The sequence below is a fragment of the Hemiscyllium ocellatum genome, chromosome 28, assembly GCF_020745735.1.
Source record: "Hemiscyllium ocellatum isolate sHemOce1 chromosome 28, sHemOce1.pat.X.cur, whole genome shotgun sequence".
NCBI classification, from domain to species: domain Eukaryota; kingdom Metazoa; phylum Chordata; class Chondrichthyes; order Orectolobiformes; family Hemiscylliidae; genus Hemiscyllium; species Hemiscyllium ocellatum.
In genome coordinates, this window is record NC_083428.1 from 32,088,762 (window position 1) to 32,149,709 (window position 60,948).

Genomic DNA, 60,948 nt, shown 5'->3' on the forward strand with positions numbered 1-60,948 from the left:
CAGCTGACCCTGCAGTCTTCCTGACAAGCAAGTTACTGCAGATGCTGGAATCTGAAAACAAAAAATGCTGGAGATCATAGCAGGTCATGCAGGTATATAGGGAATTTAGTCAATATTGGGTGAGTTGTCTCAGAGACTAGGCAAGTAACAGCTTGACATACTCACAAACCACACTCCTAACACCCTAGAATGTTACATCAGCATGTCTGGGTGGTGTTGCACTGTGGGTCAGGCTTATTAAATTTGATGGGTTATACAGGAGGGAGTTATCCCAGGAATCCTCAGAATTGTCTCAGTACACTATGAAGTCTCTTGGCATCATATCAAACCTGAAAGAAAGTGAGGACTCTAGCTGCTGGATAGTCAAAACCTGTGGCACTGGAAAAGCACAGCAGGTCAGGGAGCATCCAAGGAGCATGAGAGTTGATGATTCAGGCATAAGCCCTTTATCAGGAATGTGTATCAAACATGGGCAAGGAATTTTACTCCATGTGTAACATCACTTGGAAGTAACATTGAGGGTAGAAAGGACACAGAATGAACTCTGAGTGGTGGATTCCAATATTCATTATCAAAAGCAGCTTAATAGCACCTCTACTGACCAAACTGACAACATCCCAAAGGTCAATTTGTTGATTCTTTTGCCATCTAATACGAGGAAAAAACTTTATCTGCAACACACAAAGTCATTCAAAGATGACTCTGCTCATGACAGCACTGGTAGGAGCGACCACCATATAATCTTTGAGGAGCAGACAATTCCTAAATATGGAGCATCCTTCAACATGAGGGCAGAAGACTCAACCGCAGGCAGTTAACTGCCTGACAATCATAAAATCCAGTCATAGCTTCCTGGGCCAATAGACAATGAATTGTTCCCAACTTTTCAGCTAGTAGGTAGAGTCAGAGCCTTAGTGGAAAAAGTCCCACTCGAGGACCTGGAAGCATGCAGGCTTAGGTTGAAGTAGCAACCTATGTTTGCACTAAGCAAGTGACTAAATATGTCCAGTTCCAACAAGAGATAGTCTAAACATCTCTCTTTTGCATTCAACAGAATAACTATTATCATCATGTCACTGTTTACCAGAGGCTTAACTGGACCAACCACATTAACACTGCAGCTACAATAATAGATTAGAGGCTGGGAATTCTGCAGTGAGTGACTGACTTCCTGACTTCCAAACAAAACCCATCCACTATCCACACTATCCATACATTGTGATGGAATACTTTCCACTTGCCTGATCAAATATTTAAGAAGTTTGATACTTTCCAGAACCAATCAACAATGGGGTTGGCACTCCATCCATTAGCTTAAACCTTCACTTCAACCATTATCGCACAGAGTATCATGTGTATCATTTACAAGATAGACTGCAACAACTTGCCAAGGATTCTTCAATATCACCGACTAAATTCACAAGCTTGATGGGTGTTGTTAAGAGGCACATGGGAACATCTACTTGCAAAGAATCCCCTCAAATCATGTATCATCTGAATTTGGAAATATACCTCCCTGCCTTCATTGCCATTAAGTCAAAATCCTGGAATTCCCTACCAAATATCACAATAGGGTATGGTAATTTATCATGGAGAAGTGAGAATGTGGAATAATCAGACGAGTTATGATTTTAGTGACTGGCAGAGGAGGTTAAGGGACTGAATGGCCTGGACATGGTCCTGATTTGTGTGTCCATTTATATCTTCTTCATTACATGAATTGCAGTGATTTGAAGTTAGCAATCTAAACTGGTCTGGCCAGTAAACTCCAAATCTCTTGAATTATATTTTAAAAATGCTGACCTAGTAGATCCTAGCTTTGAAGTGGAAATCAGATGAGCAAACTTCTAAACCTGTGAAACTTTGATTCTTAAAGTTACTGCTTAACACATGTACTGTGAACAAAGCCTACATACAGCTGGGAGTTTTCAATAATATTGGCATCTTTCCCTGTCATGTCTTCAGCCTCCTCAATTTCTGCTGCGTTCTTGCCTTGTTTTCACTGGCGAGTTCAAGAAAACCAGTGAAGCTCATATTAAATTCCAAAAGCTGCACACAAATATCACTGGGATTGAGTGATTAACATTGTGAAATTGGCTTCCCAACTCCCTTAAGGGTGTCTATTCATTTCTAACCTTTACACAGCACAGTAAATGTGGGAGTTGGTGGGCTGAGATGGTTTCCTGGCACCAGGTCAATTTCTGCACTTTTAATCCCCACCTACTTTCAAAGCCGTGTGCAAGATAAAATTCATGCTAGCGTGACTCTGCATTTTTCATAAAATTATTCCATTTTGAGGAGGTATTACCAGGGAAATCTTATAAATTATGAATAGACAAGATTAGCTAATTGAATTATCAATAAAACCCACTCAACAACTCTGTCACTTGGTTAAAAAAAAAAGGGCCCCACCTGCTCATCAAAACAAAATCAAATTAATATTTGAAACCAACATGAGCTGGTCAAACAAGTCAGAATGGATTTGGGTAGGGCAGAGCACACCTGATTCTTCCAGGTGATTTTTTTTGAGGAACTCGCTAGCTTGTAGGATAAGGCAGTGTCTCAGGTTGTCTACTTGAACTTTGGAAGGTATTTGATGAGTAAGTACACAAGAGGTGATTAGCAAAAAGGGATTTTGGTGATAGAAGACTGCAGAGGGTGGTGCATGTATGGAATGAGCTGGCAGAGGAAGTGGTGGAGGCTGGTACAATTACAGCATTTAAAAGGCATCTGGATGAGTATATGTAGGAAGGGTTTAGTGTGATATGGACCAAGTATTGGCAAATGAGACTAGATTAGTATAGGATATCTGGTCAGCATGGATGAGTTGGACTTAAGGGTCTGTTTCTGTGTTGTACATCTCTATGACTTTATGACTGTGACTAAGTATGTATTTCCCATTTGTTGATTACCTCACTACCTGCCACACACCCAGTCTGGCAGCAATGTCCTTTACGACCCACCAGCTTGATCTGTAGCGCTACTGCTGAGCCACTCTTGATGATGGACATTGAAATCCCCCATCCAGAGTACGTTTGGAGCCCTTGCCTCACCCAGTGTTTCTTCCAAGTGCTGCTCAACATGGAGAAATACTGATTCATCAATCAAGGGAGGGCAATACGTGTAATCCATGTTTAATCTGAAGCCTTTAGGTTTCATGGGGTCCACAGTTGATGTTGGGGACTGCCAGGGCAACTTTCTCCTGACTGTATATCATTGTGCCACCATCTCTGCTGGGTCCATCCTGCCAATGGGGCAGGACAAATCCAGGGATGGTGCTGGTGGTGTTTGGGACATTGTCTGTAAGGTATGATTCTTTGAGTATGTCAGGCTGTTGCTGGACGAATCTGTGAGACAGCTCTCCCAACTTTAGCATTAGCTCCCAAATGTTAGGAAGAAGGACTTTGCAGAATGGATAGATAGAAGATTTCCTTCCCTGAAGGACAATAGTGAGCACAATGGTTTTGTCAAAAAAAAACGGGCTGCCAAAAGGTGAGTACAGTTGTAATTTCAGACGTGAAGGACAAACTCTGTGTGGATCACGCTCCATTCTTTAAGGAATAAAGACTTTAGAATATGTTGTGGACCAGACCAAATCCCCTCAAAATATATTAAGGACCCTAACATTTTCTTATTTTAAAGGTAAAGGCATTCCAGATGCAATTTGATTGGTCAAACTACTCAACTTTAAGCAAAACACATTTTATTTTTACTTGACATTTAAAATACAAACAAAATAAAAATAAAAGAATTGGCTTAACTGTAACTCTATCCAAATGCTTAACAAAATAATATATATTAACCACATCTAATTAACTGTTCCAATAAAGTAACAGCCAATTATCACACGCTTGGCAAAAGTAAATTCAGTAAATAGACAATAGGTGTAGGAGTAGGCCATTCTGCCCTTCGAGCCAGTACCTCCATTCATTATGATCATGGCTGATCATCCTCAATCAGTATCCTGTTCCTGCCTTATCCCCATAACCCTTGATTCCACTATCCTTAAGAGCTCTATCCAACTCTTTCTTGAAAGTATCCAGAGACTTGGCCTCTACCGCCTTCTGGGACAGAGCATTCTATACACCCACCACTCTCTGGGTGAAGAAGTTTCTCCTCAACTCTGTTCTACGTGGCCTACCCCTTATTTTTAAACTGAGTCCTCTAGTTTTGGGAAACATACTTCCTGTCTCCAGAGTGTCCAATCCTTTAATAATCTTATACGCCTCAATCAGACCCCCTCTCAGCCTTCTAAACTCAAGCATATACAAGCCCAGTCGCTCCAATCTTTCAGCGTAAGATTGTCCCACCATTCCGGGAATTGACCTTGTGAACCTACGCTGCACTCCCTCAATAGCCAAAATGTCTTTCCTCAAATTTGGAGACCAAAACTGCACACAATATTCCAGGTGCGGTCTCACCAGGGCCCTGTACAGCTGCAGAAGGACCTCTTTGCTTCTATACTCAATTCCTCTTGTTATGAAGGCCAGCATGCTATTAGCTTTATCCACTGCCTGCTATACCTGCATGCTTGCTTTCATGATGTACAAGAACTGAAAATGTGTTGCTGGAAAAGTACAGCAGGTCAGGCAGCATCCAAGGAGCAGGAGACTCGATGTTTCGGGCATGAGCCCTTCTTCAGGAATGAGGAAAATGTGCCAAGCAGGCTAAGATAAAAGATAGGGAGGAGGGACTTGTGGGAGGGACGTTGGAAATGCGATAGGTGGAAGGAGGTCAAGGTGAGGGTGATAGGCCGGAGTGGGGGTGGGGGCGGAGAGGTCAGGAAGAAGATTGCAGGTTAGGAAGGTGGTGCTGAGTTCGAAGGTTGGGACTGAGACAAGGTGGGAGGACGGGAAATGAGGAAACTGGAGAAATCTGAGTTCACCCCTTGTGGTTGGAGGGTTCCTAGGTGGAAGATGAGGCACTCTTCCTCCAGCCGTTGTGTTGCTATGATCTGGCAAAGGAGGAGTCCAAGGACCTGCATGTCCTTGGTGGAGTGGGAGGGGGAGTTGAAGTGTTGAGCCACGGGGTGGTTGGGTTGGTTGGTCTGGGTGTCCCAGAGGTGTTCCCTGAAACGTTCTGCAAGTAGGCGGCCTGTCTCTCCAATATAGAGGAGGCCACATCAGGTGCAGCGGATGCAGTAAATGATGTGCGTGGAGGTGCAGGTGAATTTGTGGTGGATATGGAAGGATCCCTTGGGGCCTTGGAAGGAAGTAAGGGGGGAGGTGTGGGCGCAAGTTTTGCATTTCTTGTGGTTGCAGGGGAAGGTGCCGGGAGTGGAGGTTGGGTTGGTGGGGGGTGTGGACCTGACGAGGGAGTCAGGGAGGGAGTGGTCTTTTTGGAACGCTGATAGGGGAGGGGAGGGAAATATATCCCTGGTGGTGGGGTCCGTTTGGAGGTGGCGGTCAGGATGACGGATGATACGATGTATATGGAGGTTGGTGGGGTGGTAGGTGAGGACCAGTGGGGTTCCGTCCTGGTGGCGATTGGAGGAGCGGGGCTCAAGGGCGGAGAAGAGGAAAGTGGAGGAGATGTGGTGGAAAGCATCATCGATCATGTCTGGGGGGAAATTGCGGTCTTTGAAGAAGGAGGCCATTTGGGTTGTACAGTATTGGAACTCGTCCTCCTGGGAGCAGATGCGGCGGAGATGAAGGAATTGGGAATATGGGATGGCGTTTTTATAGGGGGCAGGGTGGGAGACAGTGTAGTCTAGGTAGCTGTGGGGGTCAGTCGGTTTATAGTAAATGTCCGTGTTGATTCGGTCGCCTGAGATAGAAATGGAGAGGTCTAGGAAGGGGAGGAAGGAGTCTGAGATGGTCCAGGTAAATTTGAGGTCGGGATGGAAGGTGTTAGTAAAGTGGATGAACTGTTCAACCTCCTTGTGGGAGCACGAGGCAGCGCCGATACAGTCATCAATGTAGCGGAGGAAAAGGTGGGGGGTGGTGCCAGTGTAGCTGCGGAAGATGGACTGTTCCACATATCCTACGAAGAGGCAGGCATAGTACAAGAACACCTAGATTTCGTTATACTGCCCCTTCACCTAACTTGACTCCATTTAGGTAGTCATCTGCCTTCCTGTTCTTGCCACCAAAGTGGATAACTACACATTTATCCACATTAAACTGCATCTGCCATGCATCCGTCCACTCACCTAGCCTGTCCAGTTCACCCTGTAATCTCCTAACATCCTCCTCACATTTCACCCTGCCACCCAGCTTTGTGTCATCAGCAAATTTGCTAATATTACTTTTAATATCTTCATCTATGTCATTAATGTACATTGTAAAAAGCTGCAGTCCCAGCACTGATCCCTGTGGCACACCACTGGTCACCACCTGCCATTCCGAAAGGGGGCCGTTTATCACTACTCTTTGTTTCCTGTCAGCCAACCAATTTTCAATCCATGTCAGTATTTTGCCTCTAGTACCATGTGCCCTAATTTTTCTCACTAATCTCCCTATGTGGCACTTTATCAAAGGCTTTCTGAAAGTCCAGGTATACCACATCCACTGGATCTCCCTTGTCCATCTTCAGAGTTACATCCTATCTAAGATTGTCTGGAAGATGGTTTAGGGTGAGAGAGGAAAGATTTAAAAGGGTCCTAAGGGGCAACATTTTCATGCTGAGGGTGGTGAATATATGGAATGAGCTGCCAGAGGAAGTGGTGGAGGCTGGTAAAATTACAACATTTAGAGTCATATAGTCATAGAGATGTACAGCATGGACACAGACCCTTCGGTCCAACCTTTCCAAGCCAACCAGATATCCCAAAACAATCTACTTCCACCTGCCAGCAGCCGGTCCAAATCCCTCCAAACCTTTCCTATTCATATACCCATCCAGATGCCTCTTAAATGTTGCAATTGTACCAGCCTCCACCACTTCCTGTGGCAGCTCATTCCGTACACGTACCACCCTCTGCATCAAAAAGTTGCCCCTTAGGTCTCTTTTACGTCTTTCTGCTCTCACCCTAAAGCTATGCCCTGTAGTTCTGCATTACCCCACCCCAGGAAAAAGACTTTGTCTACTTATCCTATCCATGCCCCTCATGATTTTATAAACCTCTATAGGGTCACCCCAACCCTCCGACGTTCCAGGGAAAACAGCCTTAACCTATTCAACCTCTCCTAAAAGACGTCTGGATGGATATAAGAATAGGAAGGGTTTAGAGGGATGCAGCCAAGTGCTGGCAAATGGGACTAGATTAATAAAGGATATCTGGTTGGTATGAACCAGTTGTACTGAAGGGTCTGTTTCTGTGTTATACCTCTCTATGACTCTATAACTATGACCAAGTATGTTCTTCCCATTTATTGATTCCCTCATCGCCTGCCACACACCCAGTCTGGCAACTATGTCCTTTACGACCTGACCAGCTTGATCTGTAGCGCTGCTGCTGAGCCACTCTTGATGGTGGACATTGAAATCCCCCACCCAGAGTACATTTGGAGCCCTTGCCTCCCTCAGTGCTTCTTCCAAGTATCATTCAAAATGGATAAATTTCAGTGAAAGATGATGAAAGATTCATTAACCAAGGGAAGACAATAAGTGGTAATCCATGTTTAATCTGAAAACTTTAGATTTCATGGAGTCCACAGTTGATGTTGAGGACTATCAGAGCAACTCCCCCCTGACTGTATATCAGAAGGGTCTGTTTCCATGCTGGACACCTCTCTGATTCTCTGACTGAAAAGCCAGTGGAGTCACTGTTCAGTAGGAAACCAGACAAAAGTCTGTCAGCTACACATAGAACCTAATCAACATCTTCATTAACAATGTCAACATTATCAGCATCATCCAACTTATTGGCTGTAATTCTACCATCTACTCTTCATAGAACTCAGAGACCAATCCATATATCTTTTTAACTGTTTTCTTTTTACTCAATTCACATTTCTAATCTGTGTGCGTATGTGTTATGGACCAGGCCCCTCAAAACATTTCAAGACGGTAGCCCAGGTCCTAACTTTGCTTGTTGTTTTAAGCAGATGTAAAGCTCCAGGAGAGAATCAGCTGGTCAAACCACTTAGATTAAACAAAACAGAATTTATTGACATGATTACTGAATGAAACACAAACAAAAGAAAACAGAATACTGAATAACTTAACCTCTCGAAAACCCAACAGATCATCCCAACTTAATGATGCTCTCCCAAATACTTGCAACAATCCCCATAAACACCCCTTGGCACAAAAGGTAAAATCGAACACAAGTTCTTACAGAATACAAGAGAGAGAGAGTTCCAGCCTGGACCTGCTTCTTTGGGTCCAGAAGCCTTTCTTCACACTACTACTAAAAACCAAACCAGAGAAGAGCTGAGCTGAGAAAACTGGCCACTCCCCTTTCATTGTACAAGTGTTTTTAAAAACTTGAAAGCCTTCTGACTTAAGCAATATCTGTTACCTATTATCAACTTGGCCCTAAAACCCTACACCCCAGACATTTTGGAATCTGTGCCATTTATGACCTCTCTGAAAAAAAGCCAAGGACAGCATAACTTTGTTAAAGGAGTAGCTTCGTCACAATGTCACATTTTATTATCTTTTCTCCAGTTTATTAACAAACTAAACTCAAGAAAGCCTGTTTAATTGGCTCCTTCTAAATATAAATAAAGTCATAGAGTCATACAGCACGGAAACAAACTCTTTGGTCCTACTTGTCTGTGCTGACCAGACATCCCAATTTTACCTAGTCCCATTTGCCAGCAGTTGGCCCATATCCCTCGACTCCTTCCTATTCATGTACCCATTAACCTTTGCTTTTGACAAAACTAAAGAGGAATTGATTTACGAAACTGAGCCAGTTCATTTCACCTCATCCAGGAATACAACAATTTGGGAGTATCTATTCAAAACTGTGACCAATTGCGGACATTTGCCCAGGGAATAAACATAACACAATGTATAAAAATGACTCAGAGCAGAGGTCCAGAAATACATAGTGGAAAATGGCTGTGATACCTACTCCAGTCTACTATCATTACTGTTGGTCTATGTGTGCCGACTTGTTCAGGATAGGATTGTGCTCATTAATGACAAAACTCAAACAATAATATACAGTGGCTTTGACAGAAGTCAATGTCCCAACATACTGCACGACAGATAAAGTTAGATATTGGGACATAGGAGGCACAATTAGGGCTGATGACCAAAATCTTTGTTAAATGATAGGTTCTAAGAAGCACTTTAAAGCAGGAAGTGGGATAGAGAAGTCAAAGGGTGTGAGAAGGGGTTTGGAACCTAGGTAGCTGAAAATAAGGCCATCAATGGTGATTTAAATTGTGGATATTTAATCAAGTAGAGTCTCACACACATAAATAAAGTATATCCACATGAATCAGGTACTAACAGGAGGTCACATGTTTCCGTCACACTGGATATTCTCCCATCTTGTGAACTCCTATTGTCTCTGTACAGCATAGCTCTTCCCAGATTGCTGCATTTTGAGGCAGGGGTATATATCCGATGATACTGCTAGTATCAGTGGCTACTTTTGTCGTCCCCAATTTCATGGGATTTCATTGTTTTCAGTTTAAAGAATCCCTCAACTTCCTTGAGAGCTTTTAACTTCCTGAACGATGCAATGGTGTCAGTGTTGTGTTCTCCTTTGTACTGAAACAATGCCTGGTGAGAGTCAGTGTCTTTAAGAGGAAAGAGGAGCAAACTGAAAAGTAATAAATTGAATGGTGGGCCTTGTTAGCTATCAGCAGCCGCTGTAGTTTCATTTTGTAGGTTGTAATTTTGTTCTGCCAACCTGGTTCATAGACTAAAGGTAATCAAAAATGTGGGCCATGGGATGAGTAATAAGAGTAAAATTGAGGTCAGGCCAAAGATGAGAAACAGGGATAACTGGCAAGGATTCTGAATAAGGGGAATAAAGTAAAAGATAAGAAATAAAAGCAAAAGGGCAAAGGTAAGAAATGAAGGGTTAGAGACTCTGGGTAAAGACTGAAGAGTGGGGGGAAGGGTGGGAAGCAAAGAGCAAGGCCTGATGTACTTTGTACTTTGGGAGCCAGAGGCCTGTTGAAAGGGATGTCTCCACAGGAGGTAGATGAGGCTTGTTGTGAGATTTAACAATGAGCCATTTGATTATACCATGGCTAATGGGAGAAAGCAACCTCGATACCAATGCACAAAATGACATTAACCATTTGTATTCTGAACATAAGTTATCTGGTAAAATCCCAAAGGCATTATATCCCATATCATACGTTGCTATGAAATATTGACCTGTTCCCCAGTGCTCAGTGGATAAATTAAGCCCATCACCAAACATTTCTTGAGAGTTTTGACTGGTCGGGAAGATCCCAGATTCAATGTGCATTGAATTTCTTATTCAGCTGGTACACCAAAAAAGAATGTTACAGTTTGTTTAAGAAACTGCTGTGCTAAGGAGACCACTAGCTAAGTAGCACTGTTGCCTCACAATGGCAGGGACTTGGGTTCAATTTCACCCTCCAACGACTATCTGGAGGGTTTGCACATTCTCCATGGGTCTGCATAGGTTTCTGCATGTTGCTCTTTATTCCTCTTACAGTCCAAAGATATGCAGGTTAGGTGTATTGGCCATGCCAAATTACCCCATAGTGTCCAGGAATGTGCAGGTAGGCATGGCAAATATAGGGGGATGGATCTGTGTGGAATGATCTTTGGAGGGTCAGTGTAAACTTGGTGGGTTGAATGGCCCGTTTCCACACTGTAGGGATTCTATCAAAGGTAGAAATGATAGCTGCTGACTGGAAGATAGACAGGAATTGACTGTCAGCTTTGTATTCAAGCAAGTCTCTGAGAATCTGAATCTGAAATCCGTGTCTAACAACACCAGCTGCAGAACTACTTAACAGAGGTACCGCAATGGGGTTCCTGGTGCTAATGGCACCTGCTCTCCAATGGCAGGCAATGCTTTCAATGAAAAAGAAAGGAAATCAAAACAAAAGTAAATTCAGTTCAGATAACTGAACCTTAAACAGTGGCCAGAGCTATCATTCGGATTGAGTAAAGGCACAATTCTCAGAACCTCATGATAATTTTATTATCCATAGACATATACATTTCAAATATCCTCCTTGCAGCTTTCCTGAGCCTCTACTTAGTTTCACAATTTACAGAATTGAATAAGTATTGGAACATACAGAGATGAGTAGCATTATTGTTCTGGTTTGAGCAGCTTGAGGTTTTGGGTTTGTTCCCAGCAACCTTTTAGACCTTTGACCTTAAAAAGGGTTATGAAACATTTGTGATAAATGCCAGACTGGTCTTATGTAATATTATTGTCGCAGTGTGATGTGACAGCTGGACGTCAATGTAGGTCAGAGAGTCTGGATCACTGGAGCAGCCGTCAACTCATAATGCAGCCTGTCCCCAGTGCACAATGAAGTTCTTCTGAACAGAAATTTCTTATGAGAAATCCAATGAGTTGAAGTTCATGGTGACAGACTGCAGGGTCACGCTTGTGAATCCCGACTCAATGTGCCTTCTATCTCAATAGTTCAGCCAGTTGGCTGGGTGAACAGTATAAGACAGAGTTGTTCCAAACAAGACAGGGAGGGAGTCACTGAGAGTCGCTTTTCCTTGGATACAGTATGGGAGCAGGTGAGGAAGCAGTTTGGGGAATGAGGAATAGAGAGAGGATTGAAGGTGTGAGACAAGGCATAACTGTGATAATTGGAGCAGGGAGATTGGGAACAGATGTGTAACTAGCAATATGCTGATGATTGGGAAAAGGCAATGATTTGATTTGATTTATTATTGTCCTGTGTATCTATGTACAGTGAAAAGTTTTGTTTTGCATACAATACAGGCAGATCATAACATACAAAGATTATAGGATGATTCGACAGAGCATGGAATACAAAGTTATGACTGCAAAGAAGGTGCACAAAAAGCAAGTCAAACTTTAGATTTGAAATTTGAAAGGTCCAGTCAGAAGTCTAATAAAGTGGGGAAGAAGATGTTCTTGAAACTGTGTTTAAGCTTTTGTATTTTCTGCCTGACGGAAGAAATTGGAAGAGATTATAACCGGGGTAGGAGGGGTCTTTCATGATATTTGCTGCCTTTCTGAGGCGGCGAGAAGTGTAAATGGAGTCAATGGATGGAAGGTCAGCTTGTGTGATGGTCTGAGCTGTGTTCACAACTTCTGTAGTTTTTTTTAATGGTCCTGGGCAGAGCTGTTGCCGTACCAAGCCGTGATGTGTCCAGATAGAAATCTTTCTGTGGTGCATCTATAAAAGTTGATGAGAGTTTTCATGGAAATACCAAATTTCCTTAGCCTCCTGAAGAAGAGGCATTGTTGCTCTTGACCATCGCATTAATGTGGGTGGTCCAAGACAGATTGTTGGTGATTGTCACTCCTAGGAATTTGATGCTTTCAACCATCTCCTTTGGTGTAGATAGGGCAGCTTGGATGATGTTCTAATACCTTGTAGAGATTTTCTAAGTTTATATACATGGATAAAATATTCTAAGAGCCATTGCTGAGGGGCCTCGTTTCATCTCCACTGCCCACGATCTCGTTGACAGTGGGACCTCCATTATATTTGCTCACGCTAACCATGAGAATTTCTATGTGATGAACCTTTATGTGACATTTCCAAATACAATTGGTGGAATCCTATAGGGATCTGAGTGATGTGGGTTGTGGCTTGATTAGTGGCAGAGTTGAACCAGAAGTCCATCTGAACATCAGGACCAACCTGCACCACCTTTTAAGCATTAGTTCGGCAGTGAGGGGAGTCTCTTGCTAGGTAGCTAAGCTGCCAGTGAAGGGGGATTTTGTGCTGCTTAAACATCCTATTAACACCACAATTCACCTCATTAATATTTAGCTTGATATCTTACCAAACATGTTGAACAAGCTACATGTTGAGAAATCTTGACATAGACATTTAAGCAGTTACCTGCCTCAAAGGACCGAACAGCAGCTCAGGAGATCATCCATGACCATCAGCCGCACACACCTCTCATCCACAGACACTGGCATCTGACATCTGCAACACCCCTCATGCCCACATGACACCTCTCTGGTACACTTGCAGGCAGCTTAGGAAACACAAGTGCAGGATACACTGGCTACTAACACTGAAAGGATGTAGCAGGGACACCTATTACAAGGAGCAGCAAATACAGTGATCAGGATTCTGGTGAGACATACCTAGGGATGCTCATTGATTTAGCCAGAGTGTCAGGAGCCATGGAGTCAAAGAGATGCACAGCACGGAAACAGAATCTTCAGTCCAACTCATCTATGCCGATCAGATATCCTAAGTTAACTTAATCCCATTTACTAGCATTTGGCCTACATCCCTACAAACTTTACCTATTCATATACCCATTTATCTGGAACACTTGATGCATTGTAACTGTTGTAATTGTACCAGCCTCCAACACTTTCTCTGGCAGCTTGTTCCATACATGCACACTCTCTGCATGAAAAAGTCGTCCCTTAGATCCCTTTTATATCTTTCCCCTCTCACCTTGAACCTGTGTGCTTTAGTTTTGGACTTGGCTTTTACACCCTATCCATACCCGTCATGATTTCATAAACCACTATAAGGTCACCCCTCAGCCTCCAACACTCCAGGGAAAATAGCCCCAGCTTATTTAACCTCTCCTTCTAGCTAAAACCCTTCAATCCTGGCAATATCCTTGTACAATTCTGGGTGTGCATCTTTTGATCATTAGGGAAGGTGCAGGGGAGCCTGTAGGGGTGACAGGGGAATCGATGACAAAATGGGTGGTGGAGTCAAAGCTATGGGGAGGGGGGGTGGAAGTAGAGGCATTTGTGAAGTTGAGAACAAGGATGATGACAAGGGGGAGCTTAAGGTGTATGTGGAACAGTATCGATGCATGAAGGAGAAGTTCAATATGGTGGGTCTCCAAATGAAGAGTTATGTGGAAATGGGCTGTTTGGATAGAGTAAGGTAAAAGGGGCTATGATAGCACTCAGAGGTGCATCCTGTTGCGTTCCCTGCCATCACTTGCTGTTCTCTAAGTGCTAAATGCAATTGAAAAATGGCCTGGGCAATGTCCAGAGATCCATGCATGGGTGATATTAGTACATCGAAGAAGCAAATACATGAAGCATGGATTTGCAAATTGCAGCTACATTTCATTTGCAAACATTTCTTCTCACATTTGCAATGCATCTAGAGCAATAGTGCGGATGCATTAAATATTGTCAAAGGCAGATTGCACTGTGCCATTGATGCTGGCTAAACTAACATTGTTACTTTTATGATGCAGAAGTTCACAACAATAACTTAAAAGGAGATAAATGCTGGCCAAATGCACCCCATCACTTGTGAAACTTTCGATTTTCAAGGAGGGGAGCATCATTGCATTAGAAGCAATGAGCAAAGACCACCATCTAAGGTCTTTCTGCTAAAGTACAATGAGGATTCAATCAGTTGTCAGACCCTCTCATTGCCTCAAACATAAATGTTTGTGAATACTGTCCTGCATAAGTAAGAAATGCCTTTGGCCTTTGCAACTGCAGAATGGCAGATCCAAGTTTTTTTTTGATATTCTATATTGACTGTACAGAACTGCTCTAGTACGTAAAGATTTTTTAATCAATAAAGTATATATTTTATGATAAAAAAGAATGAAGGTGTACTCTATTGAATTATTGAGTTTTTTTAAGATGGGAAGTGTGTCAGAGAACAGCAGGCATTCCCACTTGATATACTATATTGGTAATATATTAGTAGGCACTTCCCAAGATGGCGGCAGAGTAGCAATACTGCGACTGAGTTCCTGGCCCAGGACTCAGCCGCTTCCATCTGCTTTCTTTGTTTCTTATTTTTTCTTTTTATTTTTTGTTTATTTTTCTTTTTGCTCCCTTACCTTTTCTTTTTTTCTCTTTTTGGCATCTTCAGCAAAGTGAGAGCGGGCCCAGCTACTCCACCACGTGGCAGGGGTGGAAAGAATTGGCTCCTCAGGGACAGTGAGCCCCGTGTGCAGGAGAGAGAGCACTCAGAGAGCTCGCAACGGCAATGACTGTGGGCCCAGAGGCGAGAGATAGCACCGGAAGATGGCGACATTGACGGTGGTGGGCTCACCACTGCACGACCTGAGAAGGTGGCAGCATCATTGGCTTTCCTCCTCCTGCTTTGAATTACGTTTCTTCAGTGGATTTGCCTTAATAGGGATCTGACTGAATAATATCACAATACATGTAATATCTTGATAATTCAAAGCTCTTGACAGAAAAGCAGAAAATAGAAAGGACGTGAACTAATAAAATCTTTTCATTATTCAAATGTTCCAAGATGGTGGTGACAGCAGGGTGGCCTCTGTGTTTGGCATTGGAATCGGTATATTAGGCTTTAGCTGCAGCAATGAGCTGGCCCAAATCGGTACTCCTGGTGGATCAATGCGAATGGTGGGTGAATTGACAGCAGTGTGGTGGCCCTGGAACAGGAGTCCTGGAATGGACTGTGATGTGGGGGCATTGGTGGAGATGGAACCCAGAGTGGAGATCCCCACACATGTCAAATGGAGCACAAGGAGGAAGTTTTTAGTGATATTTTAGTTATACCATAATTTTTCTGTAACACAAAATGGTGTCCGAGTGTGATGATTTATTACACCTTTTACTATATATATTTGTTAAATACAAGTGACAATAAATCAGTCAATTCAAATCACTTAGATGCTGTGGCACCTTCACCAAATCCATTTGGGAACAAATAACAAGTCTGCTGAAGGTCCACATCCACAGCTTGCAGCGGTCCAAGAGGTAGAGTCACAGTGTTGTACAGCACGGAAACAGACCCTTCGGTCCAACCTGTCCTTGCCAACCAAATATCCTAAATAAATCTAGTCCCCTTTGCCAGCATTTGGCCCACATCCTGCTACGCCCTATCTATTCATGTATCCACCTAGATGCATTTAAATGTTGTAATTGTACCAGCCTCCACCAGTTCCTCTGGCAGCTCATTCCATACAGACGCCATGCTCTGCATGGAAAGGTTGCTTCTTAGGTGCCTTTTATATCTTTCTTCTCTCACCTTAAACTTATGTGCTCTAGTTTTGGACTCCCCTACCCTGGTAAAAAGACATTGGCTATTCACCTTATCAATGCCCCTTATGATTTTATAAACCTCTGCAACATCACTCTTCAGCCTCCAATGCTTCAGGGAAAATAGTCCCAGCTTATTCAGTCTCTCCCTGGCTCAAAACCTCCAATCTCAGCAAGATCCTTGTAAATCATTGCTGCATTCTTTCAAGTTTAGCAACAGCTTTCCCATAGCAGGAAGATCAGAACTGAATGCACTGCTCTAAAAGCGGCCTAACCAATGTCCTGTACAGCCACAATGCCTATACTCAATGCACTGACCAGTTAAGGCAAACATACCAAACACCTTCTTCACTAACCTGTCTATCTGTGACTCCACCTTCATGGAACTTTGAACCTGCAGTCCATAGTCTCTTTGTAGGACAACACTCTCCAGGACATTACTATTAAGTGTATAAGTACTGCCCTGATTTGTCTTGCCAAAATCAAGGTCTCATTGCACTCCTGAAATAACCTTCTTTACTGTCCACTACACAACCAGTTGTGCTGTCATCTGCAAATTTACTAACTATCCCTCCTATATTCATATCCAAATCATGTATATGAATGACAAATAGCAGTGGACCCAGCTGCCCCAATTCTTGTGACACACCGCTGGTCACAGGCCTCCAGTCCGAAAATCAATGCTCCACCACCACCCTCTATCTCCTACCTTCAAGCCAATTTTGTATCCAGTTGACTAGCTCCCCTTGGATTCCATGTGATCTAACTTTGCTAACCAGTCCACCATGCAGTACCTTGTTGAATGCTTTTCTGACATCCATCTACCTAATGTCCACCACTTGCCTTCACCAATCTTCTTTGTCACTTCTTCAAAAAACACAATCAAGTTAGTGAGACACAATTTTCCATAATCAGTCACTGTCTTTACAAATACATGCAGATCCTGTCCCTCAGAATCCCCTCCAACAACTTAGCATCCATTGACGTCCTGCTCATCGGTCTATAGTTCCTTGACTTTTCCTTATCACCTTTCTTAAACAATGACACCACATTAGCCACCCTCCTGTCTTCCGACACCTCACCTGTGACTATCAATGACACAAATATCTCAGCAAGAGTCCCAGCAATCATGTTCCTAATTTTCCACAAAGTTCTGGGATACACCTGATTAGGTCTCGGGGATTAATCCACCTTTACGCATTTTAAGACATTCAGCATCTCCTCCTTGGTAACATGGACACTTTTCAAGATATTACTGTTTATTTCTGCAAGTTCCCGAGCTTCCATATCCTTCTCCACAGAATTTACTAACATGTAATGCTTGTTTAGTGTCTCACCCATCTCCTTCTGTTCCACATACTGACAGCCTTGTTGATCTTTAGGAGGCCCTATTCTCTCCCTCGTTACTCTTTTGCTCTTAATGTATTTGTAGAATTTCTTTGGATTCTCCTTAACCATACTTGCCTCCTGATTTTCGAGTATAATCCTGCTGCCCTTACATTCCGACCGCATACCTGCCATATATCATCTCCTTTTTCTTAACCTGGGCCTTAATTTCTCTAGTCATCCAACATTCCCTACACCTATTCATCTTGCCCTTCACACTAACAGGAATACACTGCTTCTGGACTCTTGTTATCTCACTTTTAAAGGCTTCTCACTTTATCTGCGAATAGCTTCTCCCAACCAACTTCTCAAAGTTCTTGCTTGATACTGTCAAAATTGGCCATGCTCCAATTGAAAACTTTAACTTTTAGATCAGGCCTATTCTTTTTGATAACTATTTTAAAACTAAAGAATTATGATCACTGGCCCCAAAGTGCTTCCTCACTGACATCTCAGTCACTTGGCCTATCTTATTTCTCAATAAAAGGTCAAGTTTTGCTCCTTCCCTTATAAGTTAATTAGAAACTTCTTTGTACACATTTAACAATTTTCTCTCCATCTCTTAACACTATGGCAGTCCCAGTGTATATATGGAAAGTTAAAATCCCCTTCCATTACAATCTATCATTCTTACAAATAACTGAGATCTCCTTACAAATATGTTTCTCATTTTCATGCTGATTACTGGGGGCCTATAGTACAGTCCCAATAATGTGATCATCCCTTTCTTATTATAAAAACAGAAGTTACAGGAAAAGCTCAGCAGGTCTGGCAGCATCTGTGAAGAGAAATCAGAGTTAACGCTTCGGGTCTGGTAACCCTTCCTCAGAACTGATGGTAGCTAGGAAAATGTCAGTTTTTTGCATATAGGAATATCCTCCCTAAGTAAAGCAGTAACGTTATCCCTAACTAGAAATGGCACTCCCCTCCCCTCTCTTGCTCCCCTTTCTATCCTTCCAATAGCATCTATACCCTGGAACATTAAGCTGCCAGTCCTGCCCTTCCTTGAGCCATGTTTCTGTAATAGCTGTGATATCCCAGTCCCATGTTCCCAACCATGCTCTGGGTTCAACTGCTTTACCTGTCAGGCCTGTTTCATTAAAATAAATGCAGTTTAATTTATCAGTCTTACCTCAATCGCTGCCTTGACGACTTGACTTGCTCCTCTTCTCAACTGTAACAGTCCCAGACTTATCTCTCTTTTTTTTTGGTTAGGTCACAGATAGTGAGGAAAGAGTTAATTCTGATACTGACATAGTTAAAAAGTGAAGCAAGTCAAATAGTAAAGGCAGGCAACAGCAAGGCAGAGAACGAGGTAAAATTGATAAATTCAACTGCATATAACTTAATGCAAGAGGCCTGACAGATAAGACAGAGGAACTCAGGATATGGTTGGGAACATGGGACTGAGATATCATATCTTTGATCTTACCCAGAGTGTGGCGAATTATCCTGGAGTGCTGTGTTGTGCATAATTGGAGCAGACAACAACCATACTCTAGAATCTGAAAGCCACACAGTTCCAGTCAATACAAACTGAGTGCATAAACCATCATGGACTGTTAAGATCAAGATGCCAGCATTTGGTTCACAATGTGGGTGCAAACTGCAACTTGCATTTATTTCCTTTGTGTTCTTTCTTGCTGGCTGTCGATTAAAGCTCATTTTTGACTTGGCCAAGTGCCTCGCTGTATGTGATATTCTCCTCCTGAAAAATGTCAACATTTGGATGATCACGGAAAGAGTATTGGGGATTCAGAGAGAATGTTTAGACAGGATGAGAGAAATTTCAATTCTGATTTCTGAGGACAGATAAACTGTGTGGCACAGTGATTTAACAGTGACTAAGGTGAGAAAATGGCATTTTACATGTGAGGGAATGTCAACCATGTCAGCTATGGAGAGTACAGCAGCTGCTGGTGCCATTACATTGCTGGTGGAGGGCAGTGCCAGATCTCCCAGGCTTATTCAGATACACAGCAGTCTTTCAAAGATGGCGCAGGTGCAAGGGATGCTGGTTTTTCAGTAGATATTACTGAGTAGTGAGGTATTCTGGGAATGGTGTGTGCTATGCTAGGGATAGAATTGAATGTGAAGGATACCATAGCATTGGGGTTAGGTACATAATGAGGCGAGTTTGGGGGTCACGTGGTGGGAATCCCTCCAAAAAACATCAATGCAACTCATACCTCGACAAAAGAAAATGTAAGATGCAGCCAGCTGTTTTATTATTTGATGTGTGCTGTGTTTCCAACACCTCTGTACTGTAATTATTGTGTGTTAAATGTGAGGTGACATTTGGGAATTTCCATTATCTGCCTATTTTACTATTGTATTTAGAGGTGCCTCCAATGTGCTAATGTTGCAAATGTGTCAACTGAGTATATAGATGTGCTAGCTCTATTTGTGATTTACAGCAACTGATTGCTAGGGAATGATTAAGGTTCATATATAAGGAACAATTTTCACCTGGGGTGGGCTGGTCCTTGGAACGAAAAAGTAGTCTGATAGTAGCTAATACTATATTGGATACTGTGAACAAACAGATGTGGAAGGCTGACTGGCTCCTGCTTCCTCCTTTGTCAGAACCAGGTTTGCCAAGTTAACGCAGTGTGAATCTACGAATGAAGCTGTTAGATAAAGTTTACATTGATCCTCTCGATAGATATAGATCGCCTAAGTCATAGATTCCTCAGTCTCCGCATTTCCCTTGACTGATTCCCCCTTTAATTTGTTCTTTCTTGCTGTTATCCAGCTTCCAAGCTTTTGACTCAGCTTCTCAATAATAATTCTGCCAAAAGTAGGCTTTCAGGAAAGGCCGCATTAGAGTTAACTACTTATTAATATTCCATTCATTTCATTCCTAATTCATACATTTCAACAAAATACAAAATATACGACCCAAATATCACAAGTATATTCTCTGTACATCAGCCAATTTTCGCTACCCTAAGTCTTTAAGAGAAATGTCTCCAAAGCAATAAATGAGGTTATCATTTACTTTAAAAGCTGGGCTGACCTGTTTTTTGCTGGCTTCGCTGTATCTATTTCCTCTACTCAACATTCACTGCCAGATTTGTAAAGATTGGTCTACGCCAGCTTCAAGCTTCAAGTTGTAACTTAAGTACATGATCCAAAATGTTTTCTGCTGACTGCCTTTCCCTTTGTGGTTGTGAACCATGTGGTTCCAGGTCCCATCCTAGTTTGTGCAGTTGGCTGCTTTTAGCTAGGGAGGAAGTTTGAGCTCTGCAGATGGTCTCAAGCCATTGCGTTGAGAGGGAAGGAAATCATTGGACTCCTGACTATTTTCCGGAGACCTTTGCTGGTGTGAGCCGAAAGCTGGACTCAGCTATGATCAAGCCCTTTCACCACAAGGCTTGTAGGTATGCAGTAGATACGCATAGGAAGAAAGACCTATTCTAGGTACAAGTGAGAGTAGAATGTCCAGCAAACACACGATCCACCCAGTGAGGGTGGAACTGTGTCTCAGTCAGCACCAGTGTCTCAAGAACAGTGAGAGGCTGAAAGGGTGAATGTGTTTGGTGGGGAAGGGGGAAGTTGAAGAATCGAGAATGTAATTAGGATTTCAAAAATACAACTGGATGATTTGCTTTTTTAAAACCCATGTGGCAGCATTTGCTCACTTGTAGCACATTCATCTCTGAGACAGACAGCCCTGTTAAAGGCTCATCCAGGATTTCAGCCTATACTTTAGATTGAAATTCCTGGACTGTAACAACTTGTGGTTGTTTTGTACCTTTAATATAAAACAGGCGCTGATGTATCGTGAAGCACAATTGAAAGTCAAGTCACATCTGGTGATGTGAAAGCAGATGTTCAAAGCTTACAAAAGAGTAAAACACTGCAGATGCTGGAAAGCTCAAATTAAAACATGAAACACTCAGTCCATTAGACAACATCTTTGGATAAGAAAACAGAATTAATGTTTCAGGTCTGTAATCTTTCACCTGTTGCCTATTCACACTGTTCACTTGAATGAATGCAGTATATCCAATGCAACTGTTCAGAAGAGAGCAAGAGATTTGTCATACCAACATTCATCCCACAATCCACATCCAAAGGCATTCAAGATTTTTAACTCGCTTATTTCATTGCTGCCTGTGTTAGTTTGTTGTGCAGAAATTTGCTGTTACTTTAGCCTACATTATAACAATGGCCACACTTCTATAATACTTAATTATAGAAATGGGTGGCACGTTGGCACAGTGGTTAGCACTGCTGCCTCACAGCACCAGAGACCTGGGTTCAATTCCTGCCTCAGGTGACTGTGTGGAGTTTGCACGTTCTCCCTGTGTCTGTGTGGGTTTCCTCCCACAGTCCAAAGATGTGCGGGTCAGGTGAATTGGCCATGCTAAATTGCCCGTAGTGTTAGGTAAGGGGTAAATGTAGGGGTATGGGTGGGTTGCGCTTCGGTGGGTTGGTGTGGACTTATAGGGCCAAAGGGCCTGTTTCCACAATGTAAGTAATCTAATCTTAATTAGCTGTGAACCATTTTGGGGAAAGTCCTGGGGTTGTGAAAAGTGCCAAATAAATGTGAGTCATTCATAGTCCGAGTCAAATTGTTGTTATAATTGGAAAGCACCTCCAATCACAGTGACAATGCACTAAGATATAAATAGCTGCTGTCCCTCAAGGTGTGTTACTCAGGGCCGTGGGGTTGCATTTTTAGTATCTCACACCAGAAACATGGTTGGAAAGTCTTGATCAATTAGCTGGTCTCTGTGGAGGAAACACACAGATAAGTAAGCTGCAAGAGAACAAATCACAGAATTACCAATGGGAATTGAAGTCATTAGTCAGTTGTAAATCTTTGTCTAATTACCCAGTACTGTTATTTGTTTCTAACTGCAACAAAAGATCTGGTGTTAACTACGTGAGCTCATTGCTGGAACCATAATGTACTGTATCAGTTGTCAAAATCTTCCCTTCTGGTTCAGAACTTGTGGGTTGAAGACAAACTCCAGGACTTCTGTTCATCATTTACACAGAAGTTCTGTTCAATATTGAGAGAATGCTGCAATATCTGGTGAATCATCTTTTCGATGCGGGATTAAACTGACACTCCCAGAGTAAAACAAGCTGATGGGCCGGGAAAGGCATTGGTTCACAAGCTTGTTCTTGTTTTAATCAGTCTCTGAGAAGATTTGGTTAAAATTAGCCCATCATCCATCACTTGATTGTTCAGACAACTCGAAGAGATTGCACTTATTAAAGAAGAGTAAGAAATTGGTCCTAGTGTTTTGGCCAATATTTATCCCTTATCACCAGCAAAACAGATGGATTGGCTATTGTTGTAAGGAACCTGGGGTACTGCAATGCCTGCATTAAAAGATGACTACAGAAGGAGGATTCTGGGTAATCCAAGATGGAGGATGGGAAACATTTCTGGTTGTAACAGGCTGCTCCTTTTTTGCATTATTTTATGTGTTGGAGGTGATTTCCTTGAATTCGGGGAGTAGCAATTACTGTTTTATATGCTGTTGTATTGTTTTGGAACTTTGGAGGAAAAAAGTCAAAACAACAGCACTTTTGGTGAGGTCAGTGCAGGAGGGGGGGGGGGAGAGAGAGAGAGAGAGAGAAATCTACATTGCTAACTGACACATCAGTGAACATGCAGAGTTACTGCTTTTGTTGTTTGAATTCATGTATTGTTGGACTTCAGAGTGTGTCTGGGAAAATTAACAAACAGTGAAATTCACAACTAATCTTGTTTGGGAGAGGTCACAGCACAGAAACAGATAAGTGAATATTTTAGGTGTGGCCTTACAGTAAGTCTGCAGTAGTGAGTAGAGTGTTTTTTTTTCTTGATTATATGTTATACTGAGATCTCTCTTTATAAAACTTAAAAATATAAGCCATAAGTATTAATTTAACCTGAAGCAGTGTTTTGTAGACTAATAAGACAGTGCTATTTTCTGGGTCTGTAGATTGAAAGAAGCAAAAATGGCCTATAGTAGAGTGATATGCTCTTCTTGTCAGGTGTGGTTGCGAATCCTATCAGATCAAATGGATCGGTTGGAGAGTCAGTTAGAGGCAATGAGGAATCTACAAGAGCAAAGGGGGTGTGATGGATGGACGCTATAGGAAGGGAGAAAAGTTGCAGATACAGTCACATAGACGGGTTAACTCCAGGAAAGGTAAGAGGGGTAGGTAGGTAGTGCAGGAGTCTTCTGTGGCTATCCCCATTTCAAACAAGTATGCTGTTCTGGAAAATGAAGGGGCTGATAGATTCTCAGGGGAACATAGCACGAACAGCAAGTTTCTGGTATTGAGACTGGCTCTAAAGCAACTAGGGGTTTGTTGGGTTCCAAGAGATCAATTGTATTAGGGGACTGTCTAGTCTGAGGTACAGACAGACATTTCCGTAGCCAGCAGCGAAAAAATCGGAATGGTGTGTTGGTTCCTTGGTGCCAGAATCAGGGATGTCTCGGAGAGGGTGCCAGCAAGAGGTCATTGTACACATTGGGACCAACGCAATGCGGGGTGGGGGGGGGGGGAGAGGAGGAGAAGGATGAGACTCCGAAGAGAGATTACAGAGAGTTAGGCAGGAATTTAAAAAGGAGGCCCTCAAGAGTAGTTAAATCTGGGTTATTCCCTGTGCTATGGCTAGTGAGGGCAGGAATAGGAGGATAGAACAGATGAATGCATGGCTGAGGAGCTGGTGTATGGGAGAAGGATTCACATTTTTGGATCATTGGAATCTCGTTTGGGGTAGAAGTAACAGGTACAAGAAGGATGGATTGCACCTAAATTGAAAGGCGTCTAATATACTGGCAGGGAGATTTACAAGAGCTGCTTGGGAGGATTTAAACTAGTAATGTGGGGTTGGGACCCTGGGAGATAGTGAGGAAAGAGATCAATCTGAGACGTGTACAGTTGAGAACAAAGGTGAATCAAACTGTCGGGGCAGGCAGGGACAAGGTAGGACTGATAAATTAAACAGCACTTATTTCAATGCAAGGGGCCTAACAGGGAAAGCAGATGAACTCAGGGCATGGTTAGGAACACGGGACTGGGATATCATAGCAATTACAGAAACATGGCTCAGGGATGGGCAGGTCTGACAGCTTAATGTTCCAGAATACAAATGCTACAGGAAGGACAGAAAGGGAGGAAAGAGAGGAGGGGAATGGCATTTTTAATAAGTGATAGCATTATAGCTGTGCCGAGGGAGGATATTCCTGGAAATACATCCAGGGAGGTTATTTGAGTGGAACTGAGAAATAAAAAAGGGATGATCACCTTTTTGCGATTGTATTATAGACCCCCAATAGTCAACGGGAAATTGAGAAATAAATATGTAACGAGATCTCAGTTACCTGTCAGAATAATAGGGTGGTTATGGTTGAAGGTTTTAACTTTCCAAACATAGACTGGGATTGTCATAGTGTTTAAGGATTTAAATGAAAAGGAATTTGTTAAGCATGTACAAGACAATTTTCTGATTCAGTATGTGGATGTACCTACTAGAGAAGGTGAAAAACTTGACCTACTCTTGGGAAATAAGGCAGGGCAGATGACTGAGGTGTCAGTGGGGGAACACTTAGACCTTATAGAGGTTTATAAAATCATGAGAGGCACGGATAGGGTAAATAGACAAAGTTTCTTCCCTGGGGTGGGGAGTCCAGAACTAGAGGGCATAGGTTTAGGGTGAGAGGGGAAAGATATAAAAGAGGCTGAAGGGGCAACTTTTTCACACAGAGGGTGCTACGTGTATGAAATGAGCTGCCAGAGGATGTAGTAGAGGCTGGTACAATTGTAACATTTAAGAGGCATTTGGATGGGTATATGAATAGGAAGGGTTTGGAGGGATTTGGGCCGGGTGCTGGCAGGTGGGACTAGATAGGGTTGGGATATCTGGTTGGCATGGATGGGTTGGGCCGAAGGGTCTGTTTCCATGCTGTACATCTCTAGGACACTAAGTACCTTATTGCCTGTGCTGTACTGGGTTACAGAATCTGAAAAGCACCAAATAAATGTAAAATTTTACTTATATGACTCTATAATAGTGAAGAAGCATTTGAACAGGGTCAATGATAGAGTTCTAATGCCCCCTGGTGGTTGTCCGGGAATGCTCAGCCATTGTGAGTGTTTGCACTTTGCCCCTAGCTTTCTCTCCTGCTTTCAGGTGCTATTTAGTGTCTCACCCAAGTAACAGTTTGATTACATGCCAGGATCAAAAGTAAGGTTAATCCCCATTTTCCCTGAATGGCTACACACAGTAACTGTCTAGAAAGAGTTCTGGGTGGTCAGACAGAAACCATAGCAATTGTAGTCTCCATTACCATCTACTTGAGTCCAGACCTGATACATATGGCAAAGTAACACAGTAATCCAAGTGTTTTCACTCTCCAGGCCATTGGTGAGAAAATTATTTCATGAAATTTTATGAAATTTGATTAATGCGTTCTCAGCATTAATGATAGATATACCGCAAAATAAATTTACATCATTGACATAGAATGCCTAGGGAGCTTTGAAACATTTAAATGCATTGTGCAAAACACAGAGATATGCATCATTATTAGGAATAGAATGAGTGTTTTTTAATGTTGTAAGTACCACTGGGTTTGTGACAAGTTGTTGCTGGTCTCAGGCTCTGAGTAAACATGTGTGTATTTATGTCTGTTGTTTACTTCTGTGTGTATGTGTCCATTGAAATGTCTCATAGTATAAATTACACACAGCTTGCTTCATTTTCACCCTGAAAGTTTGTTTTGAAAATTTAAAGATGAGAGAAAACAAGGTGAATCAGGAAGTACAAATTAAGTTTACAGACTATCAGAGCAGTCTCACACAGCAGTTTCTCAATGCAAGGGTTATGAAAACAGAAACTGTCATAGCTGCCTAGGGAGACTGCCAAAATCAAATATCGAAATCCATCAGTGATTGTGTTGACAATGGGATCTTGACCAGATGGGCCACTGGGCTGAGGAGTGACAGATGGAGTTTAATTTAGATAAATGCGAGGTGCTGCATTTTGGGAAAGCAAATCTTAGCAGGACTTATACACTTAATGGTAAGGTCCTAGGGAGTGTTGCTGAACAAAGAGACCTTGGAGTGCAGGTTCATTACTCCTTGAAAGTGGAGTCGCAGGTAGATTGTACAGTGAAGAAGGCATTTGGTATGTTTTCCTTTATTGGTCAGATTACTGAGTATAGGGGTTGAGAGGTCATGTTGTGGCTGTACAGGACGTTGGTTAGGCCACTTTTCGAATATTGCGTGCAATTCTGGTCTCCTTCCTATTGGAAGGATGTTGTTGAAGTACATTAACAACATTTAAAAGGCATTTGGACAAACACATGGATAGGAAAGGTGTAGAAGGATATGGGCCAAGTGCAGGGAAATAGGGTTAGTGTTGATGAACATTTTGGTCGGCATGGATCAGTTTGGGCCAAAAGGACTACCTCGATGCTATAGGACTCTATGAGCTGACTTTAAAAGCTCTCCTGAATCCATTTTAAAATTTCACCCTTTCTTAGACTTTCACACTTTCTCTAACCCAATTCACGTTGTGCAAGTTGAAATCCTGCACTATTATTTTTATATATCTCCTCTCAGATTTGCCTTCAGTTCTTCTCTCTCTCTCTCTCTCTGTGATTGTTTGGACGTCCTAGCAATGTTTCTTTCTTTTTGTTTTCATGTTCTATTCAGATGAACTAACTTGAGGACCCTAAAGTATCAGAGCTGAAAATGTGTTACTGGAAAGGCGCAGCAGGTCAGGCAGCATCCAAGGAGCAGGAGAATCGATGTTTCGGGCATGAGCCCTTCTTCAGGAATGAGCCCTGAAGAAGGGCTTATGCCCGAAACTTCGATTCTCTTGCTCCTTGGATGCTGCCTGACCTGCTGCGCCTTTCCAGCAACACATTTTCAGCTCTGATCTCCAGCATCTGCAGTCCTCACTTTCTCCGAGAAGATTTTGATCCTAAGGTTTCATGCCGTCCTAATGATAATTGTCTCCTTGATCAATTTGTAATACAACCTCTTCTTTTACATCCGTCCCAGTCTCAACTAATGATAAAAAAAGAATATTGAGCTGCTAATCCTGCCCCTCCATTATGTCTCCAGAGTCAGCAATGATATCATATTCTTGTGTGTTATGGTTCGAAAGTGGATTCAGTGGGATGTAACAAAAAAATTGTGATCCAAATTAACACGTTTATTAACAGTAATACATAGATAATAAGTACTGATAAATATATTAACCAGTAAATTTATTCATTATGCAGTAGTAAATATTTTAAGCAGTGAATATATATATATAAAAAGCAGGAAACGTGTATTGACGAGTCTCATACCCTTCCACACCGGGGACCCTGCTTTATGGCTAGTCTGGAGAATCCAGGTTTCCTGGCACCATTGGTGATGCCGGTCCAAGGTGAAGTCCGACAGCAAGTAGCACGTGTGTTCAGCTGGCAGCAAGTTTCAGTACTTTCTTACCTTTGTCAATCTCAGCCCAAGGTGAAGTCCACAGATATTAGTATTATTCTAAATCTAGTACTATTTGCTGTATTACCATTCCATGGTACTTTCAGCATGTTTCCAGATATTCTGTTATACAGAAATACATTGCCAGATATTGCCATGTGATGGCCCAACAGGACAGTTCTCACAGATAATTCCTGACTCAGGCGACTGACTGTGTGGAGTTTGCACGTTCTCCCCGTGTCTGCGTGGGTTTCCTCCAGGTGCTCCGGTTTCCTCCCACAGTCCAAAGATGTGCGGGTCAGGTGAATTGGCCATGTTAAATTGCCCGTAGTGTTAGGTAGGGGGTAAATGTGGGGTATGGGTGGGTTGCGCTTCGGCGGGTCGGTGTGGACTTGTTGGGCCGAAGGGCCTGTTTCCACACTGTGTAAGTAATCTAATCTAATCTAATAATTTAGTATCTTGTGGTTGCCCCTCAGTCAAAACTGGCTGATTTTGCATTAAGCCTCTTTTCCATGTACTTTTCACCTTATTTCAATTGCTCAGTGTCATATCCAATTAACCTTTAATGATTAATTCTTCATGATCGGATTTGAAGATAACATTTTTAATCCTACCATTACAATGTGTAAATCAACATTCTCAACTCATCTGTCTTACTTGCAAGATTCCTTGCATAAATGCCATCAGATTTCCCATGCTCCCTTGTGCCATAACTTGACTGTTCATGCCCTGCACGACCGGACTGACTTGCTTTTTTCCTCCATACTTATCTGTGCACCACCCCTTACTGTACCTCTGCTTGACATCCTACTCCCCCCCCCCGCCGCATTGAAGTTGTGGGAAAAAAGGATGTAGACCATTCAATGGCCCTCTAATGACCACTTCTGAGGGAGCATATTGACTGAAAATGTCAAATTCATTTCTGATGTTATGGAACCAAACACTAATGGAAGGAGAGCGATCTGCTTCCCTCTTTAGTTGCTCCAGGAGTGCCAACTCTGATTGTTCCTGTATTCCAGGAGTTTTATTTCTTGCCCTTCTTCCTCCCTACTTCCATAAATGCACCACTAGTCACCTGATGCATCTACCCTTCAGGGTGCATTGCCATCCAACAGCATTCATAATACAAGTGTGCTCATATGGAAATTTGTGGAGTGATAAATAGAGAGGAGGATAGCCTTAGATTACAAGAGGATTTGTACAAGCTGGTCAGAAGGGTTGATTAATGGCAAATAGAATTCAATCCATATAAGTATGAGGTGATGCTGTTGGACTGGAGAAACAAGAGCACACCAAGGATCAGAAGAACTGGTCCACTGGTCCCTTAAGTTTGCAGAACAGTTGAATAAAGGGTTTAAGAAGGCAAAAAGTTTAAGAGCAGGGAGGTTATACTGGAACTGTATAGAATGTTGGTTGGGCCACAGATTAATTATTGTGTGCAGTTCTGGAATCCACATTCTAGGAGGATGTGATTGCCCTGGAGAGGATGCACATTGATTTACCAGGATGAGGCCTGGGATAGAGAGTTTTAGTTATCAAGAGAGATTGGATAGACTGAGGTTGTTGTCCTAAGAGCAGAGGAGACTTTTGGGGGGTGGGGTGGGGGCAGGGGGGAGACATGATTGAGATGCATAAAATTTTACCAGCAACAGACAAGAGTGGATAGGAAGAAACGTTTCTCTTTGGTGGAGGGATCAAGGACCGGGGCATACATTTGACAGAATGGGTCAGAGGTTTGGAGGACATGTGAGGAAAACCTTATTCACCAGAGGGTGATAGGAATCTAGAACTCTCAGCCTCTGAGAGTGGTAGAAGCAAAAAACCTTCATAACATTTTAAACAGTATTTAGATGTGCACTTGCTAAGCCAAGGCATACGAGAATGGTCTAAGTGCTGGACAATGAGATTAGAATAGTTTGGTGGGTTTTTGTTTACTGGAGTTGACTTAATGGACCAAGAGCATTTTTCTGCATAGACCTCTATATCTCAAGGTTGTTGATGACATGAATGGTTCTGACTGAATACTTTTCTTCCATCTCCAAACTAAGAAGGGAACATGTCCAACTGGACAATACCTTATTTACTTTAATGACTTCTCCTCTTGATTGGTTGTGGCAGTGCCCTGAAGATTGACCCCAAATTCCTGGAGTGTTAGCTGTCCCATCCTTACCTGTGTCAGACTTTCTGGTTCACTTCCTATCAATCTCCAGCATTCCGTGTGAGTTTAATTATTAAAGATGTGGAGCAGCATTGACAGTATTCCCCCACAAGCTGACACAGGGGCATTTCACTCTCAGGGGGGGGGACACGTGACCGGCGCCGGGCCCGCGGGATGACGTCGCCACGCAAACTGCGATGACGCCAGACGCACGATTCGACGTCCGGAGCTCGAGACGGGCCTAGTGGTTCAGGCTTTTCCGGGCAGTCGGGTCGGAGTCTGCTCCGTGGCTCAGGAGGGGAACTGGGGGGGGGTCGGCGTCTGACGCCGAACGGGAGCAGGCCCGGAATTGGATGGTGATTCGGCTGCTCGAGTCGCTCGCCCTGGGGCCAGGGGCTGGGGACCGGGCCGGGTTGACTCGGAGTGGGACTGGGCTCTCTGCGTCCAGACTCGTGACTGGGATTCACTGTAAGAGAGGAGCCCGCCTTCCCCAGGGCAGTAAATTTATACCTTTATTACATTCACTCCTCTCCCCCGCTTAAAGGAACATGCTCAATGTTGATGCTTCACTTATCCCGGACGGACAGTGTTAATGGGAGGTTAGTATGAACAAGCAGGAAGGTCTCACTGAGGCTGATAACCCCCCACTGACTTCGAGCCAATGTATGAATGGGGTTAGGATGGGTGACCAAGGACTGGAAAACGATGAAGTCAGTGTGGAAAGTAGTCTAACCGAGGTCGATAAAGATGTTTCTCAGGAAAACCATGGCAGCTGGGATGCTAATGGAGAGAGCCTGGAGGAAGATTTTAATGGTGATGAGCACTGTGCGCTTTTAAACAAAGATGTTACCGAGCAAGACAACTCTCTGGACACCATGCAACTAGAAAACATATTGAGTGAAGCGGGTGCTTCTGTGCACTTGTCAGACCTAACAACAGATTCTGAAAACAATTTGATTGGAATTGGTATGATAAGCTTAAGTTCAGAAATTGACAACGTAGAGAAGACTTCAGATCTTCAAGATAATGAGGATGATGATCACTGTCAGATCAAATTGCTTTTGAGTCAGTTACGTGACTATGAGCAGGGCACAGGGACCTTAGAAAGCAAAGCAAAGCTGTTGGATGGTTACAGTTTAGAAAGTGGTGGCAAACTAACAATAGATACTGAAAGTGATTCATTGACCAATGATGAAAGGCAATTATTTGACACAGTTAACCATCAGGATGTTTTGACTGAGATGAGTCATGAGCCTTTAATGTCTACTGAGAGACTTGGAAGACCTGCAATGAAAGACCTGCTTCATCATGGCAATGAATTAACCCATGCAAGCTATCCAGGCTCAAAGTTTGGTGTTATTGGCAATGTGATATGTAGTGATCAGTCTACAAATACATTCAGTCACGCTTCTGAAAGAACTGTTGAAAACAACACAACCTCACAAGAAGTTTCCACTGGGAATGTGGTTGGTCAATCTGAGAAAAACACTGATGAAATGCTCCAGCACCAACAGACTCTGGATTTATGTGCAAGCAGTGATGGGGCAAATGATAACTCAAGCTCTTTATATTGTGGACCATTATATAGCCTGAAGAAAGACTGGAAGAAAGAGGGAGAGGCATTGTCTTTGGCCATTAAAGAGTTAAAAGAAGAGGTTGAGAATATTAGCAAATCCTTTCTTCCTGAAGACGATGTTGAGCACACTGATGTGGCAAATCGAGGTGCTTGCCACACTGAAAGCAGTATCCATGAACGTGATCGTCAGGTAGGGAAAAGCAGTCTGAAAAGATTATTACACAATGACATGCAAGTATATGAAATAGAAACAGAAGGCCATTTAAACCTTTGTGCTTGTTCTGTTGTTTGATAAAATCATGGCTGATCTGTGTGTTTCAAATTTCACCTTCCCATGTCCCCTGATAACCTTTGATTCCCTTGTCTAACAGGAATCTGTTTTTTTAAAAAAAACACAATCACACCACTTCCATTGTCTTCTGTGCAGAGAATTCCAAAGTCATATAACTCTCAGGGAAAAAAACTCCTCTGTGCTCAAAGGATGACTCCTAATTTTATGTATCCCTTAATTTTGGACTCATCCACCAAAGGAAACATCTTTTCTGCAGCTACCTTGTCCAGACCATTCAGGGTCACATATAGTTCAAGCAAGTCATCTCTCTTTTACACTCTGTTGGAAATAAACCAGGTCTCTCTGACTTATCTTCTTAAGACAACCCACTGGTTCCATCTCGTAAATCTCTTCTGACCTCCAATGTAATGCAACTCAGACTAAAGAAATAAGGACACAAAATGGGGCAAATGCTCCGCAGGGCTTGCAAAGTCTTTAGAGGGAAAAACAATGTTTCAAGTTTCAGCAGAATGCAACATAATGTATTCTAGCTTTGACTCAGGTAAAATAAATTGGGACAGCTACAGGTCATGGTCTAAATGATTGTGGGTCCAATGATTGTGAACCATCAATAATGTAGGATTAAATTGGCAAGATCTCTCTTCAGCCTGAGTGTAAGGTGCAGGAAGTTGATTTCTCACTGGTGAGATATTGGTGCTTTCTGTGATTGGAGCTGAAATATGTCACTAGGATCATGTAGAAGAGGTTTTGCAACACAATGGACCCTGTGATGATGTGCATAACCACGCTTGGCTCGCTGACTATCTGAACCTTATGGCCCTGAAAATGCTGGCCAGCCAGTGACACCCACATCCAATGAGTGAATAAAGAAAATAACTGACACTGGGGATAGCCTTTGTGTCTGTCTCAGGAAGCTCAAGATTTGTATTGTAGTGAAGGGTAATTCAGTCTTGATAACTTTCTACAGTAACTCTTGGAGATTTCCTGTGGTGTTAATTACTGAGCGTGCTGGGTGCTGTATGACATGGTCCAGTTGTACCTGTGATTTTTCAGATTAATTGCTGACTAGTTAGTTGAGTGCTATTAAAGAAAAATCTGACAGGAGAAGCACCTAGCAAGAAAGTAGGGGAATTAAACAGTTGGTGCTGTAGGAATCCATAGTATTGCTTCTGTCCATTCAAATATTCCAACGTTAGATTTGTTTTGCTTTAATTCATTGGCAGTATCAGAGCCAATTTTGTACATGGTCCAGCAGTAAACCCTAAGCAAGCGAAGGCTACAAACTTCAACAAACACTGAAAATTTTTAGAAAGATATCTTTAAAGGTATGAATTTGCATTTCCGTACTAATAATCGTATGTTTGTGTCTAATGTTTAGGGCATTTTGTTCCTGGGGACATCTTGGGGTGGCACAGTGGCTCAGAGGTTAGCACTGCTATCTCTCAGCACCAGACATTTGGGTTTGATTCCAGCCTCAGGCGACTGTGTGTGTGGAGTCTGCATGTTCTCCCTGTGTCTGTGTGGGTTTCCTCCTGGTGCTCCGGTTTCCTCCCACAATCAAAGGATGCGCAGGTTAGATGAATTGGCCATGCTAAATTGTGTAGCGTGTTCAGGTACATGTAGGTTGGATGCTTTGGTCTGGAGAAATGTAGAGTAATAGGTGCAGGGGATTGGGTCTGGGTGAGATACTGTTTGGAGGGTCGGTGTGGACTTGTTGGGTCAAATGGCCTGTTTCCACACTGTAGGGATTCTAATTCATATTTTTGAAAGCAATCAGGCATACAAGAATTTGATTTGATTTAGTATTATCAAACACCTAGATACAGTGAAAAGTATTGTTTAGCGTGCTACCTAGACAAATTATATCTTATACCTACATCAGGCTAATAGAACAGAATGTAGAACATATTGTTACAGTTACAGATTAGATGCAGAGAAATATCAACTAGAATATCATTAATAGTATTTACAATGCAAACAGGCCATTCAGCCACACAGGTTTGTGCAGGTACATCTTACCTCCCTTTAACCTGGCCTATCACCATATCCTTCCATCACCTCATCTACATATCTAACCTTCTTTCAAACACGTCCATAATGTTTGCCCCATCGACGTGGAAGGGAGTGAAATAGTGACTGGACCTTGTACCCATTTGGTGCTCTGACTGATTGCAGCAGATTCCGTTTAGATAGTTTATTTACCAGCGAACCAAGGACTCAGACAGAATATTTTATGTGTTCAAACAGAAATAGTTAAACCACCTCAAACATTTTGAACAAATGTAATTGCTTTTACTTTGTAATTAAATGTCTTCATTTTTTAAATTACAGCCAAGGAAGAAATTTTCTTATCCTGCATTTAAAGAAGGTAATCTTCAAATATCTGTCTATATTTACTGTACAGTGAGTCAGGTTCGCCAAGAAAAAGGTGAGAAGTACATTGTTATGGCACCTGTTACAGCCTCCGAACATCCCAAAGCACTCTACAACCAATGAAGACCTATTGTTTTTGTAAGTGTTGATGTTGTTATAATGTAGCAAACACCACAGCAACTTTGTGCACAATAAGACCCTGCAACGAGAGAATCTGTTTTAATGCTGTTACTCAAGGGCTAGTTCGTACCCATGACAGTGGGAGAGCTCAACTGTTGTTCTTCACTTAATGGCGTAGGTGAACTGTCCTTTATCAAAGGAAAGAGATGGTGGCATTAGAGGCAGTTTAGGGAAGGTTCGCTAGATTAAATCTAATTAATTCAATAAGGGATTCAAAGGTTATGGGGATAAGGCAGGAAAATGGAGTTGAAGATTATCAGATCAGCTGTGATCTCATTGAATATCAGAGCAGATCTGATAGGTTGAGTAGCCTAGCTAGACCATAAGACATTAGAGCAGAAATCAGGCCATTCGGCCCATCATTCTGCCCTGTCAATCAGTCATGGCTGATATGTTTCTCAACCCCATCCTCCTACCTTCTCCCCATAAGCTTTGATCCTTTTAACAATCAAGAACCTATCCATCTCTGTCTTAAATATATTTAAATTACCTGGTCTTCACAGCCTTCTGGGGCAATGAATTCCAAAGATTCACCATGCTCTGGCTGAAGAAGTTTCTGCTCATCTCTGTTCTAAAGAGTCTTTCCTTTTCTCTAAGGCTGTGCCCTTGGGTCCTGTTCTCTCCCACCAATGGGAACATTTTCTCAAAATCCACTCTGTCCAGGCCTTTCAGTATTCTGTAAGTTTCAATTACATCCTCCCCCCCCCCCCCCCCCCCCAAATCCTTCTAAACTCCATCGTGGAAAGACCCAGAGTCCTCAAACGTTTCTCATATGTTAAGCCTTTCATTCCTGGGATCATTATTGTGAACCTCCTTTGGACCCGTTACAGGGCCAGTACATTGTTCCTGAGATATGGGGCCCAAAATTGCTCTAAATATAGTCTGATCAGAGCCTTCTAAAGCCTCAGAAGTACATGTCTGCTTTTATATTCTAGTCCTCTCAAAATAAATGCCAACATTGTAACTGCTTTACTAACTACTGATGCAACCTGCAAGTTAACCATCAGAGAATCCTGGACTAGGACTCCCAAGTCCCTTTGCATTTCTGAATTTTCTCCCTATTTAGAAAATAGCCTATTCCTGTCTTCGTCCTACTAGAGTGCACGACCTCACACTTTCCCATGTTGTATTCCATCTGCCATTTCTTTACCTACTCTCTTAACTTGTCTAAGTCCTTCTGCAGTCTCCCCGCCTCCTCAATATTACCCTGTCGCTCTACCTATCTTTGTATCATCTGTAAATGTATTCAGGATGACCTCCGTACCTTCATCTAGATCATTAATATATAAAGTGAAAAGTTGTGGTCGTAACACTGACCTTTGTGGAACACCACTAGTTACCGGCTACCATCCTGAGAAGGACCCTTGTGTCCCCATTCTCTGCTTTGTGTCAGACAACCAATCTTCTATCCAAGAAAGTACCATGCCTCTAACACCATGGACTCTTATCTCGCTCAGCAGCCTCCTGGGTTGCAAATTTTCAAAGGCATTCTGGAAGTCTAAGTAGGTAACATTCATTGGCTCTCCTTTGTTTAATCAGCTCATTGTCTCCTCAAATAACTCCAGCAGATTTCAGGCACGACCTCCCCTTGATGAAATCATGCTGACTTTGCCCTATTTTACCATACACATCCAAGTATTCAGAAATTTCATCCTTCACAATAGACTCCAAAATCTTACCAATGACTAAGGTTAGTCCAATCGGCTGTAATTTCCTTTTGTTTGCCTTTCTCCTTTTTTAAACAGGGGAGTTGCATTTAGCAATTTTCCAGTCCTCTACCCCCTGACTTCAATGATTCCTAATGACTCCACTATCTCTTCAGGTATTCTCTTTCAGAACTCTGGCGTGTAGTCCATCTGGTCCAGGTGATTTATCCATGTTCAGGCCTTTCAGTTTTTCTAGCACCTTCTCTTTCATGATGGCCACCATACTCACCTCTGTCCCCCAACTTTCTTGAATTTTTAGGATGTTATTTGTGTTCCACCCTGAAGACTGACACAAAGTACTTGTTCAGCTCCTCCACCATTTCTTTGTTCCCCATTACTACTACTTCAGAGTCATTTTCCAGTGGCTCAGCATCCACATTTGTCTCTCTTTTGCCCTTTATATTTCTAAAGAGACTCTTGCTATCTTCTTCAATATTACTGGCTAGCTTACCCTCATATTTGATCTCCTTCCTTATTTCTTTCTTCGATGTCCTCTGTTGGTCTTGTTAGGCTTCTCAATCCCCTGACTTCCCACTGCCCTTTGCCACATTATATTATTTTGCTTTTGCTTTTATGCCATCCCTCACTTCCCTTGTTAGCCATGGTTGCCTCATCGTCTCTTCAGCATGCTTCCTTTTCCTAGGGATGAATTTTTGCTATGTCTCCTGAATTACTCGCAAAAACTCCGGCCATTGCTGTTCCATTGTCTTTCCTGCCATGCTCCTCTCCCAGTCAATTTGGTCAGCTCCTTCTTCATGCCTCTATAGTTGCCTTTACTCAACTGTAATACCGTTACGGGGGGAGGTGGAGTGTGGTGCTGGAAAAGTATAGCAGGTCAGGCAGTATCCAAGGAGCAGGAGAATTAATGTTTTGGGCAAGAGCCCTTCATCAGGAGGGCCGCTACATCGGTGATACCGTTACATCTGATTTCAGCTTCTCTTTCTCAAATTGCAGGGTAAATTCTATCATATTATGGTCACTGCCTCCTGAGGGTTCCTTCACCTAAATTTCAATTATCAGGTTTGTCTCATTGCACAACATTGTCTGGGCTCCTCCATAAGCTGCTCTGAAAAGCCATCTCATAGACATTCCACAAATTCCTTGTGATCTACTACCAACTTGATTTTCCCAGTCTGTCTGCATATTGAAATCCCCCATGATGACTGTAACCTTGCTTTCTTAGACACCTTTTCTATCTCCTGGTGTATCTTGTTGCTTATATCCTGACTACTGTTTGGAGGGTTAAATGCAACTCTCACTATGTTTTTCTCACCTTTGTGGGTCCCCAATTTTACCCATGCAAATTCTACATCATCTGACCCTACATTGTTTTTTTTTCCATTGATTTAATTTCATTTCTTACTATTTCTGCTGCTACATCTTATGGATTCTGAAATGAGGGAGCATACAGAGTTTCTAGATTACTTAGTGTGGAAACAGGCCCTTCTGCCCAACAAGTCCACACCTACCTGCCGAAGCAGAACCCACCCAGACCCATTCCCTACATTTACCCCTTCACCTAACACAATAGGTAATTTAGCGTGGCCAGTTCACCTAACTTGCACATTTTTGGACTGTGGGAGGAAACTGGAGCATCCGGAGGAAACCCACGTAAATACGGGGAGAATGTGCAAACTCCACACAGACAGTCGCCTGAGGTGGGAGTTGAACCTAGGTCTCTGGCGCTGTGAGGCAGCAGTGCTAACCACTGTGCCACCCAAACAGGTTAACAGTGATGTTCACTGGATCAACCATGAATTGTTTGTCCAAAGAAGTGGTAAATCTAACCAGAGAAGATGTCAAATTCTTGGTCAATAATAATTTGGGTGATTTCCACAGACTTCCACAATTTGCCGTAGCAACTCCTGGGTTTAAGAGGGAGGAGATGGATGTTAGATTTCCTGCTTCTAATCATTATTTACCCATTCCTGCTGGAAAGTATGTTTGTGTTGATTTCAATTGAAGACTATTTCATGTTTGGTTGTAATGGATTTTAAGATCAGAAAGTCTAGCACCATTTATTGCGCTGTTGCATTAAGCGTATTCACAAGGGCAGGTCCTGGAGGACATCCGGTATCTACATAATCCATACCTTGTGTCTTCGGGAGGGAGAGATGAATGATTTGAAATTTAATCAGGTGTAACGGTGCTATTGTTCTTTATTCCCATGAAGTGTCAGGACCCTGTGATTCTGAGGATCTCCTTGATGGAATCATATTTGCAGCGAGTTACCTTGGATCAACTCAGCTCTTCTCTGACAAAAATCCATCAACGAATGTTCGCATGTCACAAGCGCAGGAAGCAGTGGGGAGGATAAAGGTACTTGTGAAAAGTAGTCTAATTAATATTTCTTTTGAGCATGTTTTTAAATGTCAGTAGATTGCATTGTAACATACTATTCATTTAACCTAGAGCAGCATTCTGCTGCTGCTGTGTTCATTGTGATATCGGTCAGATAGACCAAGAGGTTGCTGGTGGTTTGGTACTTAACCTGTACTTTTAACTGACCTTGGATGTAATACAATAAGTCCTCCCTTAATGTTGACTCATTTACTGTTGTTCTGCTGTAATATCATTAATAAAGTAGTGGTCAGTTTCCCTACTTAATGTTACAAGTTTCACTTCTAATTTTGGTGGTCCTCCCACTTAAATAATGTTTACCCCCCCCCCAGAGTTTCCACTCCCTCTTCTGGAGTCCCTCATTTTCCATGCAATTCACTCCAGCACCCTCAAAAAGAACAAACTCCTGTTTCCACCATCCATTCCCTTTTTTTTGTAGTCCCCAGTGTCTAATGTGTCCACTGGGGACGACAGTCCCTCTCTGTGTGGATCCCTGACCTAATGCTTGTCCTGTCCTTTCTACCAATCCCTTTTCTTCATGAGTCCTATTCCTGCCCTCTGTTCTTACCTTTAAATTTCCCAAAGGCTTTGCCACCATCTCCTCAGCTGATTCTCCTCTTCTGGCTCCCATTTTGAAGTCTTGGGTAGAAGCTAGTCACTGCAGTAGTTCTGGAAATTCAGTCCTGCCTGCACCAACAAACTTCTGCCACTTGATGGAGCTTTATCAATCTAAAGCAACTAGCTAAACTGTAATGTTAATTTCTTAAGCATAAAAACATACAGTAAAAGTTGAATAAGGTATATGCATATCTTCTTTACTTTGACATTTTTTTAAATGTAAAAAATATTTTGTGTAGGCATTGGGAATGAACAGCATTTAAACTTACAATGTTTTAGGCTTACTATGTTTAAAATTATTGTTGTTCTCAACTGAAAAATCTTAACATGCCTAATTATACAGTATTTCTTTGAAATTGAGTGTTTTGTTTCATCAGTCATTTCAGCTTGGAATGCGCAGTACTACACATGTATGGTATGATATTTGAACTTGTATGTGTGTTTTCTTCTGTGCAAGAAATGTTGAAAGTATCCGATCTTCATTTTTAGTATTTTTCCTAGGAGAGCCTAGGTATCACTTAAAAGTCTCAATTTTCAGGAATACGCCCACAACATTAAGTGAGGACTCGCTGCCCTCAGTATCCCTGGGTAGGGAGAGAATGTAAAAGAAATCAGGTTCCCAGATTCCTTCTGCAGTTTCCTGCTTGCAAAAGTTATATGATAATCAAGGACACCATTTTTTTTTGTAATGTCTCTCAGTCATATGCATTGTCAAAATTAACTATGAAATGTTGTGAGGTGCTCCTATTAGCTGCAAACTCCAATGAAACAGAGCAATTCGTAACAGGAAATATTGGGCATACCGATGAAATAACTATCTTTGTTTGTTCATCAGGCACCAGAAGGAGAGTCACAGCCAATGACTGCAGTGGATCTGTTTATATCAACACAGCGAATTAAAGTATTAAATGCAGAAACACAGGTAACAGAAGGATTAGCTATTTAATAATATACCTAGGGTATATGATATACTTTTTTCAGCTTCTCCTATTTTACTTTTGGCCATCACAATGCTGGTTGATCACTTTACTCATCTCATCTATCTGTCATCTATTTCTCATTCAACTCTATCGTTTAAAAATCTCCTGTTGCTGCATTTAGTCTTGGTTGTTTCTTTATTTCTGGCAGTCCCACTTCAATCAGTCACCTCACCACATTTCCTCTTTCACTCCATCACATATGACCTTACTATTTAAATTGCTGTTTAACTACAATTAACTACTTGATTTGATATTTCGACAATCTTCAGTGAATACCTAATGTGCTGGTCCCTGATGATGTTTCTTATCATTACTCCAATGAACTTAGCATCCACATCTCATTAGTATCCCTCTCATTGTTGTCCCTCTCTACTTGATGTTTCCCAAGTTGATCCACTGTGTAACAGCACCAGTCTCAATACTGTCTTGTGGATTGTCCCTTTCAGTTTCAGCGATAATTTTCTATTATAAAACACTTTACTGTACTTCTTTTGATTACTCCCCTACAAGAGCAGTTAATTAACAATTGTTAATTTCCATTTCCAAACTTCCATTTCCTGCCACCGTTGATCCCAGATACTTGAAATTACACAGTTTCTCCAAATCTTTATCCATAATCTCTCTATATCTTTTCTATGGTCCTTTCTCCTAACCTCAAATTGATGGTCCATAAGTTGGGTCTTTGGTTTCTGGTCATCATACATCGACAACAGAGCTCAACTCCAGTGGTGAGGTGAGATGAGCGTGACTGTCCTTGCAAAAAGGCAACATTTGATCAAGTGTGGCATCAAGCAGCCCAAGTAAAACTAGAGTCAATGGGAATTGAAAGAAAACTGACCTCTGGTTGGAGTCATGTTTAGAACAAAGAATGATGGTTCTGGTCAATCAATCTTCTTCCTGGATAATGCTGAAGTGGTTCCTCAGGTAATGTCTTAAGTCACTCCATCAGGGAGCTACCCTCCATCCTAAGAAGTTGGAGTGTTCAACATGCAACATCATTCAACACTTTAGTTATTAAAGGAGCCAGCAAGTCCTAGCTAGGTCGATAAATTGCAAAAAAAAATTCATGCCATGTAAGAGCCGGGCAGTGACCTTCTCCAACAAGAGAAAATCTAACCATCCCCTTCTTGATTGCTGGTAGCACTGATATCGCAGAATCCTCCTCTATTGATATCGTCTGGGGTATTATTAAGTAGAAACTGAACTGGCCCATCCACCAATATCATTTATTGTATCCGTTGCTCCCGATGTGGTCTCTTCTACATTGGGGAGACTGGATGCCTCCTAGCAGAGCGCTTTAGGGAACATCTCTGGGGCACCCGCACCAATCAACCACACCGCCCTGTGGCCCAACATTTCAACTCCCCCTCCCACTCTGCTGAGGACATGGAGGTCCTGGGCCTCCTTCACTACTGCTCCCTCACCACGAGACGCCTGGAGGAAGAACGCCTCATATTCCGCCTCGGAACACTTCAGCCCCAGGGCATCAATGTGGACTTCAACAGTTTCCTCATTTCCCCTTCCCCCACCTCACCTCAGTTCCAAACTTCCAGCTCAGCACTGTCCCCATGACTTGTCCTACCTGCCTATCTTCCTTTCCACCTATCCACTCCACCCCCCCGACCTATCACCTTCATCCCCTCCCCCACTCACCTATTGTACTCTATGCTAATTTCTCCCCACCCCCACCCTCTCATTTATCCCTCCACCCTTCAGGCTCTCTGCCTGTATTCCTGATGAAGGGCTTTTGTCTGAAACTTCGATTTTACTGCTCCTCGGATGCTGCCTGAACTGCTGTGCTTTTCCAGCACCACTCTAATATAAGATCCTGGCTTGGAAATATATCACCATTCCTTCACTGTTATGGTTCATAGTGCTGACACTGCCTTCCTAACAGCACAGTGTGTGCGCCCTAGCATTCAGGAAGGCAGCTGACCACATCTAAAGCGGCATAAATAAATGCTGGCCTAGCCAGTGCTATCCAAATCTCCCAAACAAATAAAACAAAACCTATATTCCAGTGCTTTTCATTAATTCTCTACCTAGACGGATATGTGCCAAATGGGACTAGGTCAGAATGGGATGTGTGATCAGCACGGATGAGTTGGATTGAAGGGTCTATTTATGTGCTCTCTGACTCTGTTTACTCATGAGAAGACAGCTGCAGTTTTGTTTGGTATCCCAACTGAAAGATTGCACTTCTGATTGTGCACAGAAATAAAGTCTACCTTGTGTCGTGCAGTACAAAAATATGTATCTCATCGCCTCCACCCCCACCCCCAACAAAAGCTTGGAAAGAAATCAGTAATTATTTTATAAATTCTTTGTCTAATCAATCTCAGAGGTAGAGCTGAACAGCCCTATCTTTAAATGAAAGCCATTTACTCTATATAACAATATATTGCGGGCCTGTGTCTTTAGTTTGTCACAAATCAAATCCCTGTTACTGTAGGAAGCCCTGATGGATCACCCTCTACAGACCATTTCGTACATTGCAGATATTGGAACTACAATAGTTTTCATGGCTCGTCGACGAATGCCACGTAAATCGCCAGACCAGGAGACCAGGAACTCGCCTGCTGGAAAGCGAGAGTACAAGATGATATGCCATGTCTTTGAATCAGAGGATGTGAGTAGCATGTGTTATTTTGTTATAGCATAGATCTTTAAACAATGGTCCCTGGACTAGAGGGGATCTTGCAATTTGACTCAGGGGAATCTTGAATTTATTGGCTTAGCAGTGTTTGGTTTATGTTACTTTTTTTTAATGTAGTGTAAAGTGCTGATTTTCTTTGATTAAAACAAGGTAAGTGTTCCAAGTATACCTTGGGAGTATGTTGGTTTTGCAAGTAGTTAGCACAAAAAAACTGATGAATTTGTTCCAAAAGTCTTGTAAAGAACCTGAATGCAAATATGTTTGACCACCTCCCATTTTATGATCCATTTGTATCTGTTGCAAAATTAACTGAAGACCCAACATCTCCTTCTGAAGCAAAAACTTAGTTTCTGCCTTCGCTTGCAGGCATCACTTATCGCACAAGCGATAGGCCAAGCTTTCACTGTGGCCTACCAGCAGTTTCTGAATGCTAATGGTATCAACCCTGCGGATCTGAGTCCTAATGAATACAATGATTTACTTGACACCGAATTTTACAATGGGGATCTTGTACATTTTTCCAAGTCAGAGAACTCCAAAGAGGTGAGCATCTAATATGGAGGTGAAGTGAGTAAAATTATAGTTAGAGTTTCAATATTAAGAGTTTAAGAATATCTGGGGATGTTAGTTTTCATTTGTTTTAAAAAAAACTATTGGGAGGAGACTGGACAGTGCTTTTTACTACTGGGTGTTACCAAAAGCATCTTAAGGATTTGGGTTGCTAGTTTTTCTCCACATCAATCCTAGAGGCACTGGCTTTTGATTATTTATTCATCTACAATGTAGATGACCTTCCACCACTTGCTGAAATGATGTTTGTGAGCAATACAGTCTTCTGCTGAGTGGCATGTTGCAGCCAAAACTAACAATTCTTTTCTTGCATTAACTACTACCAAGGGTCACCATGTGGTGATCAGGAATAAATTCTCAGGTTGATCATTCCCCCAATCTAAGTCTATAATTTCTGAGATGCTAAGGCAGTTGGAGTGATTTTCCTACTGAAATTGACTGTTGGCACAGACTAGGATTACGTCTTTGTCTTTGACTTTCAGTTTAGGCAGTATTGAATTGATGTTATTCTTTGAACATAGTTTTAAGCAGGCATTGTATGCCCTGATGAATTTAGTAAAGAGGGAGAGGCAGCAAAGTAAGTAAGGAAGAGAAGTAATTACACTTGAATTTTAGAAGATAGTGCCCAAAGATTAATCTTAAAATGTTGTTACATTCTGGGATCCTTTGAATCGTGTTCTAGTCTAATGCAGTATCACTCTAAATTTGTGAACTATGACAGTGTAGGAATGGTAGTTGATTTAGAATTAACTTGAGATAAAAGCAGGAAAATTTCTAACAACACCAGTGTGGGTTGGTCATGAGAACTGCTAGTGCCTGTGGGACAGCAACAGAATGCCCTCAAGAAATGAGGGAAGAAATTTGGGAAGGTACGAGAGTCTGCTGGTTAATGATAGTTTCCCATCATTTTTTTCCCCCAAATTCTTCTCGGTTGGGAAATCGTGCCAGTTGTTAAAATATGTGATGATGTTTTTACTGCGCAAATTTCCACTGTGCATGTGAGTGACTAATGCAGTTCTGGTTTCAACGTAGGTCCGAATAGAGAAAGCAAAGGGAGAGATCCTTGGCCTTGTAATTGTGGAGTCAGGGTGGGGCTCCATCCTTCCCACAGTGGTAATAGCTAACCTGATGCACGGTGGGCCAACGGAACGATCAGGAGAGCTGAACATTGGTGACCAAATCATTTCTGTGAATGGCACTAGTTTAGTTGGACTACCGCTCGCTACCTGCCAGGGAATAATCAAGGTACTGTATTCCTGCAGCGCCACAGTTTCTGAGCATTACTTCCTTTATTTATCTTGTTGCCTTAAGATATAGTTTCCCGAGCAGCAATGATTTTTGTTATAAATTGGAGTCAGTTTCTCTGATATAACTTTATGCATTGATATAAGCGTCTGAGTGCAACCTCCTTAGAGACAACTTCCTGCTGGCTGTGATATTGAGCCACACAAACCAAGTAGGTCTCAGCTATAGAGTGATAGTAAATTGCAATTGATCTTAACATTCTTGAACTATGAATGGGCAGCGATCCAAGGACTCATCAAGTGACCACTACTAGGAAATGAAAGTTTGTGTATGTCAAGTAAACATAGAATTGTGTTTTAACAGACAGAGATGACATTCTGTTGAAAAGTGTGGCGCTGGAAAAAGCACAGCAGGTCAGGCAACATCCAAGGAGGAAGAGAGTCGACATTTTGGGCATAAGCCTTTCATCAGGAATACGGAGGGGAAAGGGGCCTTAGACGTAAATGGGGGTTGGGAGTGGAGCTGAGGGGAAGGTAGGTGGGATGGCCTACTTATAATCATGCTGTTTTGTATTATTTACTTGGTGCTGCTTTTAAAAGTTGGATTTAATTTTAAATGTAATGTCTGTAAATACCAGTTTGTTTAAATGTTGAATTCAAAAGTGATCTTGCAAAAAAAATGCCATCCCACCTACCTTCCCTCCCATTAATCACTCGTACCCCTTTGCCCTACCATTCCTGATGAAGGGCTTATGCGCGAAATATTGATGGTCCTGCTCCTCGGATGTTGTCTGACCTGTGTGCTTTTTCCAGTGTCACACTTTTCGAATCTGACTCTCCAGCATCTGCAGTCCTCACTTTCCCCTCGATGACATTCTGTTGTCTAGGCTTGCAGATAAAAACTGTCCAGTCATATGTGGTAACGGAAGTGTATTGACATGATGGGATTGTATTGCAAAAGTTGGTTTCCTCAGCAGGGATGAAGTCAGAATTGGTCTGACCTTGAGGAGAAAGCAGATTTTTATCAAATGCTTTGGCATTAACGGCAAAGTACTGGCATAGATAGAGAAATGGCTGACTGGCAGAAGACAGAGAGTGGGGATAATGGGGCCTTTTTCAGGATGATAGCTAGTGTTCCGCAGAGGTCAGTGTTGTGACCACAGCCATTCATGTGATTGGAATGAAGGAACAGAGGGCATTGTTGCTAAGTTTGCACATGACACAAATATAGGTGGAGGGACAGGTAGTGTTGATGAAGTGGGGGTGGTTGGGGGAGAAGCTGCAGAATGACTTGGACAGTTTAGAAGATGGGCAAAGAAATGGCCACTGTTTAGATGATTGTTGGACAGTGGAAAGGAGAGATGTAGAACTGGGTGTTGTTAGCTAACTCCATATCTTCAGCTGGTGTTACCAGACGCAACTCCAAACTATTGGAAAAATATGCTTATGTTGTTTACTGGTTTGTTTACTCCTCAGCTACCTGGAAGGCACTTTTAGATGTTAAACCAGACACATTGGGAGCTTAGAGTCAAAATTTGTGGTGCTGGAAAAGCACAGCAGATGAGACCGTATCCAAGGAGCAGGAGAGTTGATGTGCACATCATCGGCATGTTCTGATGAAGGGCTTATGCCCAAAATGTCAACGCTTCTCTCCTCACGTGCTGCCTGACATGCTGCGCTTTTCCAACGCCACACCTTTTGACTCTGAGCTCCAGCATCTGCAAGTCCTCACTTTCTCCTAGACATTAGGAACTTGGCTCCCTACGCAGTTGGGGTACTACAGCTTTCCTGTGTGTTCTGATATTGGGAGAGAAAAATCGAACAGGCATCCAATACAGTATCTGGATAAGTGTGTGCATCTGGCATTCAGACAACAACAGGAAATTAAAACACACAATGCTGAAAATTCTCAGTAGATCATACAGAATCTGTGGAGGAGAAACAATGTTAAAGATTTTCTCTCCGTTAATCTTGTTTGACCTTCAAAGTGCTTTCCATTTTTGTTTCAAATTTGAAACATCTGCAGTATTCTGCTTTTGTATTCCTGATTAGATATGGTTTGGCGGTTGTGCTCCCAATGGTGAGAGAGAAGCTGCTATCCAGTTTTCAGCACAGGGAGAGTGGGTTGCTGCATTTATGAGGTTGCACTTTGCCAAGCAATGAAAAACAATTAAATGCATAACTTATTAGGCAAATGGATAATAGCTGCTACTTAGTACAATAGATTCATAAAGTGGTTACAACACAAAAGGCAGCTATTAATTTCGCTTTTGTATGCTTTCCATATGGTCCTGCTCATCTTCTTTCTGAGTACTTAGGCAATAGCCGTTTCAAATCCCCACTCATGCCTGAGCGCCACACTTTCAATTCAGTCTGCATCTAACCATTCAAAGTGTATAAAAGGTTTTGTTTTCATATCTTGCCATTGACTCATCTGTCAGTCACCTTTGAAATGTCCTCTGGTTCTTACCAGCCTGCCGTAAGAACAGTAATTACTTTGTCTAGGTCCCTCCATTTTGAACACAATTAACAAATGTCCTGTCAACCTTCTGCGTGGACAACACCTAGCTCCTCCCATTCTATTCACATCACCGAAGTTCTCATCCCTGGAGCGTTTCATGTGAATCTTTTTTGGTCACTTTTTAAAACCTGATGAATGCAAAATGAAACACTTCAAATTTGTGCCTCTTTTTAACGAGGTTTGATCTCTTTTAATACCTCACATCCTTCCTAAAAGCAGTGCTCAGTATTTAAGGTTAAGTAGTTAAAGTTGAAATAGAGTTTTGTAAAGGTTCGTTACAACTTACTTTTTTATTCTGTCTCTCTATCACATTTAAAAGATTTTGTATCCCCAAGGTTAAACTGACTGGGCTGCAGATGCTAGCTTTATCTTTGCATCCTTTTATGAAACAAAGTGTTGTTTTTTCAATGTAACTGTCTATTAAGTTAAGGAATGGTGAGTGACGCTGACCATACTTTGCACGGTTTTTGTAGTGATCTTACTGCCAGTTAGACACTTAGGTTTTACACCAGATTTTTATCTGACATTTAACATATTGCTTTTAAAGGACTTGAAATACCAGTCTGAAGTGACACTCAACATTGTACGTTGTCCTCCAGTCACCACAGCAATTATCAAACGACCAGATCAAAAACACCAGCTTGGATTTAGTGTACAGGATGGCATTGTAAGTAAAATATAGAGTCATAGAGATGTACAGAGTGGAAACAGACCCTTCGATCCAACCCGTACATGCCAGATATCCCAACCCAATCTAGTCCCACTTGCCAGCACCCGGCCCATATCCCTCCAAACCCTTCCTATTCGTATACCTATAATGAACCATATTTTTGTAAATGTTTTTATTGAAAAGAAAAGGTTTTTGGACTTTTTTTTTACAAAATTACAAAACTAATATAAAATAGTGTAACTACTTTATAACATAGTTACAGCAGTGATATAAATTAAGAAAACTAACTGCTAATCTACTCTACAAACTACCAAAACACAAAGTAAGATATATGAAAGAAGACTTTATATATATTATATATAAGGCTACAGTATAGTACATAACTAACAAAGTAAGTAAATAAATAAATAAGCATTCAAAATAAAATTATATCAAATCATAACAAGACCCATATTTATATGGGATTCTTCCTCCCAGGGGCCCCCGAACCAACAAACATCATCCTCATGGCTAAACAAAGGCCCTAGACATTATGGCTGATACATCTGCATCGATGTAGCTCAAGAAGAGCCACCATGTTCTGTAAAACAATTCCATTTTCTGGTGCACCATATTCGTAAGGAAGGCCAGGGGAATATGTTCCATAACTATCCTATGCCAATTCGAAAGTCCTGGGGGACTTTCCGATACCAAGCTTGCTAAAATGTTTTTCCTCGCACAAGAGGAGAGAATAGTAAACAGTTTCTTCCCGTACGCATCTAGAGAAGGAAGATTTGGAAAGCCCAAAGGAGAGACACTGAGTCCAACCCGATCTCCATTCCCAAAATCTTTGCCAAGGCATTTGCTACACTGTCCCAGTGTCTACGAATCTTACGGCATGTCCACAAACAATGAGTGAGAGTATCAACTTCTATTTTACACTTGGGGCACATTAGGGATGCTCCTGCCTTGAACTTTGCAAGCCGCTCTGGTGAAAATGTGTTGCTGGTTAAAGCACAGCAGGTTAGGCAGCATCCAAGGAACAGGAAATTCGACGTTTTGGGCATAAGCCCTTCATCAGGCATAAGCCCTTCATCAGGCTCATTCCTGATGAAGGGCTCATTCAGGCTTATGCCTGAAACGTCGAATTTCCTGTTCCTTGGATGCTGCCTAACCTGCTGTGCTTTAACCAGCAACACATTTTCAGCTGTGATCTCCAGCATCTGCAGACCTCATTTTTTACCCCATTTTTAAGCTGCTCTGGTGTCATATGGGCCCTATGATGTATCTTCAATTGAATAACCTGAGTTCTATTTCAGATAGAGATTTTCCCAGATATCCTCCCACATCTCTAAGGAGATTTCCATCCCTAATTCTTGAGTGCAGGTTTTATATTGCTATTCCGTGTCTTTCGATACCTTATTACCTAGCGAGTGATAGAGAGTACTGACCGAGGGTAAACCCATTGGCACTCTCCTTTCCATATCTGATTTGTAAGGATTAGTCATTAATGTGGTCTTTTTTTGTACAAAGTCTCGTACTTGAAAATATCGAACGAGATCCTTGCTAGGCAACCCGGACTTTTGACGCAACTGTTCAAAGCATATCATGAGTTCCCCATTGAACAGATCTCCCAAATAGGAAATTCCTCTGGACTCCCAAATTTTAAATCCAGCATTTGTCAAGCCGGGCTGAAACCCCAACATTCCCGCTATCTGAGCAAAAGGGGAGATTTTTTGTAAATTGTCCTCATCCTGTCGTATCATCCTCCAAGCTTTGATTGTGTTTAGTACAGTCGTGTTTTTACAGTGATCTGTGACAATTCTCATCTTATCCATAAATAACAGATTGATGAGGGGGCAATTTGCTTGGGAAACCTTGATATCCAGCCAAATTGATTGTGGGTCACAAGAGCCGCATATGATAGCAGGGAACTCAGTTGGTACATCCTAAAATCCTGAAAATCTAGACCTCCCCTTACTTGTGGGAGCTGTAATTTATCTAATTTAATAAGGGGCTGTCTATGACTCCAAATAAAAGAACCAAGCCAACCATAAAGCTTACGCAGCACCTGTCTCGGCAACATCAGGGGAAGCATTCTCATCGGGTATAATAGGCGAGGGAGAACATTCATCTTGACCAAAGCCATTCTTCCTAGCCAGGATATCGGGAGAACGTCCCAACATCGGAGGTCCTACCTGATTTTCTCTAATAAACGTGTATAATTAGCTTTATGTAGCTGATCAAATACCAGAGTAATAAAAATACCTAAATAGAGAGAACCTCCCAGTGACCATTGAAAGGGGAAGTGGGAACCATCCACAAAGTTGACTATGCTGGCAAGACCTCCTAGTGGCATGACCTCTGATTTCATAAAATTAATATTGTACCCCGAAAACATACAAAATGAATTAACCACTTGAATTAAGTGGGGTACAGATGTCAATGGATCATTTAAATAAAGGATGTCATTCACATAAAGAGTAATTTTATGCTTGCCCGATCCTACCTCCGGGGCCGTTAGATTGGGGTCAGTTCGGATAGCTTCCGCCAGCGGTTCGATCACTAGTGTAAATAGTAGTGTCAAGAGAGGGCATCCTTGATGGCAACTTTTGCCAACACTGAAGCTATCCGATCTTATGCCGTTGGTAATCGCTAGGAATTTCTAGCTTCTCAGGCTCTGCCATTTTGTAGAAAAGGTTATTCGCGCAGTTGAGAGAAATGTGTACTAATAATTCAGCACTTCCTCATGCTGGGTATCAAAGGAAGGAAAATAATTTGAACTTTTAAACATTTTGTTTAACTTGTTTCATTTCCATTCTCACTTTTAATTGTTGTTTCCTGTTGATAGAGTATTGATAGATAGTTGATGGAGATCCAGTGTTGATAGAGCAGGGGGCAACAAATTGTGTCCTCCAGCCGATAACTTGGCACCATCAGGAGCACTGGCCATTGTGCTGCTGGCAGCTTCACCACGGTTCGATGGGATAATTTGTATGTAGTACAGAAAGTGTTGCGATTGATATTCATTTTGAGTCAAATCTAATTCACCCACATGATATTGAGCTTAGAATTCACCTACATTTCTGAGGGAGGTTAAATAGCAATTTCCTTTCTGTCTGTTACACTGATAACATAGGATATCTAATTATTAATTAAATTAGGATTTCTGTTAATGTTTAGTTATATTGATAAAGATAACATCTTATTGACTTTTCTGAGACCTTGCTAAATGGAAATTTGCCTATGTCTCCTGTATTGCAACAATGACTGTAACCAAAGTAAGCACTTGGCTGTTTTGCAGTATGATCAGTTGAAGCTTTTCACTATTTTGGTCTTTTGTTCATTGTGGAGTACAAGTGGCAATCAATCATCATTCATTCACATGATCATGGAAGGTGCTATGTAAATTTTGGTTCTTTTAAAGGGTTAGCATTGTGAATAGATCATAGTTGCAGCATGTTTATCAATCCCTTTGTCAATCCTGGCAAGTTCCCTTTTTTGAAAAATAGTGCGTATCTCCAGTGCAGGAGATAGGTCACCGCCATTTAAAGTGGTCACTGTAACTCAGCTCTACATGGACTATTATACATTTGATGGCACATCATTAATGTAGTGGAAAAGCTTTTCAAAACGTTGCAAGCTACGCATTGCCTTTGCTGTACTGTAAGGCTTCTGTGAAAAACTGGTGGCCTTTGATAATGTTTCACTGTAAAATATGGTCAGATTCATTTTAGTAGAATTGACAGCAGTTTTCTGCCAGAAGATTTCATTTTGTCAGTTATTTCGAACAGATTGCTAATTCGTCTTGAATCAGGAGCAGTTTTGTGCAGATAATCTATGTCCATTAGGAGTTACTTGACACTGTCAAAAGCTATCTTCATTTTAGACCACTAGGTCAAGCATTGTGCACCGTTGTCATTGGATACTACCACTTTCGAGGTCTGATGAGTGTTGGGAGTGAGTTACAGGGACTATAACCTAACCTGGAAATTGAGATCTGTGCTGACGTCATCTGAACCTGTCAGTCAATTCCGTCTTAAACTTACACCTCAGCAACTGGTTTTACAAAATCCTCATTTATTTAAAATTTCTCCCATTTGCTGAGTTGTTCACCTGTGGTGTGTGGTGTGTGGTGTGTGAGCTTCTTGAAATTCCCATCTTAACCCCTTATATATACTGTACAAGTTCACTCCAGCCAAGTGTTCCTTCCTCATGCTGACTGCAGCGGAGTGAGTCCATTTTCATTCTGTTGCTTCCGGAAGTTTAGACATTAACCAATGTGATTCAAGACCATCTTGTGGCTTTTTGATTGGACTGTCAAAACTTTTGAAAAACCTTTCAGAGATGACCCAGGGGGAGAAGAAAAGCTGTTTTAAAATTTATTTTTAAAAAATTAGAATTATAGAATGTTTATAGAGCAGTAACAGGCCATTTGCCCATCAAGTCAATGCTGGTTCAGTGCAAGAATTTTTGGACCAAAGCCACTCCCCTGCCTTCTCCCTGAGGTGCTGCAAATGTTTGCTCTTCAGGCGATGATTCAGTTTTCTGATAAGATCATAATACACATTAAAAGTAAAACTCAGAAACTCTTAAAAAAAACAGGGAAAGGAGAATTTAAGGGAAAGGCCAACAAGGTGAGCAGACTTAATTTTTTTTTAATTTTAAAGGCACTAAGATTGGCCTTGATGTAAAATCAGCAGCAGGTCAATAACCGAACACGTCAATGTTGCTAAATATTCTGTTGGCTTCTTGATTCAGATCTACAGCCTCATGAGAGGTGGAATTGCAGAGCGAGGTGGGATCCGAGTAGGACACCGCATCATTGAAATAAACGGACAAAGTGTTGTTGCAACTCCACATGATAAGATTGTGCAAAGACTTTCAAATGCCATTGGTGAGGTAAGTAGCAAAAGTACAGAGCAGGTATTAAAAGAATTGCATAGTCTCTGCTTATTGAGAAGCACCCTGTATTGATGACTAACTATGTGACTTCATGCTCAAGGTATAAGACCTTGAGTCAGTTTTAGGATTGCTACAGTTATCATTGACCTGTCTTGGTTAGGAAGGTCAAAACATTAGTTGGTTGTCATGCTCATAATCTGGGTGGATATTGCATTAGGACAAAATTAATTTAGACTGTGATTTCCCTTCCACTGTTAAATAACAGAGGGTGGCACCGTGGCTCATTGGTTAGCACTGCTGCCTCACAGCACCAGAGATCTGATTCAGTTCCAGCCTTGGGCAACTGTCTGTGTGGAGTTTGCACATTCTCCCAATGTCTGCTTGGGTTTCCTCCAAGTGCTCCGGTTTTCTCCCACAATACAAAGTTGTGCAGGTTAGGTGAATTAACTGTGCTAAAATTGCCCATAGTGTTCAGGGATGTAAAGGTTTAGGTGCATGAGTAAAGGGTAAATGAAGGGGAATGGGTCTGGGTGGGATACTCTTCGGGAGGGTTGGTTTGAGTTTGTTGGGCTGAGGGGCCTGTTTCTACACAATAGGGAATCTAATTCAAATAAACTGCCACTAGGGAGAAAAGAAAAAGAGTTGCTGAGGCACACAAAAGTATGTCTTAAAAAGAAACTGCGAATTCAGGAATGTCATGGAACCAGAATTCCAAATAAATTAATAGATAAGTCACCGTTAACTTGTAATTATTTCTGTCGGTTCCCTACGACAACAGATCAGAGAAATTTGTGTTGTATTTGTATTTCTGCATTCCTGTGTCAAAAGTGTTGCTGTGCCAAACTTCTCTGACAATTGTTTAAAATCTCTCAATTATGCACCAGTATTCACTCCAGGAATTCTCTTATGGTGGATAATTGCACTTCACTAATTTGGTTTCCATGTAACTAGTATTTTGCAATTTGCCTATCCATATTTTGAAAATATTTTAGTCTTCCTTTCAAAGTATATGCCCAAAACCAGTATGTTAGAAAATCAAACTTCTGCGAGGGGATGGTTTGGGCAATTTGTCATTTTCCCTCCTCTTGCCCTACTGACAACTGGGTCCTTGCTCAAAGTGGCATGATGCATTAATGAGCTTGGGCAGTGAGTGTCAGGAATTAGCCATCTCCAGGGAAGCGTCATCATCAAATCTGTTTCTAATCAGGTACTGATATATTTGCATTCTCCGAAAGGAATATTGGAATGGGTGGATTGCCTTATGAGAAAGGCCTGTCTAGCATTCTCTGGAATTTAGAAGAGTTAGAGGTGATTGAATTGAAACATGACTTAGAGGTGCCAGTGTTGGACGGGGGTGGACGAAATTAAAAATCACACAACACCAGGCTATAGTCCTAAAGGTTTATTTGGAAGCACTAGTTTTCGGAGTGTTGCTCCTTCATCAAGTGGTTGTGGTATAAGACTTGACCAGGTAGATTTTGAAAGAATATTTCCTCTTGTGGGAGAATCTAGAGCCAGGGCTCATCATTTAAAAATGGAGATTAGGAAACAATTTTTATCTGAGCATTGAGACTCTTTGGAGTTCCCTTCCTCAAAAAGCAGTGGATGCCAAATCGTTCCATTTTTGTTAAGGCAGAAGGAGACAGATTCTTGATTACCAACAGAATAAGCGACCATTGGGAATGTGCAGAAATGTAGAATTGAGATTAAAATCAGACCAGTCATGATCTTGTTGAAGGGCAGAGCAGGCTCGAAGGACTGAGTGGCCTACTCACATTCATATGTTTGTTTTGAGTCATTGATCGTGCTTAACAGCACATACACTATCTGGTTCTACACCCTCCAACCTTATCCCTAATCGAGGGTACTGGGGCAATTGGACAATTCTAAAGGCAGAGATCAAACCTGGGCCCTCTGCTCTGCAGCTCAATACTGCCTGAAACACAGCTTGTGTTTGCATGAAGACAAGAGATTTAGAAATGATGTGGATATTTATACTGTAATAACTGTTTCTTCATGTCTAGATACACATAAAGACAATGCCAGCTGCAACTTACCGGCTGCTAACAGGACAGGAGCAACCGATATACATATAACAAAAGGGACATCGCTCCTGACTAGCTCAAACATTTCAGGATGTACAGCTTCTACATTAACAAGACTTGGTTTGCTGTGCCGTGATAGTATTACGCTCCATTCTCAATTTACATGTTCCAGAGATGACTTAATACAACTGTACTACTCTGCACTAAACTGGGAGCTAAGAGCTGCAGCGGGACCGTAAACCGAGATGTTAGAGGAAGAAATAAGTTAGCCTCTCGGACAGGAAGGTCTGCAGTGCTGCCACTGAGATGCAGTGCAACAATGTGTGTTTCAAGGAATTTTGTACCAAGCTTCTGCCATAACACCAGCATGAACTAATTATTACATGGCATCTATAAGCACCTCTACTTATTTAAGTGGAAACGCACATTGATTGATTTTATCATTGCTAAGGAGAAGGACTTAACTATTTTAACTAACTGATTTATTTAAAAATGCATAAGTTAATGGAAAGCTTGTAATACACAAACCAGTGTGCCATGTTTTTGTTTAAACACATTCGGGATAATATACGTTGGCATTCAGAGACTACGGAGGTATGCGAGATCCAGTCTTGTGTGATTGGAGCCTTTCCATCTACATGAATTCCTAAGATAAAGGCTTTGGATTCAGTTTACATTCTTGAGTTTTGCTCTGGGTATGCACATTTCAGTGACAACCTTGGTCTAGACCTTCAAAGGTTCAAGGCACAACTCTTGGTGCTAAAATTAGTGTCTCTAAACAAGAAATCAAAATCTCAGCCGACTGTTCCTGGTCACGATCCAGGGATTTTTGCTGGAAAGTGTACACTTGGCTGATGGATGCATTTTTTTTGAAGCTGTTGAAGGGCTGCTTGCACTTGTGGAATTGCACTCATAACCAGGTTCAGTGCCCATCACCTTGCATCCCAGCAAGGATCAGCAGCACCCATGGGACCACACCTCACCGGTATATAGTGCAGTTTAGATTTGTACATTTAAAAGAGCTTTCTTTGAGTTCACATACACCCAGGAGTTTGAAGTGTAATGAAATTCAAAAACAACTTTACTGAGTCTAGTACAGAGGAAGAATTTGGCAATCAGAAACTTTATAAAATGAACGAATCTAGTTAGTGTTCAGTGACTCCCACTGGAATATTGATGGACATTAGGGTTTGGTGTGGATGTAATGCATTACACAGTAGACTAGACCACCTGCTCTTACTGTATAGGTTCACATTGAAGGATGACCATATGTTTAATGGCCAGTGGGATGTGTGGAATTAATGCCTTTGGAAGTTACCCCTGTATCAGTTATTCAATAGGAGAGTGATGAAAAGTAGTGCTGGTTGGCAAGGGTTGGAATTAAGTGCTTTGAAAAGATTCTGAGAATATCTCATTTGGGAATATTTACCTTTCGTGCCTTGGAAAGTGACATGGCATTTGTTCAGGTATTTGACATGCTTAGGTTGCTTATTAAGAGCTATAAACTGATGCAAATGAATAAAGCAATGTTTGTAGCATTTCGTAATTCACAGGAGCTTATTATTTTTTGTTGAGGAAACAAAATGTGGCTTCACTGGTAATGCACATGATCTGCTACTGATCTGCTACTAATCCCTAGTTTAGCATTGGTCTGTGCTGAATTAGTTGGTCTCAGCTGAGACTGTTGGCAGCGGAGTGGGATTGGGGGAAATTCTCCCACTGTCAGGTTCATGCATCTAGTCAGTATAATTTTCCTGCTGGACTATATGTTGGTTTGGGTTGAGAGTTGGATATTTTGCCTGTTGCTCCCTATGTGAGATTCATAGACATGTGGAATTCTAGTCCAAAAGGAATCAGGGTTTTCAAGCAAGAGAGAGGAAACGTGAAGGCTGGGAAATACTCATTACATCAGAACTATTGAACTGTAATCTTGTATTATATTAATTATATTCGAATTGAGTGGTATTTAACATACACCTGTAAGCTGCCTTTCTGTTTGTGGGTCTGCCCAGAATTCTTCCAAAGGAATGTGTGATATTTGAAATGAAAATGAGAGAATGAGCAAATTGTTCAGAGTTTTGAGTAATTTTATCGTAGTGCTTCCTCCATGTGGTGCTTATTTACATTTTTCATTGCAATAAAGAATTATTAAGGCATGACTGCATTTCTTCCTTTTAAAACAAAAGGGGGCTGGCTCTGGCTTCTATATGAGGTTTTCGGGTTAGTTAAATTCTAGCAATGGCTATAAAATTGAAAGCATTTAATCTGAAAGAGCTTTCAACTGTGTAACTCCATTCTTCCAGAACACTAACCATACTACATTGTAATTCAAAGCTTTACCTATTCTCTAAGTAGAGCCAGTAGCCTTCGGGGTAGTCTGCTGATCTTGGTGCAAATAATTATTTTCTGACATCAGTCTTAGTTTAAAGGCCATTTGCCCTTTAAAGGTGTGTCTACATAAAAGTGTTCACAATTTAACTGAAAGTAATTGAATGATATCTTGGAGAGGGTACAGAATATTCTCAAATGGGAGAGTGACTGGAAGGGGATTGTTATACATGTGGGTACCAAAAAACATTGGATGAGGTTCTGAAGAGAAAATATAGAAAGTTCAGCAGGAGGTTAAAAGGTAGGTCCTTAAGAGTAATGATATCTGAATTACTCCCAGTGCCAGGTGCTCGTGAACGTAGGAATAGAGCAGATGAATGGGTGGCTGAGGAGCTGGTGAAGGGGATAGGGATTTGCATTTTTGGATCATTGGAATCTCTCCTGGAGTAGAAGTGACCTGTATAAGAAGGCCGGTTTGCACCCGAATTGGAAGGGTCCAAAACCCTGGTGGAGAGCTTTACTTGTGCTACTTGGGATGCTTTAAATTAGTAAGGGACCTGAAGAGATAGTGAGAAAAGAACTAAGTCTGAGGCTGGTACAGTTAAGAGAAGCAGGTTAAATAATGAGGCAGATAAAAGCTAGGCAGAGAACGAGGTATGATTGATAAATTAAACTGCATTTATTTCAATGCAAGGGGCCTGATAGGTAAGGCAGATGAACTCTGGGTATGGTTGGGAAATTGGGACTGGGATATTATAGCTACTTAAGAAATGATTAGATTACTTACAGTGTGGAAACAGGCCTTTCGGCCCAACAAGTCCACACCGACCCGCCGAAGCGCAACCCACCTATACCCCTACATTTACCCCTTACCTAACACTATGGGCAATTTAGCATGGCCAATTCACTTGACCCGCACATCTTTGGACTGTGGGAGGAAACCGGAGCACCCGGAGGAAACCCACGCAGACACGGGGAGAACGTGTAAACGCCACACAGTCAGTCGCCTGAGTCAGGAATTGAACCCGGGTCTCAGGCGCTGTGAGGCAGCAGTGCTAACCACTGTTCCACCGTGCCGCCCATAATGTGTCTCAGGAAAGGGCAGGACTGGTAGCTTAATGTTCCAGGGTATAGATGCTATGGGAAGGGTAGAAAGGAGGCAAGAGAGATGGGGGAGTGACATTTCTGACTGGGATATTGCCAGGGATGGAGGGTTTGAGCTATAGGGAGAAGCTGGATAGGCTGGGGCTATTTTTCCTGAAGTGTCAGAGGCTGAGGGGTGACCTTGTAGAGGTTTATAAAATGGAGGGCCATGGACAGGATGAATAGTCGATCTTTTTCTCAGGGTAGGGGAGTCCAAAACTAGAAAGCATAGGTTTAAGGTGAGAGGGAAAGTATACAAAAGAGACCTAAGGATCAACCTTTTTACATGGAAGTCTGTGTTTGGAATGAGCTTGCAGAGGAAGTAGTGGAGGCTGATACATTTACAACATTTAAAAGGCATCTGGGTGGGAACATGCATAAGAAGGGCTTAGAAGAATATGGGCCAAATGATGGCAAATGAGACCAGATTAATTTAGGATATTTGGTTGACATGGACGATTTGGACCACAAAGTCTATTTCCATGTTGTAAAAATCTATGAATGAACCTTTCCATTCGTGTTAATGAAGTGTTTTGTCAATGAGTCAGCTGATGTGTATACGTAGTGACTGGGTCAGAAAGTGTTAATACATTTTCTCATCAACCTGTTCAGCCGTGTCACAAGATCCCTCAAGAGGAAATAATGTGCGTAGTAACTGGGAACAAGGTGCTGCAGTTAATGGTGTTTACCGGAAACTGGCTCCATGTGAATCTGGGTTGTTGATGTACCACAGCCTAAGCTGTTCATTGGTACAAATTGGGATTGAGTTCTCTAACCTAAGCATCATATAGTATAGATTTGGAAAATTAACTGAATTACACATGAAGCCTCAAATCTATACCTTTTATTTAAATGGATCCAGAATGTGATTTGATTATCAAACAACTTCACATCAGGTGTCAATTGCACCATCAGAATTGAGCCAGGACGAGATCAGATAAACTTGGTGATCACATTGGGTAAATTATTAAATTCAAATGCAGTTCCTTCTGAATGGAAGTTTACTCTTTTGGTGGGGCGATTGCATTGCTATCAAATTTTTCCTCCCTATATATTGATACCGTTTTATTGACTAGTAGCCTGCTCTGCCAATGCCATATTTAACATCCACTATAACTTCAAGTGAAAACTACTAACTCTTATGACCCAACATGATATGTCCTCTCGCCACCAACCCCTAACTTAATAGGCCCTTGGTGATGCTGACATCAGCATTCGGAATTGGTAGTAGACATGTTTATCAGGTAAGTTAAACTATTCGCACATCATTCGGTTTGGTGGCAAAGTTTATTATATCAGTAGATGAGCTGGTGACCTCCTAATTTCTCATTAATTGTAGAGTGTGAGAGAGCCTCTCCTCCTCCACATTAGTCAAATAGGTAAAGACACTTGCCCAGTTAAGATTGTAGTTGTCTCTGGAGAAAACAGATCTTAAAAGGCAGCAATTAGAGCACTGAGTGTACTTGTAATTTGGGAGGGAAAAAGCAACCAAAGTTCCTGCTGCTAATTCCTATCCTTTGGCCCTACTGGAAAGGGAATGCAGGATAGAATAAAAGGGTGGGGAAGAACATGGTGATTCTCTACAGCTGGCTAGTATCTACAAAATGCCTGTAATATTAAACATCCCAACGCACTTCACAGCAGCGTTATCAAACAAACTGATGCTAAGGAAATATTGGAACAGGTGGTTTCAAGGGGCTTCTTAGCGTGGAATGGGTTATGGCCGTGGGGCTCCAGACCCTGAGTCTATACAGGTTGTCTTGTTCTGAAAGGCAGTGTTGGTGCATTAAAGTTGGAGATGAGTGAAGTCAGTGCAATTCCTGGTGAATAGGGGAGTTTGTTAAGGAGGTGAGGGAGATTTGTCCTTTCTATCTTTTCAGCCTCTAGACCAGGAGTTGAAAAGCAGCAGGAAGGGCTGGCTCTGAAAAGAAGTCTTTGTCACATTAGAGAAGAACTAAGTTAATTGGTTGGTGAGAAACTCCCATTGGGGAGTGTCTATAAATGGCTGAAAATTTGATTTTTTTTTCTTTTTTTAAGAAATTGTAGCTGCTTGGATTCAAAACATAAACAAGCAATAGGGGAGTCACAGCAAGGTGGATGTTGCCTGACTTGCTGCGCTTTTCCAGCAACACATTTTCAGCTCTGATCTGCAGACCTCACTTTCTCCTCGAAGAGTCGCAGCAAGGCCAAGTAAAATCAATGTATGTAAGTAAACAGAAGTTAACATAAGAGATTAAAGTTAATACATTGCATGTCAGTTTGGTCATATGGAACAAGTGTCCTGTACTATGTGGGAAGTTGTGGATGCTAATGCGCATGAGGTGACACCAGCTGCAGAACTTGAGCAATAGTTGGAATCACTGGTAGACTACAGGGCTGAGAGCTGTGTGAATAGCATGTTCAGAAAGCTGGTCACACTGCAGCTTGAAATTTGGGAAGGAATGGATGATTGCCGGGCAGTCCAAGAGGCCAGGAAGGTAGTACAGGAGTCCTCTAGAGTCCAGCTTCCAGGTTGGTTTTCTGTTTTGGATACTGATGAGGATGTAGGGTCCTTGGAGGAGTATAGTTAGAGAAAAGTCAATGGCATCATACATCACTCTGCTGTACAGGAGAGTAAGAAGAAGAAGAGGGAAAGAACATTTGGGTGAACAGTATCTTTGTCTATGGATGTCACTCCAGGATGGTCGGTTGACTCTCTGGTGCTAGGGTCAGGAATGGTTGCTTGACATTCTTCTGGAAAGGCTGATCAGCCAGAGGTCAAAGTCAAAGTTAGTACCAATGGCGTGGGAAGGGAGAGTTCCTCATAGC

The 60,948-nt window shown here is 41.9% G+C and overlaps 1 protein-coding gene across 1 annotated transcript; it reads left to right on the forward strand.

The window, feature by feature from the left end:
* Positions 1–30,243: 30,243 nt before the first annotated feature.
* Positions 30,244–56,816, forward strand: LOC132828951 (amyloid-beta A4 precursor protein-binding family A member 1-like). Its single transcript, XM_060846172.1, has 10 exons — positions 30,244–31,780; positions 34,214–34,250; positions 38,315–38,460; positions 39,935–40,021; positions 42,532–42,708; positions 43,102–43,278; positions 44,338–44,550; positions 47,618–47,737; positions 52,481–52,621; positions 54,649–56,816. Exons 1-10 carry the CDS (start codon positions 30,620–30,622, stop codon positions 54,718–54,720), a joined length of 2,331 nt encoding a protein of 776 aa, XP_060702155.1. The 5' UTR covers positions 30,244–30,619; the 3' UTR covers positions 54,721–56,816.
* The last annotated feature ends 4,132 nt before the right edge of the window (positions 56,817–60,948 follow it).

Bases quoted from the DNA above. Each gene is read 5' to 3' on its own strand.
- LOC132828951 (XM_060846172.1), top strand. From the start codon at position 30,620: ATGAACAAGCAGGAAGGTCTCACTGAGGCTGATAACCCCCCACTGACT. The intron at 44,551-47,617 runs GTACTGTATTCC...TTGCTTTTAAAG, and splicing joins CCTGCCAGGGAATAATCAAG to GACTTGAAATACCAGTCTGA. The intron at 52,622-54,648 runs GTAAGTAGCAAA...CTTCATGTCTAG, and splicing joins TTTCAAATGCCATTGGTGAG to ATACACATAAAGACAATGCC.